Source organism: Buteo buteo, chromosome Z, assembly GCF_964188355.1.
Source record: "Buteo buteo chromosome Z, bButBut1.hap1.1, whole genome shotgun sequence".
NCBI classification, from domain to species: domain Eukaryota; kingdom Metazoa; phylum Chordata; class Aves; order Accipitriformes; family Accipitridae; genus Buteo; species Buteo buteo.
This window is the reverse complement of record NC_134204.1, coordinates 49,045,189-49,117,277: the sequence shown is the minus strand read 5'-3', so window position 1 is coordinate 49,117,277 and position 72,089 is coordinate 49,045,189.

Genomic DNA, 72,089 nt, shown 5'->3' with positions numbered 1-72,089 from the left:
AGCTGGTTGAGGTCTTGGTCTTTTATTTTATTAGGGGATTGACAAAAGTAAAAGCTTATCTCCAAGTTTGTGGAATGAGCCCAGGGCAAGTATCTTTGAATTTATTTGCTCTTATTCAGTGTTGAATGTAGTTATATTTGGAAAACAGACTATAAAAATGGAACAGGAAAGATTCCATGTATGTCTTTTGAGGTAAATTTTTTAAATTTTATTTTTAAATAGGATGATTATTTTTCCTTAATTGCAAAGACTCCAAATTCAACCTGAGATTTTCAACTTATGCTGTTATATTTCTAACACAATTACCAGAAGTGCTGACCCATCTTAAGGTGTAGGGTAAGTGTAATAAAAGTGCATTTGAGATAGTGTGGGGTTACTGAAGACAGAGCGAAGGAAAGAAAGCAGCTTGACTTCCTTAACCAAATGAGTTTTCCAACCCAATAAAAATCTCATGAAGTGGCAAGCTTTATCTGGAAGTTGATACAGTAAAGATTAGTGCTGGTTGCAAGAAGGTTTTGTTAAAATCATTTAGTTAGAAAGTGCTTTACTTGTAGTAAGACCTAGCTTTGAAATGAAATATGTTTGACATCCCATTGATCAATGACTTTGGCCAAGGTTATATCTGAAATATATCTAGATTTTTAAAAATTAATCCTATGAATCAAAAGCTAGTAGGAAAACCTGCACACCAAACTTAAATATCTGAAAACTGAAAAACTTGGCCTTCAAAGAAGAGAATTCAACCCCATCTCACAGAGCCATTTTCCCCTGATACCCTGGGTGCCACAAGCTTTTCTAGTAGTCATTTATCCCCTCAGAGGAGAACTTACAGCTTCAGGTACCTTTTTCTTTACAGCTGGAAGAGTCCAACTGCTGCAGTCTCCAGTGTCCATGTTGCAGCTGATTCCGCTTCCTTAACTCCTGTGCTCTAAAAATGTCTTTTGTTTATTTGTTCATGCTCCAATATTTTTTTCCCCCTGAGATGACCATTCTTTTCTGACCGTGCAGCTTTTGAGAAGATTTGTAGTAGTTGGTACATGATGCTGTTCAGCAGCAGATAACCATGCTTGAATTGGAGTGTTCAGATGCTTGTTGTCAGAGGAACGCTAATTTAATGCTTTCTTGTGTCCTTTTTGTCCTGCATAAAAAAGATCTAAAAGTCTAAGGAAAGGGTCACACAGCAGTGCTATTTAGAACATTGTATGTGCTGGTCACTTAAGCCTTGACTGCATCCTTTCTTTACTAGCCAAGGTTCAGATGATTAATCCTGTTGACAGCAGGAACTGGAAGTGCCTGACACTGCTAGTTGCAGCTGTCTAGAAAGCCTAGTGCTAGTAGTAAAAATACCAGGAAATCTTCACTTTTGTTGTCACAGTGTAAGCCTTCACATCATGGTCTCAGGAGTACTTTAAGTTGTAGATGTCTTTGTAAAAAGATTGTACCATTTTATTCCTAAGTAGAATTAGTCATAGGAGAAAATCTTAGCTGAGGAAGTAGTACATCCGCCCTCAAAACCCAGTGTGTTGTTTGAATTAGAAAGTGCCTTAAGGCACTGAACTTCAAATGCTTGTGTAAAACACCACACATACTTCTTGGATGTTAGTCTGAGACCTTCTTGTCAGCTCTTTTAGAAAATACAATGCCTGCATTATAGCAAAAAGCTCTTGAACTGTCTAAAAAAATTATATCTGGCATCGCCCTTCAACTCAAAGGACCACAAAGAGCTTTACCAACTGGGTGCAAATTTTGTTTCTAATGCTACATAAGACAACCCCCAGTAAAGGACAGACTGAGGGAATGAAAAGTCCTTGTTGTGCTGATCTATTTGAAAGTGCCAGTTACGAAATCTGAGATCAGTTTCATTGATGCATTTTGTGGATGGACTAAAAATCCTCACCTACTCATGCACAATGCGTGAGTTGTTCGTATCTCGCAAAAGTTTTAGTAAGCTTGAATAGTTGTCCTCTGTCTGTGTACAGATTAGTCTGGATTTCACTAAACTGAAAAAAAATACAGTTTTTCAAAAATAATCACCCTCTGTGCAGTAGAAATGTATTTGCTGAAGCAGATGATGGAAAATAGAACACATTCCTGTTTAATAATTAAACGTGGCAAATAGCAGTATACCTTTGGCAACAGTCAGCTGTTGTGTTGAATGGACTTGTGATTGAAAATAGTTAGACACAGGATGAGCCATGCCTCTGTGGGGTTAGATGGCTAAGTTAGTGAAAAACAAAGGGAAACAAACTAAGATAATTAATCTAAAGAATGTATAGAGATTTGTACCAAAAATATTAAGACTGGTATGACTGAAGTGTGAACAGAGGAGTGCGTTAAGGCCTTAGAAACAGTCAAACAATGGTATGGTATGTGTTAATTGCTACAGAACACTGTACATAGTTTCATTCATATGACTTGATAGCAAGAAGAAAAAGCCTGAAATATTGATGGTGTTAGGTTGAGAGTTCTGGAGCTATAGAATTCTCATACAGGAAAACAGAAGAACCACAGGTCTCGGGCATTTTGCTCGAGGTTTACAAGGGGTGAGGCAAGTTACAGAGGTGAAAGATCCCAAGCAGTGTCCACCCGGAAAGATTATAAAAAGCACATCCCCCAGTCAGTGTGTCATAATCAACAAAAAAAGAAATGAAGATCTGTGAGAGCTGAGTGGACAGCTTTGCTTGTCCTCCATCTCATGCACAAGCGATCCTGACCAGACTGCTTAGTTGCATGCCTTGCTGCTTGTTAGTATGCAACTGCATGCACAGTATATCTGAGGTCATTTTATTAAATGAAATCACCTTCCTCTTCTGTAACATCCTGCATTAAATTTTGCTACACTAACTTCCCACAAATAGAGGAGTGAGTTGAAAGCCCTGCTGTGATTGACACCATTTTAGTAGAGTGGGTGGTGGCTGGAGAGTGCTTTGCTGTGTGCCCACAAAAGCAAGTGGTGCCACCAAGCAGGAAAGCTGTCAAAGCATAATTTCCTTAGTGGCAATGTCAGATCTGAAACAGTTTGGCTTTAGTGTCTTTCCATTATCTCAGGCAGATGAGCTAACTGTGCAACTGCATTACAGAAAATTTAGGAATGCAGCTCTGTGCAGAAGTGAAGCCTACATCAAGAAAAGCGTAAAAAAAGAAAGTACATGCATATGTATTGACAGCACTTATTGTTGGAAGGAGGAAAATGAGTCACTGATCAGGTATTGGATTGTGTGGGACAGAGACTGAAAACTGGAAGTTGAGATCAATGTGTCTTTGGCACTTGAAAGTTTTTGCGCTGAAGAGAGTGAAGGCTGTAGAGGGGATTATATAAAACGTTGTAAAAATTGGCCAGTGCTGGCATAGCATAGTGTGATCCAAGAGGTGACAAATGTCCTAGTCTTTGCAGAGTCATGGACAGCACTGGAATGGTGTGACTATCAGCCTGAAAACACTCCTCCGCAAGCTGCTTGTAGCTGCACCGGTTAGTAACTACCAAGTTAGTTAGAAAAGTGTTGCCAAGATCTTTTAGCAAGCAAACTAAAACATAAACTTCCTGTAATTGAAAAGGGGGAAAGAAAATGTGAGACATACAGCTAGATCACAGCGAGATGGAGGCCACCATGTCTGACCGAAGAGGGAAGTTGGAGCTACAGAGCATCCTTGGGCTGAAGGAGAATGTATGTGGGGCACTGATGCAAGTGCCTGAAAACGAAACTTAAAAATAGGCATTTCCTAGCAGCTGAATACTTTTGCAAATATTTAAGGGGAGTCTGAGATCTTGAATGACATGAGCTCCATGGTGCACTGTGATGATTAGCAAAATCTAAGTCATCCCTGGGCACTTGTGGGGATGGCAACGGCCCATCTAGAATTAACTTCACTGCTTGACAGCAAGTCTACTCGTGCCTTGGGAGGCTTACAGATGCATTTCACAGTACCTGATACTGCTGAGTCTAATTAAATAATCTGCTAATGAACAATGTTTGTGTGTGTTTGAAGATCTAAGTTCTGTTAGTAGTGACTAACAATGTAGCAGGACCTTGGCTTTTTGTTGTTTACACAATACATTTTGTTATATCTACATTAGGAGGTCATTTGCACAGTAGAAGGGGATTAATAGTTGGAGGCTGGTCCTGGACTTGTTTCTGTTTACAGTGGTGGTTCAGGGGATTTACTCTGAATGACATCTAGCTTGGTCCCCTGGGCCAAAAGTCTCCATCACACATGTGGTTTGGAGATATCTAAAGGCAAAAGGTTTAATGGCTGACTGGATGTTCTTGTGTCAGAGAGACCTGGTACAAGGCCCAAGGAATCTGCTCAGTGTACAGGAAAACCACTCTGAGAAAATAAATTGTTAAGTAGAAACAATTAGGGGAAATACTTCAAAACTGCTCTGAACTATGTCACTGGTGCAGATGCATCCTGAAGGGAGAAAATTTTCCTTTGCCTGCTTTAATCGCTCTCTCAGGGTAAAAGATGAAATCTGCCTTCTCTCCTGTTTCCAAAGACACCTCCTAAATTAGGGCTTCCATCACAGGTAGTAGACAATTTTAAAAGATTCTGAGTTTAGGACAGATGTTCTCTGTGCCTTTATTGACAGATCTTTTTCTCTAGGGGTACTCCTCATATGAATTTTAATGGGAGCACAATTTTCCAGACAACTGTGGACTTGGGCCTCAGACTCAGTATCTCAATTCGCACCTTGTACTTATCCTGGCTATCAGAATAATTTGTAAAGATGCCTTCTACACCTGTATTTATCCATGCTGAGTAGTCCTGCTGAAGTCAGAATAAAATTAAATGGGTATGTAAATCTTTGCAGAATGACGTCCTGAGGCGGGAAGGACCTCAAACAGGTTATTTTTTAGGATATGTTTGCTCAGTCCTTTACAGGCAAAACCAGATTGATCCTGCTGGTGCTTCCTGCCAATATGAGTTTGATGTCTTCCCACTCTGAGCTGGCCAGGCCCCATAACCACAGCTAGCTCAGAAATGAAGTCCATACAATAAATCTGGCTGCAAGGCGAGATGAATTAACACTGATTTGTGGCAAGGTAATGGTAGTTCCCAGTCCTGGTTGAACCGAGTGTGAACAGAGCATGTTTAAAACTGCTTGCAAATGGTGGCATGGATATACCCTTTAGTGTACTAAGACAGTATTAATCCCAACAATGCCTTAATAGAACTGTTTGTAATTTCTTATATAATTTCCTACAAATTCCATTTTTCTTATGTTAATCTGTAGGAAATGTCTGCTTCCAAAATGTGTATTCTGCTTTATGACCTTTACATCCTGACACGCAAATGCTGACAGCCTTAATTTTTACAAAGGTCGTGTAGCCAGTGAAGCTATCTATAGAAACAGAGCTAAGCATGTATGTTTTTGCAGGACATGACATTTACCTTAGGATCTGTTCTTTCCATTCCTTTACTCTGTCTTACCATGTATTTTGCATTACTTGGTGCTCATGTTTCTTTATACCTTACTTCACAAAGCAGCCTGTTTGAAGCTAGACGTTAGATTACAGAGAGAATTCAGAAAGATGCATCATTAATATTGTAAGTGTAATTATTATAAATGCATGCCTTATTATAAATGCATGCTCCTGGATTTTCCTTGCCACTTTAGCATCCATTTCATGTTTGTTTTGCTAATGCCTGTGCCTCTGTGAAAGTTTACTTTTAATTGATAAATAATATTTATTGGCAACAATCATAATAAAAAAATCATATTATTATCTACGTGTCAGAATACATAGCTCAGAGATGGCACAGACAGTAAAATTAAACATTAATTAAGCTGTAATACAGTTTCCTACACTGTGAGAATCAGTGCTGTTATGATCTTAAAATACCCATTTACTCTTGAATTGGAAAACTAAACATAAATGCAGTACTAACATATTCATGAACTAAATGTTACCTTCATGCAGATTTTTAGGTTCTGATAGCTAAGCTACCGAAATATGTTTGTGATTTATTTGTCATCTTCTTAAACTACAACTATAAAAGGTTTTATTACGTTTCAAAAATATTAAAACTGTGCTAGAACTGAGTTATTGTGCTCTGAAGTCAAGTGACCACTAGCTGGCAATGTTATACAGCTCTTCCTGTTGCAGATTCATTGCATAATATATCATGGTTTGACTCAAGACCTTTAATTTTAAAAATAGAAAAAGAAATTGGATTTCAGTGGGGCTGGGCACTTCTGAATATTTCACCGTTAAGGCTCCAGTGTAGATTAGCAAGAAAATAGGAAGGACAGTGGACAGAAGTAGTTTCTGAAGTAATAACTTTCGTTTATAGGATTTCTTTTGTTTCTCCAGTTTTATGTGTTTAGTTTTAACTTTGATTTTAAATGCCTTTTACTTACCTCCAGCCATCCAGTGTGTTGAAAATGAAGCTTATATAATAATTTCATCTGCCAATAGCCTGGACAATACTAGCAGCTCTTTGAAACTCCAGTGTAGATGTCCTTTGCACTTATTTCAAATATCTTTTCTTCACCTTCAAATGTCTTAAAACTGTATCCCTTCCTGGCTATCCACTATGTTTGTTTCCTATGGCATCTTTTCATGTGTTCATCAACATCTAATCAAAGGAGACAAACAATGGGATCTACTCCAAAGTTCAGGACAGTGAGGAAGGGTACCAATAACAGCACAAGATGACCACATTTCTAGCCTCGTGCGCCTGATACGCCAACTACCATTATTCACTCTACTCTTTTATTGCTACCAAGTCTCTTACCTGCAAGTAGGTAGAGACTCACACTTGTATGAAACTCAGTGGTCAGAATCTATTATTTCTTATTTTCTTTCTCTGAAGAAAAATGTAAGAGAATGAAACACTGAGGCAAATGAGTTTAAAAAATTGCTTGCAGTATTTTGTACTGTAAGGTCATATGTTGTATCCTGGAAAAGACCAGTGTGAGGAACAAAAAGGTGGGATAAAACCCTGCTTTTAATTCTAAAGGGATTCTGGAAGAGAAATCATGCTCATGACTGAATATGTTTTATCTACATTTATTACATATAGGGTTTTGAGATTCTTATGTCTGTAATATTTTTGGAAACAGGTTGATTCCCATTTGTTCACTTAGTGAATAGGCTTGTGTACACTCAATTCTCACTTTTCTTTCTCTAGTCAGTGCTTTCATTTGGTCCCTTCAGAATTAAGGAGGAGAAGAACAAGGCCCTGGTGGAGAAAAAACCGTTACAAGGAAAAGAAGAAAATGTGACTGTAAATCATTTAAACAGAGGCATTTAGGAGGCAGGTGTCGTGAGGGGGGATATCTTGAAGTCAGCTTCAGCATGGAATAGGTTCAGCATAGAGAGCTGATCATATTCTTTGCTGGTCCAAGTGGTGGCCGAGCGCCCTGTAAATGCTGCAGAAAATCTGGGCCACTGTGGCTGAAGTTAGCTACTAAAGGTCTCTTCTACACATGAAGAATCCCCTGCTTCGAGAAAATTGCTGTCTTTGGAGTGAATGGATATGTGAACAGCACAACTGTAGATGTAGCCTGCTTTTATCTAAAAATAAAAAGCAGCTTCCAGCCAGCTGTTTGCCTAGTGGAGTTTGGCTATGACTTGGATGCTAGCAAAAAGGTGGAGTCTTTGGTATGTAATTACCTACCTCTATATCTTTTAGGTTTTCGCACTATTGATATCTGCCACCTAGTCTTTAATATGAAAGCTCTTTTGATCATGTACCCTGCTTTGCTGTTCTTTTATCTTTTATCTGAAACATGCTTTCTCTCTTGGGAGAAACTGTTCACTTTACAAAGGTTAATGAAATGTTTACTTCAGGAAACTGTTTAGTCAGTAGATGTCTCTGTGCTGGGTATATTTTCAGATGATGCTCACAGGTAAACAAAGGGAGCAAGCTGGAGCTCAACTCATGTGAAAACTACCCTTGTTTTCCTTCATAAACATTCATTAAGGAGGGATGTTTTTTAGTGCAATGATAGAAAAGCTTGCTTACTAATGAAACATAATTCTATTTATAATATTAAAGATGGCCTTAATTTATAGTAATTACAAAGATAATTTTGACACCAGGATACTGGAGGGAAAAATCCTCTCTGTTTCTTAGATGCTGGGATTTGTCTTATGTTTTTTTTCTGAGTGTGTCTGAGAAGATCTATACTAATGATCTCAAACTGCAGCAACACTTAAAACTGAGATGCATCCTCTAGGTTTCTTGAAGTTAAAAAAATTCTTTTCTTATGCAACAGGCCACAAACAGATCAAGACTAAACAACACCTTGCTCAATTACACTCTTAAAGTGATGCACTAGGCAAAAATTGGTATTATAGGCTAGAGGAGTTTTATATCATCAGAAAATGGCAAATCTATTCATCCTTTGATAGCTATACTCTAACATATGCCTTCTAATTGGCTTCTCTTCAGATCACTGCAGCTGCAAAGAAAATAACTAACTATAGTTTAACATACTGCATTTCTGTTTTGACTCTTCTGCCATCTCCCTAGGGCAGCACCTTCTCTGAAACGGTGACACTAGAGCTAATCAAGAAAGAGGTTATTAAAAAACTTTGTTTTGATGGGTCACTGAAAGAATAAAGTGTTTGCCAGAGGTAGCTTAGCAGAGATGACACAGTTTCGGCAAAGAGCTGGGACAATAGGCACAACTAAATAGGTGGAATTGTGGCAATATAATTTTGATTACTGATACATATATTTGTAATAAATGTCTATTAGTGTTTTGACACCAACTGTACTGCTCCACTCTTCTGTGGCAATGGGTATCTTTTTAATTTCTCCAAGAATCTGTGGAGAACTGTTTATCCAAAAATTATCAAAATCAAAGAGAGAAGATGTCCTCTATAGCTGCCATTCTCAAAGGAACCCTCGTTATCAGTTTGGTTCTATTTCCACAATGTTTTTGGATTCAGTCAGTTTTATTTATTAACTGGGTTTATTATTCTTATTCTTATTCTTATTCAGTTCATTGTAAGGGTTGTCTTGGAAGGGCCAGCGAATGGTAGAATAAAACCAAAAAGGCAGTTCATTTCTGTGTATACCTCTAAACCTTTTTGTCTTGCTTACTGCAACAAGAATTTAAACAGATGCAAAAATTATGTTGAATGCTAGCTTGCTGGATTTTAATGTGTTGTGCAGCTATATAACTTGATGGAAGACTCTTTTCTAAAAGGAACCATGCCATTTGCACATTTGCTTTATTGAGATACAGACCTCAACAGTAGGCAGAGGTTATGTAAGCAAACTGGTTCAAATGTACAAAACGATGTCGTGGTTGTCATTTCTGTGAAATATAATTTGTTCAGATGGTCTTGTCATTTCCATACTCTGCTTGGCTGCAGCTGATTGCTTTCTGAGTAGATTTTAGTAACATAAAATCTTATTTAAAAATTTTCCTTTGCACCTCCCTTGCAGTTAAACTATTTGCTGTACCTGGTAAAGAGATAAGATTTTTCTTCTTGTTCTTTCTATTTTGAATGTGAAAATGTGATAAATGGAGAGTGTAATTTTTGTGGCTTGAGGCAGAAAACTTACCAGCTAATAAATTACTGGAATTTTTTAATGATGTCTTCAGATATGACTACCTAGTTTCTATTTTATTTATTTTCAATCTGTTCACCATGTCATATTACATAATATTTCCTTCATGCTTGTGCATTTCTAAGGAATGTTTTGTTTCTTGCTTGCAGTTAAGCACTCTGTGCAGTACAACAGTTCTTTCATTACTCTATACAATGCGTCAGATTATCTTGTAAAGGTCAAGAGTCATATCATGTTAATGATAGAGGTGTTTTGAGAATAGCTGATTTATTATTTTCTTAGTAAGATTATTTCCACAAAAAGGAAGTCTTCAAAGTACCCGGCCTATTTTTAATGGTTTTTTTTTTTTGCCTATTATCTTTTCTTTATTATCTGTGAAACTTGAAAATGAACAAATGATTAGATAATTAGAGTGTAAAATATCATTTTAATACTACCTGTGAAGTACAGTTCATACTGATTCTGCATCAGATTAGTACTGACATGTTTGGTTATATTCCCCTAATTATTATTTGAAGTAAAACATAGAGTATATCACGGATTTATGAGTAGAAAAGCAGAAGATAGAATACTTTTGTATTTGCCTCTAGAGCACCTTTTCTCAGAAGCTTGGATCATTTCTGACTGTCCAAAATTCAAGATAGAAGTTGAGATTCAGAAAAGAGTTGAGTGAGGAGTTTGCTGTAACTTGAGAGACTCCAGGAAAGATTTGGCTTATCAAAGAGAAAGGGAAGGAATTATGATTTACAGGCATCTGAGAAGGGACAGACATCTGCTAATAAATATGTGAGAAGCAGAGATTGAAGTTATAAAAGAAGACCCAAAGTCTGGACGTTGAAACTCGATGAATTCAGATTTGAAATGAAGACACTCACCAATGGCAATAAGTACTGGAACAACAGTGGATTTTCTGTTCAGTCTGTTTGAGGTTTAGGTTTTTTTATGTTCTTTAATTCAAGCAAGAACTTAGGTTCATGGCCTGTGCTGTTGTGTAGAAGGTTGGAGCACAGCAGAACCTTTTCAGTAGTTCCTTCTGCCATTCTACTCAAATTTCTCATTAATAAAGCCACTACTCCACTCCTCAGAGATAAGATTTAATATGGCATTATCTTCTGATTTTTTTTTGCAATAATACTGCCTATTTAGTGTTAAATTTTAAAGGGCTGATATTGATTGCACTTTCAAAAATACATTCCCACATAGTGTGATATACAGAATAAAGAAAAGAGTCTATAATTTGGGCTGTGTGGGGAGACGGTATATTTTACTGAGCTGTGTAATCTTTTTTTACAGCTTAATTAAAAAGTCTGTGTCAGCAGATTGAGAGCATAGAGCGCAAACCATATGAACCCAGGAGAACTTGTTTCATTATTACTTGTTTCATTATTCATTATTAAATGTAAGGGTCAGGTTTTTCAGCACCTTTGCTATCATCACCTCTAAGTTATGATGAAGGAATGAGCACAGACCTGCAGTGTGCAGGAACAAGCTTTCCTGAAACTGTGTCTACCTAAATTGTGTGGAGTGGCGGAAGCACTGGGCAACATATTTTTTCTTAGGTAACTTTTCAGCTTGACTGGTGGGTCTTATATGACAGACTGTGGCAGCTTCTAAGTGGAGGATTTTTCCCTCTGTGACCTCCCCCACAGCTAGAAAATTGCTGAATCCATAAGATCCTTCACACTGATTGCAGTCTGGTCCCTGGGTTGGATTCTGTGGCTATTAGTCATCCTATTTTAGGGGCTGATATCCTTGAATAACACAAAACCATAGTGAACAAAACATGAGTTTATTCATAGCTTTTCCATTGTGACAAACAAAATCTGAAGATCTGGTCTTCCTGACAAACCTGAGGTAAAATTCTGGAAGAACAAGGGGTGGGGAGAGGTCTCAAAAGGTTTTCACATAGGTAGGGTAAAGATGTAATTCTACACTGTAATGATAAGTGTTCTGGTTTTGGCTGGGACAGAGTTAATTTTCTTCCTAGTAGCTGGGTACAGTGCTGTATTTTGTATTTAGTTTGAGAATAATGTTAACACATGGATGGTTTAGTTGTTGCTAAGTAGTGCTTATCCTAAGTCTAGGATTTTTCAGTTTCCCATGCTCTGCAAGCAAGGAGGTGCACAAGAAGCTGGGAAAGAGCACAGCCAGGAGAGCTGACCTGAACTAGCCAAAGGGGTATTCCATACCAATTGACTGGGAGGGGCCAGTTGCTGCCTGGGGACTGGCTGGACATTGGTCAGCGCGTGGTGAGCAATTGCATTGTGCATCACTTGCCTTTCTTGGGTTTTCTCTTTCTCTCTCTTTGTTATATTTTTTTTATTATTATTATTATTATTATTATTATTATTCCAATTATTAAACCGTTCTTATTTCAACCCATGAGTTTTACTTTTTTTCCCCCGATTCTCCTCTCCATCCCACTGAGGGAGGGAGGAGTGAGCGAGGAGCTGCATAGTACTAACCCCTTTTACCTCCTTCTGGAAATGTTGACTTTGGTGGCAAAGTTTTTTGAAGGTCTGGAAGGGCTTTGCTTGTTTCAGATTTATTAATTGCTTGCATCTGTATTACTGCTTAAATTTTATTTGCTGAATTTATTGAAGTGATCAAAAGTAATTTAATTTATGACTGAAAACAGTCCATTGTTGTTACCTGTAAAGTAGGTATTTCTTTTTTTGTTTTGTATTTTCCTTGTGCTATTAGTCTGCCAAAGATTTCCTGTAATTATTTAAGGGTTATTGCCTGTGGAAATTGAATTTTCAGAAGCACTCATTTTAAATTAATACTCTTTCTGTGGAAGTCAGTGGTGAAGACAGCATTGATTTATTTGGGAGCAACTGGGGAGATATTCTGTACTTTTAATAATCCCAATTAAGTTTGTAATTGGGAAACCCTGGGACATGTGAAATTGGTGCTTACAAAAAAACCTTGTACTCTTCATGGCCAGCTATTTAAAAGCTGGTTCTTTACCGTGCCTGGAACAATGCAGACATGCATTCACAGTTGAAATCAAATGCAAGAGGTCATATCTATTTGCCTAATTACTTACTTCAGTGTAAATTTTGTGCAAACAATGTTTTATTGAACTCTTAATCTCTCAGAGTCATTAACTCGAGTGAAAGTATGAATACTTTAGGACTCTTGTCTGTCAGTGTACATCTTTAACTGTTCCAGGTGAAAGTCTTCTGTTGTTCCTTCTAGTGCAAGAGATGTACTGAAATGAAAGCAAGGTGGAATTCATCTTGAAATGAAACAATAAATAGCTTTGTACAAATTGATGCATTTTGCTTTTGATTATAACTATGAATATTAATTCTCTGATTTTGCATTGTAAAAGTAGTAATTGTTTTGCTTTTGATCTTGTCTTCAGTATTTTTGGTAGTTAGAGGGAAAATTAATTCTATAATGCATCTATAATGAAGTATTTTTTTGACATTTCTATAGGAATATAGCTTTAAAACCTGCCACAGTCACAGCATTCATCCCTCATGAGATTTCAGTGATATCAGGGATGAATTTGGTCATTGTGATGTAAATTTTTAAGACAAAATACAGACAATAGCATGTCCCTTTGTCCCTAGTAATTTTCTTTTGTAGATAGGGAAAACTATCCTTTTCTTCCTTTCAGTGAAGCAAGATTTTCTGTTGAATTTAGAATTGCATTTCTAGAAATTGTGATCAATAATCTACAGGGTAGATTTTTCTGGTAGTATTGTCGTGACATTTGTGAGAGATTACTGTCAACCTTTAGGATCACAGAAGCTGCAGAATAGCTCTTTTTGCCTACATTAAGGTCTGCTTTGTTCAACCTAAGCATCATCAAAGATTAGAAAACCCAATTATTCCTTGAGCTTTTCTGCTCAAGCTTGCTGCTCATCTTTCAACGATTATTGAAAGAACATGACGCAAGTTGGCTGGAAAGACAATAAAATGGAAGGAAATTTTCCTATGTTTCTAATAATAAAACCTAAATTTATCATAGTTATAATTTTGGAGGAGTATGTTTTCATAAAATCATAAAATAACTAGCCACTGAAATGCATATAAAATATTTTCTCTGTCTGGTTTCCAAATTAGAATTTTTCTGTAAGCTGCTCTTTGTATAACATTAACTCAACTGCACAATGATAGAAAGAAGAGAAAATCATTCTTCTTTCCTGCATGTACTGGAGAAAACGGTAATTTGACTGACAGTAAGAATGACATTGGGATTTTTAAGATTTTTCCAGGTCCAATCAGACTGTCTTCCAAAGTGACCAATGCACCATACATAATCATTAGCAAGAGTATCAGCTGTACTCCTTTACTGCCTGTATTATTCTTGAACAAGAAAGAATACAGCTGTGAATGAATCTCACACCAAAACATCAATCTACACAGTCTTTCCCAGACTGCAGAGTGTCTTTTGTATTGATTATTTTTTGTCTGATTTCTACAGGAATAAGCTTTTACTGTAGCTGTGAGAAACATCAAAACTGGTATGTGTTCCTATTCTGCTTTGAGTGAATTTGATGGTATTTTTCTTTTTCTGAGAACACATACAAATCTAGAGGGAGATTTTCTGATTTGTTCAGAGGATTAGAATCCTGGCTTTGTACCAATTTAAGCCAAAAGTGAATTTTGGTTAGTGTGCTCTTTCTGGAGGGCCATGACTTTGGAAAGGAGTTGGAGCTGGTTTGGGAAGTGATTAAGAAAAACCTTGCATTTTGGGCTTGGTGTACCTACTGCCTTTAGAGCAATTGGAGAGTGGGAGACAAAACATTTTCTTCCCTGACTGTAATAGGCCAGCTTTCCCAGCTGCACCCCAACTTTTCCATCCAGGGCAACAGTGGCAGCTAGACTGCCTTTCCAAATCAGGGAGGCCATGACTGTTTAGCTCTCTGGAGATACCTGCTCCAAGCAGCTATTGACTTTGTCTGTGGGCAGAGCCTGCTCTGTTATCTGTAATGTGTGGATGAATCCCTTTCATAAATTCCAGTTCTGGCAGGTTAAGAAAGAGCTTAAGGAAAGTGGTCAGCATTCTTCTGTCATCAGAAAGAAAAATAGGAGATCAGCCTTAATTCTTAGCACCCCTATTAGTTACTAGTTAGAAAATCTAAGTGATTTCTAATTAGTGGTTTAACTTTAATTATAAGGAAATACACAGTTTTAAAATTAGGGGTTTTTTTTCCTTGGGAATTTCCTTAGGCACATTGTTGTAGGATACTTCCCTGTATTTGGAAATACCATTGATTCACATGGGTCTCACAACATTTGTGGAAGACTTTTAACCTGATATCCTGGAACTGGGTTTTGATGAGATCACAACAATCATGCAGTCAAGAATGAAATGGTTTTTCTTCCCTCAGACTCTATTCTTTTTGTGGCCAGAATCATCCATAAGATATGGAAACTGATATCTCTCAGCTGAATTCACCTTTCTAGAAACTGCCTTGAAACAGCCTTCTTTAAAGATACTGGAACCTGAAAAGTTAAATGCAGGAATATGAATCTGATCCTGAGGAGGAAAAAACAGGGGAACATCTTCCATGAACTAATTTTTTCTGTGTGCTTTCTGGCAAAAATATTGGTCAACTGGACTTCACAGTCTTACTGGAAAGTACCAAATCACAGGCACCCCTAATGACTGAAGAACTTTTTTCTGGCCTTTTATGACAACATTTTTCATAGTCAGTTGAAAGCATTTACTTCATTTTGGGAATATTTTGGTGTTCATAGACTTGGCTTATATTTGTATTCATAGTGTAAATTCCAGTATAACCACGTTTCGTCCCCATGTCTGTTTTGGGCTATTGGATACCTGCTAAAGGTCCCTCTCATGGCTTTCAAATTTTCTTTTTAAAACTTCCAGTTTTGTTCAAAGGTGGCTTTATATGTGCAAAAATTGCTAAATATAGAGCCTGAAGAACACTTGAGGGAATGAGCATGGACCATTTGTATGGAAATCATCTGCAGTTCAGCAGTATGTGAAAGAGATTTAGATAATTAACTTGTTTCTAAGGTTTTGCCCCTAATCAGGAAGAGAATTGTAGGAATTCCTTTTTGCTTCTGCTCTTGGGCTGTGGGGGTCTGATATCACATGGATTGTTATTTCTTAGCATGACATTCTACAATCAGTGTGAAATACCTTATATAAGTTTCTCTCTAAGTGAAAAGCTTCACATAGTTATCTTTGGTAAGGGAATAGAAAGACTCATTCCCAGAGGTGCCTTCCATATTTCTTTAGCTCTCTAAGAAGAAGCAATCAGCAATACCTAAGTATGTCTGCAAGGCACTGAAGGGAGAAAAATCTCCACATTTTTGACCCCATCTTTTAAGTGGAAAATAGAGAAGATGGAATTGCTTTAAAGGAATCAGAGAACACCATGCTGGATTTTTCTGTCAGAGTCTCTTACTCCTTCAGCATTTTCACTTCATGTCGAGTCTTGCTCCCATTATGCATCTTAGATACCTTTGTGAGGCACAGCTTAATTGGAGTGCTAGTTGGTTAGGAGTATTTTTGACAAAATGCATTTTCATGGGACTGTACCAGCTGTGACTAAACTTTCAGAAAGAAAGTTCAGTCTGCAGGATCAAAATCACAAAAAAAGAAAGAGGCAAATGTACTTACTTCATATACAGATTTCAAGGTTGAATCTTACCTTGAGATAATTGAATTACCTCAATTAAATAACTATGTGTAGAAAGTGAAATGCCTCTAACAAGAATGCCTCTAACACTCCAGGACAGAGAACATATGAGAGAATGGGAAGGCCAAACTTGAATGGGAGTGTCCTAAAGGCCACCTGATTGCTCTAACTGCTTTTTAAGAAAAGATTTGAAAAGTCTGTCTATTTCCCTGCTGGACAGAGCAGAAAAACTTTTGAAATCTCGCAGTTTGGGGTGGGCAGATGGATGGTTGTCAGGGAAATAATTTCCTGGAAATCTGCTTGGTATTTTTGGAATTTGGAAAGAAAGGTCCATTCCCAGTGTAAGAAATGAACAACCCTTTACCACACTGTACAACACAAATAGCAGTGTACTTGGAGGAACTGAAACATTTGAACACTTCTCTTCACTGAGACAGACCTTTAGAAATCTGCAGAACAACTGCAGATATAGCCTGCCGTTCTTCAGTGGTTTGTAAATGAAGGTGTGGTCTTCAGTCTTCAGACACAGTGAGTTTCAAACCAGTTCTCTGTTTCCATCATTTGATGCATGAATGTTAGTGATCTGTTAATGATCTTCTGCTCCTGTCTGCTTCTGGGACTTGACTCCCTCCAGCCATTAGACTACCAAGATACCTGATTACGCAGCCAAGTCTTTAGTATGCACTGCATTCAGCTATTTTTCTTGGATACTGTTTTATTCCTCTTCATATTATTGTACATGGAACAATCCCATTAAGAAGCTGACAGTTGCATCTCTTCCATCTCTTCTCACTGTGTTCAACTATCACCCTGGGTTTCACATAGCTCAGATTTTATTTCTTGTGCTTTGCTGAAACTTAGCAGAGATGTATACTACAGAATATGTTGATGCAGTCCAGACTAAAAATGATTTTTCTTGTACCCAGTACCCATGAATTGAGGTCACAGCTTATCAGTCTTTCACCTGTGGAGCACAGTTTGTGGCTGCAGCTCACAGTCCTTATTACTGACAGGTAGGATCAGAACTGGTTCTGGAGTCGTTTCTATTCTTCTACATCTGGAGCTGTGGTAGTGCACAGAAAACTAATACCGAGCTAATACAGCCTTAAAAGCTTATAAATTAAATTATTTTTTGTAACCTGAGTATTTAGACTTGCATACTATCCCTGGGGTTTGTACTGTCAGCCAAAGTTATGCACATACAAATAATGTATTTACTTTCTGCATATAAAATTGTGTGTATGTACAAGTTTGGAAATCTGGAGTGGTTGAAGTTGAGCAGGATTGTCTTGAATAATTCAGATTATTTCATTTCCAGTGAATTCACAACTGTATCATTCCTTGGGAGACGTGCCAGCCTCAAAGGAATAGGAAATACTCTATAAACTCCAGTTTTGGGATGAAGTATAGAAAGGGCTGACTCACCAGTGTGAAAGCAATTCAAACCAATAAATACTGGGGGTCCTCTAGCCAATATAAAACAATAAAGACAAATGCTATGCACTGATCCTAGAAACCATGCCAAAACAATTCTTTTGCTCCAAGACTGAAAAACTTTCATACTGCCCCATAGAATGTTTATCATCTTTTACAAAACCTAAACAGTAATTTTTTTCTTTCCTACTCCATAAAATCTTGGAATCTGGGATCTTAGCCATTTTAAACTGAGATAGAACCTCGGTCTTCTAAGATTTTTCTTCTGCAGAAAAACAGAAGGAAAGATGTCTGCAAGAGACTACTGATGTAGCATATGAGAAACCCAGGCATTATTCTGCTCTTCCTGATTGTGGCCAGAAATTCATACCCTGTATTGCCAAACCCAGGTAGATGCTCTGACCAGCCGCCTGTTCTGGACTCGTGCTCCTGCTTTGATCACCCAATCCATCTTGGACCTGGGAGGTATTTCCCAGTCAGTTTGGGTCTGCAAATTCCATTTGTATTTCCACATGAAAAAGCAGCTAAAAGAATTCCCAACCAGCTCCATGTTTGACTGGGATGCTGTTTTGGCAAAGAACTTAACATGTGTGCACAATTTAAACCTGAGCAGGCCTGGAGTTTTACAGTCCATGAGGAATGTTGTACTGTCATGTATAATACAGGTAGTGCAGAATGTATTGTATATACTTCACAAACAATATAGTTTAGTTTATACACTAAAAAATTTAGAAGCTAGGAACACCTGGGTTGGTGGTGGTCTGGCAGGAATCCTGCCAGGGAAGCACATGGAGGAAAGAAAGGGTGAGAAGTGCCAGGGAACTGCTCAGGAGAGGTCAACTTTCCTCATATTGTCACAACACAACTTACAATCAAAACCACTGTTGAACATTGGGTTGCTTTTCTTTAGCACACAATTTGTGCTCATTGTGTGAAAAATATGATAATTACTCTTTGGGTTTGGAGACTTCAGCTACCAAAGTTTAATTTTGTAATTTGTTAGCTGGCATGTTAAGGGACTAATGACCAGTTTGTCATTACGATAGCAACTGGGTTTAGTATTGTCGTGGGGGAGCTGGCTGCCAGAGGGTGGGCAGAGGAGTGCAGAGCTGCCCAGTCAGTGGCCTGCCATCACCATCTGAGGACTGGGCAGGTGCTGGATGCCTGGCATGAGCTTGTTGCTCCTGACCATACTGCTGCTGACAGTAATTTTTTCTTAAATTTAGAAGACTTGTTTAAAACAGCATAAAAGGACAGATTGACTCAGTTCTTGGTTTGTTTTATTCCTGATGTCCCGAACTGAATGTTGTGAGACAGGAAAGTAAAATGTTTGGTGACCTATGCCATTATGCTTAAATAACCCTACAGAAGGAAAATGTTCTGGGCCGGGTTTCTCACACTAGTGAAAGGTAACATAGACTATCTCCATGGGGGAGTATTAGCTGCCTAGTTCTTCTCCATATTATGGAAACCAAGCCTTGGTTTATTTAATATTGTAACAAGCTGTCTTGGCAACATGGCAATTCTTTTCTTCAGATGGTGTGTCGAAACAGGTCTGGAGACAAGCTTGCCCCATCCAAATTAAGCACTGGTGTCAACATTGACAGCTATGCTGATGCAGTGGCTGTATATGCCAGGGAAGACATTGGCCTTTCAACTCTGTCAAGCTTGCTTGTTGACTTAAAGAAAAAAATTTGGACAGGGGTTGGAAAACTTGCTATAGGGGGAGAATAAATTCTGAATTAACATGTCTGTGAATAAAATCTAGAGTCTCTCTCTGTTAGGCAGAACCTCTGTTAGGCAGAGCAGAAGAGAAAGATGAAAACCAGTCTAAGAAAGACTCCAAACCTTTCTATTTTAGATGCTAAATGGAATGTAGAAAGTTTTACTATTCTTATTTTTGCTTGCCAAAATACCTCTCTTCTAAGGAGTGATTTGAATATTGCAGACATGAGAAAAAATAATCAGGTGCAAAGGGAGATATGCTAACTGAATTCCTTCTTATGCAGGTATTTTTTGTGCATTTAAGACAGGCCAGATATGCGGGAGAAGAAGATATTGAAATAAAAAAGCAAAGAACAATTCTACTCTGAAAAGTGACAGTAACCAGTATTTCTTGTTTCTCCCTAATTTCCATATCTAACGCTTTCAATTTACAAGTAAAAAGTTGCAGATTTATTTTCCTCCAGGACAGCACTACATGTTTATCCTGGATACCAAGTTAGTTTCACTGCCACTTGGACCCTGCAAGTAATATAGGTAATAGCAACTGCATTAGACCTCGGTTGTTGCATTGTAGCAGGAGTCTTCACCATGCTCTTTACAGCACATGTTCAGCCCTTTACTGAGCATGCAAGTATAATTCACCGGATTTAGTAATGCTCAGAGAGGAATGAGTGCCAGTGCATATAGCTAGGTCTGTGGGGCGTGGTGGAATGAAATGCTTGTTGCCAAAGTCAGTGCATGCAACCAGCTCCAGTAATATGTAATGTTGAAATACATATTTTATATAGCACAATTTGCTGGTTTTTTCCAACCTATTCACCAATACCTGAAATGTAGATTAAATGTGCTCTAGGAGATTTGACTTTTTTCCTTTTTTTTTTCTTTTTAAACTTTTAGTTAAACTTTTCTAGCCAGCTCCTCAATGCTTACGCCCTAAATTATCAGTTTTTCAGAGTTTGTCTGTCTTGTGCAACTTTGCAGCCAGGTAGCTGTAGAGTCAATCACTTGTTTACTTCCTGCTTTTTATGCCCAGGTGGCGCTGGCAGCGTGTTGGTGAGCTGCTGTCTGAACTCTTTAAGTTACGCAAAGGAGTGGTGTATAACAGCTGAACTTCTGCTGCACGGTTTCTTGTTTGACAGCCTTGTGCTCACTGCAGGGAGAGATCGAACAGAGGCATTTAAACTGTTTGCATGTTTCTTCATGTTCTCATTTTCTGCCTCAAATATTTCCTCTTGCCAAATGCCCTTCTCAGTCACTGCTTCCAAACCCTGGAGTGCAGCTCCTCAGACCTGGTTTGTTATCCCTATAGCCAGTTGACAAATTCTCTTGCAATGATACAGTCCCCGTTCCTTCTCCCACAGAAAAATTGCCTTTTGCACCCAGGAAAAATGGCTCGGGTCAGAAAATTCACATACCTCAAATTTTTGTAATGCAATGTGGGTCCTTTTTCTTGCAACTATTGGTTTTTTTTGTGAACATGGTATGTGAAATGGGGTTACTGCTAGATAATCTTTAATTTGTTTCTCAAATGGAATACAGTTTGTCACTGAAGGATTTGCATACACTTCTTCACTCTGTTTTTCTAGGCAACTGAAGCTCAACTGTTATCAGGACAAAAATCGGAAAGCCTTTGAGTGTTTACTGTCATGAAATTCCTACTCTGATGTGCAAGCAGGTGTATGCCTGAATCCACAATTTGCAGTTTTAACTAAGCAATTTGGACAGTAGCCTTACATGGAATTTGCTCATTTCTACCTTGAACTCATTATGTTACAAACTAAAATGTACTTCTCTGCAGGATGTTGCTTAAAAGCCTGATTCTAAATGTGCACCTCATCAGAGAGGATTTGCAATCACCAGTGTTGCACAATATTTTGTGTATGAACAGCTATATAAATTAAATTATTGCCTTTATTAAATTTGGATTAAAGGTTAATTGCAGCTATTTTAGAAATAGCTGAATGCAGCTGCTTGATTTGGGCAGAACTACAGAAAAATACTGTCTGCTGTGATATTTACTCTTCCTTGCTTGGATTTTATATCAAGTTCTTAAATATTGTACTGAAACATATTTGACATACAAATATTTTCCAATGAAAAATGGTCAGGAATTAAATGAATTATTTGAAGTGTTATGACACTGATGTGAAGATCCTTCGGTCTTTATACCTTATTTAGACACATTTCCAAATCCCTGGGCAATTCTTTTTCAGTACAGCAGACTATTCCAGCAGGTTGTGTATGTCTTTGCAACTGTCAGGCTGTTTGCTTCTCGAGCAAAGCCTGGAGAGTTTGATGCCAAATCAGAGCATTCACTGGATCCAACAATCTGAGCAAGGAGCTGTCTTAGCTAAGCAGTAGAGAATGCCAAGGAGAGGAATAAAACTGTGATTTCTGTTCTCCACAGATGATTAGGTAGTTAAGCCTAAAATAGAAGGAAGCATCTAACGCTCCTCAGCTGTAAACCGTCTCCTAAAGCTGGGGTCAATCCTATGTCATGAGAAAAAACAAAATACAGAGATCATCTCCATTAAACTAGTGGTTAGAATGTTCAATGCGGTACATTCTAAAATGTCTGATTTGGAGAAGAGAACTAATCCAATGCACTGTTATTAGGTACTCCAGGCTTGTGTTTTGCCTCCTGTGAAGTTGTTTCATTTCCTGTTAATATTTTATGGAGCTGGGGTTTAGACTATCTAGGTGAGTTCTCTAACAATTGGATTAGCTCTTCTATTTCTTCCTGCCACTTGTCCTGGGAATATCTCATTAGTTATGTGAAGTGGAATGGCCTCAGTTGGAGAAATAGAGAAACAGTAATTCCAGGATATGGTGCTGTCCAAGGATGTGGAAAATTTATACAAAATCTTGATCTGAATCAGGCTGAGTGGAGGATCAGATTCATTCTCTGATCTACTGGATATGCCAGAAAGCACTTCCTTCCAAAAAGTCTTGGCAATCACTGCCTCTTGCACAAGGTTTACTTCAGTTTCACACCCTAAAAACACCTTTGTATCAAGACAAGCATGGTGGAGGAACACCTACTAATGTTACTGATACTAGGCATGAGTCAAGACTCCTGATAGATCAATGGCATCAGGCTGTAGGTAATATCACACATAGCCTCTTATTTTAGCATGCTGAAATTTTACCAGAGGTGGATATGATTAAGTGGGTGTAGTAGGGCTTGTGAACAGTGGAGTCCTTTGCAGAGGTAGCCTCCACATTACTGAAGAGTATTTGGCTTTTTATGCGGTGTCCTGGTTTTGGCTGGAATAAAGTTAATTTTCTTCCTAGCAGCTGGCATAGTGCCATGTTTTGGATTTAGGATGAGAATAATGTTGATAACACATTGATGTTTTAGTTGTTGCTAAACAGTGTTTATGTTAAATCAGGGACTTCTCAGCTTCTCATACTGCCCTGCCAGTGGAGGCTGGGAGCACACAAGAAGCTGGGAGGGGACACAGCAAGGACAGCTGACCCAAAAGAGCCAAAGGGGTATTCCGTACCATATGACATCATGCCCAGTATATAAACTGGGGAAGTTGGCTGGTGGATACCACAGGTCAGGGATTGGCTGGGCACCAGTCAGTGCGTGGTAAGCAATGGTATTGTGCATCACTTGTTTTCTATATATTTATTATTATTTTTAATTAATTATTATCATTTCCCTTCCTTTTCTGTCCTATTAAACTGTCTTTAACTCAAACCATGAGTTTTGCTGTTGTTTTCGACTCCCTCCCCCATTCCATTGTGCTGTGTGGTACTTAGTTGCTGGCTGCAGTTAAACGCTGACATGCTGCTAATTGCATTTTTCCAGTTGTAATGATTGGAAGTTATGAGTTTTTCTTGAAGATGAAAGACGTACCTGAAGGTTGGAAGATTCTTTAAAACTGGAACTTCTCTAAAATGGGATTCTTTAAAATGGGAATGGTATTCCTCCCCTTAAAATGACTTTCTGTAACTCACCCTACAAGTTCAAAATCCTCTGTTTCATCTATCTCCAATCTTGCTTATATCTCTGCTTTCTCTCATTGCTTCACCTTCTCTAACTTACCACTAAGCAAGGCACTTTATCACATGCATAGCAGATGAGAAAGGAAGCTACGGACACTAGTGCAAAAATCCCTAAGAAAACAGGTACTTTAATACTTATGAAGAGCAGAAAGAACCTTGTTTTCTTAAATAGTAGCCACAGCTGTTCAGCTGATGGAACCATCGCTATAGTTCATGACATCCAAAAATTATTATACCGATATTTTTAAGGGACTTCAAAGCAATATAAAATGCTTTTGCAGGCTTACAGAAGTAAACTAGATATGAACATATATTGTCTTAGGCATAGAGTTTTGAAAATAATTTTCACAACTTGTTAGATAAAGATAAATGCATAGTGCTTATTAAAATGGCCAGCAGGTGTTTCTCCTTGATTTTAGGGATTTCTTATGATTAATTTGTTTTTCTTCCTAATTCCCATTGTGCCTATCTATATGTCTAGGTACCAGAATATCTTTAAAATACATGATCTTCAACCCATCAATATAGTGGTGAAATATGTGCCACTTAGCTTTTCCCTCTTATTAGATTCAAATTTACTTCATTTTTCACCTCACACAGACCTTGCATTACTTAAAATGATTTACATAACAAAGTCCTAAGTCATGATAGTAAGGTTAATGAAAAATGTGTTCTGTATTAAAAAGAAGATAACTTTTGCCTTATTTCAAGCTGCCTGCAGTTGTCACTTTTTCTCTGCTTAACCTTAGGTAAAGTTTTTGGCACATATTTGAGTACCAGCAGATTGAGGGGTGACATTGGAATAGATAAATACACATGCTAGATAGATTTCCATCTTTGCATCTGTCTTGCATGCTAGTACCTGGATGATGTAATCCCATTTAAAGCATCAAGGAAGAACAGTAGATCTTGGCTAAGGCCCCAGTTTAGCACAAGATTAGGGTGTAGTTCACAGTTTTGCCACAAGCATCCCCTGGTATTTCTGAAACTGTGGGTACTGATACTACTTTTTGCATCAGATTATGAACTCACTGGATTGTCAGTTTGCCTTAAATTAAATGTACTTGCCTGGTATCTAGAATCATGTGTCCTGACCTTGTTTGGAAACTTTAGGGAATTCTGTCATTAACGTAAATAATACATGATCATATCAATAAAGCAGAAATGCATTTACAGTCTACTCAGGCTTAAGGTTTGTTTCTAAAATAAAATGTACATACTGGAAAGACAGACAGAAAATGTCTTCTCTTGCTTGGGCCATAATACTTGTGTTTCTTTTCTTCTGTTGCCCTGAAGCTAGTGCTCCAATAACCTCTCTCCAAAAATCTTGCTGCATTGCCCTGGAAATTGAATGATCCTGACAAGCTAAAATCATTATTTCATATCAGTATTTCCTATGTTGTTACCATAAACTATGTCAACAGGTATCACATGTTAGCTTCTTGCTAAGATATAAAATAAGCTGCTTTATTCTCGTTACACCTCTCAGCACATGTCCTTCTAAGCACTTATAGAAAGGAGTTACTCTAACTACCTGTGAAGGCTGAAGGATCTTTGGAACTACAAAGTTTTTCTGGATTCCTTCTCAGTTATTTCATCTTTTGTTGATCTGGTCTTCTGTTTCCTGGGATTGAATGGCATCTGAGAAAAATGCTCAAGGAAAAGCTTTCAAAGGCGCTGAGTGGATCATAACAGGTTGTGATTTCTTGTTACACAATAATGGCTGCTACATAGTCTTTCATTTTGATTATCATCACAGGTATGTCAAGCCATCCAGAAGTAATTGAGATAGTTGGAAAACTCTCCTTTTCCTCTGTAGTCAAAGTATGGAGAGAGCAGAGTTTGTTGTGTCCCAGCCTCTGAAGATGTAAGACAAAATGCTGTCAGTATCTTCTCTACTAGCTTTTAGCACCTCTGTGTTCAGTGCTTTATTTCCCACTGTGAAGTTCTGATTCAGAGATGTATGTCTGTGCCTTGATGTAGCACAATGAGATACCATGGCCCACAGTGTAAAGGGCACCACTTTCTCATTTAGTGCCTCGAGGCTGGGATTGAGCTGGACAATGTGTGCACCTGGAAGGCTTGATGTGAGTTGGCTGGCTGGCTGGCTGTAGGAAGCAGGTAGTTCTTACAATGCAAGCAGTGATTTCAGGGGCTCTGCTGTCCGCACATCTCCATCTATTGCATCGGTATTCTTATCCCTATGTGTTCAAGATTGGTTTCTATAGAAAGCAAGAGAAGTTGATGGGCAAAGCATGAAAATCATAGTGCTTATGTACTTTTTTAGAGGCTTGAAAGCAGGCAGTATGGAATGACTTGGCTTGTCCTTCCTGTAAAGCAGCAAAGAGACTGTGGTCTGCTTGTTCCCTGGCACAGCCAGCTGGATTGGCGTGACTTTGAAACAGACTTCAAGCTGGGCTTTGTTCTGAGTAAACCACATATCAGCTAACAAAACTGTGCCCAACTTTTCATGTCTTTTTATAATTCTACCTACTTTTTTTTTTTTTTTGTAAATTATAGAGGAATAATTAACTCTCTTAATTAGCTAAAGATCCTATTAAGAAGATGGGTTGCACAGAAGTCATTAGGCCAAGGAGGGACGTGTATATTGTCTGCTACTATAAAGTCAGCCAGCAGAGGGTACTAATGACTTTCATTGCTGACTCTCCTGCTTATGTAAATGTTAATATATTCAGTGCTGAAATGTATATTTGAAAACAGTGGTGTACTACCAGTTGTAAACAAAAAGACAAGTTTGTCATCCAGTCTGCATTTCACTGCCTGCATTTGATTTCCATCTCTTCAGTGGACATTTCAGATGGTGCTATATGTGGGGCATGAGTTAGCTGAAAAGATATAGAGGAGAGAGTAAGTTACCACGTTGGCACATGCACACTTGAAGACTATGATATGAAGAAACGTATAAAGGAATATCCTAATTTACCATCTATATATGATGTTGTTATTTTATAGGGAGGTGGATCCTTAATACTTTGGAAAATCTGCTTGATGCGTACTGTAATTATGATTATGATTTTATGAGTACCAGGCAAAACTTTCTAAATACATGGGTGCACCAGAAACTAGGGAGGACTAACAAATCTAGGCTTTCTTAGCAGTTTTCTTTGAGCTTGGCTCCTTGTGCCTGGGGCTGGAGGGCGGCAGGCCCAGGGGGGTGCCCAGCTGAGGGGCCTGCCGGCTGCGACCCACTGCAGGTGTGGAGGGTCCAGCCTTGCGAGAGAGAGCAGGGGAGACAGGCTGGGCTGGCGGCAGGGCCCCCCGCGCCGTGGGTCAGGTTAGGCTGTGGGCCAGGCCGTGCTGGGGAGCTTGGCACCAGCTGCAGTGTCCCAGGTGGGCCGGTCTGGCCACCAGGCCCTGCTAGGACCTATCAGGCCACGAATCAGGGCCCTTCTCACTGCTGAAGCCTGAGGTCCGGCCATGCCAGCCCAGCAATGATGAGCAGCGTTGCACTTCTGAGGTATTTCTGTGTTGTGCATTTATTTGCTGTGCATTTGAACCACGTTTTTTTTTCAGAGCGCCCTCTGCTTGGCTTCCGCTTGACGTTCAAGTGGCTTTTTGCTTTTTAGATGCTATGGGAAGTGCCTAATGTGCCCCTCTCCAGGGTGTAAAGTGGGCCAAGCAGCAGGAGGCAATCAGGAGAAAGTGATCCTTAGTAAATAAATGAAATACCGTCAGTAAGGCAATGAACAGCAAGGAACTGCTCAGTGAGGTCTCCTGGCACCACTATGAGTAAAACCTGTCAGTCAGCACTTTGTCTGCCGGCAGCCCCCGCGGTCGTCCCAGCCAGAGGCCGTTTCAGCCTCCTCATTGCCAGCAGCACACACATCTGTGGTGTAGATGGCTTTGACTTTTTTTTATATTCATGATTTCCTTTTTTAAAGTTTTTTGCTGGTGGTATGATTACTGTGTAGAACCATGTGTTTTAAAATCCAGAATCTGGACCGACGGAGTGCGCAAAGCGATGTGCTAAATGATGGCCCAAAATTTAGAAGCAGATGGAGCTCCTTCCTGCCTGCATCTCTGAGACAGCACCACAGCATTGCTAGGCTGTTTTCGAGATGATGCCTGCCGGGAGGGTCCAAGTGCAGTTTGTCTCCCCATGTTTTTTCTGGAAAGGCATGGAACATGACATGTTTGTGCACAGGCACAGGCTCTGCCTGCCCTAGACATTTTGGGAGCACACCAGTTATGGTAAGTATTACCAGTGATGGCAGGGACCGTACCTCGCTCTGTGTAGGATCCTTTGAACTAATAAGGAAATTTAGAAAAAACAGAGGTAACCAAAGGATTTTGCAGATACTTTCCAAAACTACCTTCTAGTATGAACTCTAGAGCCTTTATCTGAGCATCTACAAACATTTGAGAATATCACCTTGGACACCTACGTTAAAAAATGGTGCTATGTTTCCTAATACTAGTTAATGTAATAGTAAAATAACTTGCACAGAGCTTTTTTCTACAGTAAAAGTTTTTAGAAGCCCAGATTTTTGACGTTTATATCTTTTCCATAGCAGAGAAGTTTTCTTTAGCTACAAGATAGACTTGGGTCACTTCTGGTAGTCAGGTATATAAAGGCTTCAAACCAAAACACAAGCAGAGAACACAGTGCTTTTGAAAAGTTGCCAGACATGGAAACCTTATTTTCTTCTTTACTGCAAGACTTCTATCAGTCAGATGTGCCAGGAAGTTCAAGATATATTTATTCAATGTATTTAATTCAGTAATGGTATGGTTATAGTTGGATAAAGAAATCGTCAAACATACTTACAAATAGTTACTTGTATTTGCAAATCACACCTGAGATGTTTCACAGTGCCTGCAAAAGAGCAAAGGTGTTTTTTTGTCTGAACTGGTAGCTCTTGCTGCAGCAGTACTGTAGTTTTTGTATATTTTCACAAGGAAATGATTTTGCAACAAAAAAGATTTTTACAGCCAATTAAATGTTTCCTACTTTGTAAAACTGCTACTCAGATATGCAAAATAACCTTAGTTAAGGAAGGAAATACACCATACTTTGTTGCCAACTCATAAAAATATGATTTATTTCCACTACTTGTCCTGGTAAGAGAGATTGTAGGAATTTTTTCAAGAAGAACTTCAAATTTAGTGTTCAATTTTCCCTCCAGATGTGTAAGTGTGCTCTCCATGCATTATAACTCCCTTGAGGCAATGCTTCTATCTCAAGATTTTTTTTATAAGTTGCAGTATAATAAATATTTACTAGTCTGTGTGGACTAACCCACAGAAAACTAGGTTCACTGATGCTGTGACAAAGTGCAGATTGTACCTTCATATGTTAGTGGGAGTACATATGTCCCATGGGATCTATAATTCAGAAAGGAAAGGCAGAGTGAATGGTGGCTTTAAACTGTATTAAGTGGTCCACAGCCTTCTCAGACAATGCACTGAATCACTTCATCTCCTGTTTCTGAGCTAATGCCTCTTTTTTAAGATGGTTCTTACAGGAGTGCATTGTCCCACCTTTGTGCTGCAGTCTCTTTCACGGCTGACTTCCCACTAAGAGGATGGAGCAGTGGGCTCGAGCTTCAGCTTGATTCCCATAGTAAAGCTACCAGATTAATTTTGAAGGAGTTTAAAAAAATGGGCATATGTAAAATTGTCTCACACAAAGTTGCTGAAGGTGTGTGTGTCAGCTGACTCAGGTTGTTTTTTCCTGTCTGCATTACACAACCATCATTTTCCTAAAGAAGAGTTTTCCGGAAGAGTAAAAATGTTTGTTGACATGCTGTCCCATGAAAGTATATTAGCCAGCAGGTATCTCTGAGGGAATTGGTGGCTGGGAATCCCACCAGCTCTGTGTCAGTGATGAACACGTGTGCTGGAGGCACAAGGCAAAAGATCACTCCCTATTTTCCTTGCCTCAATTTTGCTTGCAGGCATTTTGAAACACTGGGTCCTAGGAAAAGCTGGATTTCCTCTCAGTAAAGTGACATTTTAGTGCAGACAAGCAATTAATGAAAGAAAAATAAAACTAACGATGACTCTGGAGTATGCATATAGGACCATCTTGTCCTGCTTGGTGGCTCTAAAGTGTCTGAAGTATCGAACACTACTTTGGGGTAAGCTTAAGTTCTGGCTTGAACAGAACTAACATTTTCAGGTTTGTCTTGGGCAGGATATTAAAACCCCAGACATTTTATTGAATTCCTAGAGAAAGCTGGGGCCATTCTGTTTTTTTTTTTTTTAATCTCTTTTTTGAATCTTCTCTCCACTTGAAACAAGCCTCAAATGATCTTTGAGACTTTTGGAGGCAAATGTAGAAATCTGTCTTGAACTCATCTTGTTTCACATACACTACACAACCTTATAAAACCTCTTTTCTTAACAAATCCTTAGAAAATCTATTGCTGGTTATGGATGTGATTTCATTCTTTCATTTTAAATGACTTAATTTTCCAGGGATTTTTCAGTTCTTTCTAGTTTCCCCAGAAGTTTATTTCACTAAAGTTTTAAAATAATATTTCCAGGTACACAGTGAAGATAAACAGAGAGATTTGTTGTAATTCATGAGTGCTTGTTGTTTTCCTGATACTTCAGGTATTCACACAGTGATAAGCAGATATGAAAAGTTCAGCTGGAGTAATGATTTCTTTAGGACATAAATCATATCAGAAAACTGAAATAAGAAGGGCTGGATTACCAGATGATGGGGTACTTATGAAAAACAGACCCAGCTGCTTTTTGAAGTAAAATTGTCCAGTCTGGTTGATCACTGGATCAACATTTTCTCTTTATCTTCAGTTGCCAAATCTTGTTAAAGAAAAGAAAATTTATTTTTTCCCTGATACTGTGCTTCTGCATAAACTTGTCAAGGTTGCTCTAGATAAAATCTATTAAATAATAGGTGATGTGATCCTTGTCTTGGTGGATCTGAAACGGTTTTTCACTTACCATTATAAACTTTAAAGATATCATTCATATGTAATGGCAAGATGTGCTTTTAGTGGATTTATGATTACTGAAGACAAATCTTTTATGCCAGTCACCCTGCTCAGGAGGTCTTTGGGGTTCCAGCACCAAGAGTTTGGGAGGACATGAAATGGGACAGATCATCTAGCTTTTTATTTACCTCAGGTACCAAGAGGAAGTTAATATAACTCAAAACTGAGTTAATATGTATTTCTTTTTCCCCTGAATGTGGGCATTACTCTTCCTTCTTATGGACTTCTAATTACAATGGCTGACAGCAGTTAATAGAAGTGTATGGCACTGGCACTGTAGAGGTGAAAATCGGCCCAGCAAAAATATCTGTTGATTCATATGGCTTGTAGGGGGATCCACAAACTAAGCAGCAAGACAGGGACAAATAGATTATTGCAGTTCAGTGCAAATGAAGTACTAAATTCCTGGATAATCCTTTGCTTCCTAAGGCAAATTTTTTATCCTTTATAAGGGCAAATTCCTTCCTCAAGCTTTCAGGCAAGGCTTGTTTGAGCTAACAGGCAATTGGCATTAGTATCTGGGGAAACATTATAAAGTATTCTTGTTGCACAGCTATATAATGAGAGTTGCAAATGCTCCTCTCTCTCCAGCTTTAGGACTAAATTAATTAATTGTAAAATGGGCACATTACATGATAATAAACTATGACTTCAAGCAGAAATCTTAAACTAATACAGAGTGCATATGTTGGATTTTACCTGTTAATATCTATTATGTTTATTAAAATAAACACATTTATTTGAGTCATAAGGAGGCTTGCAAGAATGCACTTATTACGCCCAAATAAAAAGGCAGTTATTGCAAGTGTTTATCTTGTATTGCACTTGTTAAATAAAATTAAGGGAGTAGGAAATATGCCAGGGAGGCTAATAACATAAATTAAGACAACAAAGCAGATAACGTGTTAAGATGAAAACATGAGTACGTCTGACATCTACAGAAATAACAGACCCTTCACCAACTTGTTCTCACTTGGTTAAATCTTCAGTATAAAGATTTATCTTGCATACTCACAATTTAGGATATATTTTAAATGCAAAAAATCTTCTGTGTAAAACAATGTTAAAAATAGAACTATGATATCAGTGTTTCCCAATTCCATTTTTACCCTACAATATAAAATTGCAAAACAACAGGAGGATTTTGTTTGCACCTTTATCAAGATCCATGTGTTATGACAGTGTCAACATATCAAACTGGAAAAGTGCCAGGGGATTCATTCAGTTCAAGGCAGCAAAAATTCCTTCCCCTGCCCCTGAAGGAGAGTCTTTTCCAAGAGAGCTAGTTGCAGGATACCTCTTCCTCCCTGCACAGCATGTGGAAATAGGATGTGGCTCAGGATACAAAACAAGGCTGCCCTTTTCACCACCTCTTACTGTGTCTTACCAGAGAATCTGTCTTCCCTGCATTTGTGGTGTTGAGATATTGGAGCAAGCTAAAAAGCCAGGTGCAGCGTGTAGGGATTCATTACTTTTGTTCTTTTGATCCCATGTGCACTGGACAAGAAACATGAAGTGATCTAGCTTTGTTTGCTCTATTCTATCAAATAATATTTTTCTTTTCTGTAATATGAGAAGATCTATTAATAATTCTATGCTGATTTGCTTTCTTAAGTAGATACTTTATATCAGTATCAGAATCAGATTGGATCAACAGAATGCCAAATGTTATTTTAGTAATCTCTTTCAACTGTCTCAAACTTACAGCCTTTAGAAATTTCCTATAAAATTATAGAAGTTATCCATTTCTGTACATGTTAGTGTTTATCTGGTCCATAATCAGTCATGAAACTCATTAGCTAAAGCAAAATGAAATCTCAGCTGAGAATTAATCTACAAGATCATTCACAGTTTCAGACTCCAAGTACAGCTAAAGTGCCTAGGGGCTCAGTCAACACTTTCACGTGTTGGTGAAAGCCACAATGATGGCACTTAGCCTGCAGTTAAAATAAGCTCAAAACTCAAGCATATATCAAAAAAGTTCCCCAGCCAGCCTCTGTTTCCCTCAGCTTCCACTGTAGGTTGTGTAAATCTGGAGATGTAAAAAATATTTAGAGACTATGGTAGAGCCAAGAATTATAATTTCAAAGGATGGCAGAGATATTTGTGATCCAAGATCACAAGTCCTGTGAATAATGCCAGTACAGAGAGAATACCTGTGAGAAATGAAGTGTTTTGACATTCTTGAACTGAACTTTAATTAAACTCTTTTCTTGTATAAGCAATCTTACAGACTATTAATTTATAAAATTTTTAAACTCTAAATTGCCTTTTGCACTAAAATTTTTATAATCTAGAGATCTTGCAGAACATATTGCAAGTGGCATTTGTGAGTGGTTTTAAGTGGGAATTCACAACAAATACAAGTATATAACAGAGCAATGATAACAAGTAATACCACGATTAGCTTGTGGTGGACATCTTGGATGTGATATTAAAGTAACATGGCTGGCAATGCTAGAATAATTAATCCTGAGTTGCCAATGCAAATGCTACAGTAGGAACGCTTTGTTAATTTACAGGTGGAGAACATAGGAAGAAATTTGTAGAAATTCACTTAGCATGGCTGGCTGCTGAGAAAAAGGGTGAGAAGGATACAATACTGTGGTCATGTTTAAAGTTATATGAAAAATTGAGACAAAGGTTGGGGGTGAGGGGGAAGAGTTAAGTAGCCCACCTGAATTAAAACTTCACAGAGAATACAAGCCATGGAGAGATTTTGAGAAAGGATTCACCCTGGTCACACTGTTAGTGAACACCATGCAATATATGTTCCTCAATGACAATGTGTGGGTCTGAGCCTGACCCTGGAATTCTTTGGACTTGTGAAGGAGAAGAATGCTTGAAAACATAGTGCACATCAAAAAGCAAAAAAGTTGTAAGAAAAACTATAATCTTTGAAGAATAGGCACTATTTGGGAACATTTTGTCACAACTTGAAAGATAGTTCATACTGTGGATAGTCAGGGCAGACACTGCAATATTTTCACAAAGCGCAAGACGTATGTGTGTGTAAGGTGTGTGATATTCAATGCATGTATTCTGCAGAGACTGACAGTGTTGGAAAACTGTATGAAGGATTTTTGTACTTAAGATATGTCATGTATGAGGGCTTCATCAGATAAGCCACATTCATGGAGAATTTAACTACACTCCTTTTGTATAATCATTATTTGAATTAATTTCTGATATTGTTAGTGCCCTGATGTCACTCAGCAGATTTCAGTAGAATTATTTTTCAGCTATGCAACTGTAGGATGAGGGTGACATTTTTCACAGGTAGTGCTGCTTAATTTGTGCAGAGATACAAGTCCAATGCCAGCTGCCTGGCTGGAAACTCTGTGGCGGGGGTGGTGTTGCAGGTGGCTCCCCAAAAGTTTGTGACAGGCAGATGAATGCCAGTTCATCATTTAAGATGGTATTAGTCTCACCTGAGTCAGGCTGAAAACAGCACTTCTCATCAGAGGAAGTTGAGGCAACTTCCTCTTCAGTCCACGGAGTAAGTCAGACCCCCTCTGAGGGTAGTTCATCTCATCTCTTTTAGAAACTCATTTTAAAATTAAATAAATTGTCTGCTGAAGAGGGCTCTTTTTCTTCATTGACTAGAGCCTAGGTGATGAATGTGGACTAGACACTAAGGTTTTAGATGATTAGTAGTGCAACAAATCTTACCCTGGGTAGCCACAGGCTCTTATTTAACATTAGAGGCAGATCTAACCTGAGTGTAGGGAAGATTAAAGGGAGGTTAAGAATCAGGGATTGCCATTGGTTGCCTCTCTCTTTTCCTTTGCTAAATGAATCTCAGTAGCAGACAGAATTTATCTCTGTTTGTGATAACTTGCTATTCTATATAATCTACTAATTTAGTGGGTAGCCTGAGCAAACAATTCCTTGTCACCAGGTAGTGCAACATTTCTTAATTTCAATGGACGGGCTAAGGTAGTTAACCAACTTGCAGTTAAAATAAGCCTCAAAACTGTGCATATATCAAAACATTTCCACTACTACTCTTGCTGTATTTACTCTGCTCTCTGTTGTGTAAGAATCATTTACAGTGTACCTTTTGTCTAAATTACTGTTATGGGCCCCAAGTCCAGAATTCATATAGTAGTATTCAATACTACATGGTAGGTGCCTTAAAACCCCAGAGGAAAATATAGGCTATTTAAGATTGTAGTGGAAAGAAGTGTATTTTATACTATTTGAGAAATAAGGTGTTGTCTTGCAATTATGGTGTGTATCCTATTATGCCTGTAAAGGGCAGAAATAATTTCATACTATACAGCTAAACTTTATGTACACTTGCTTTGGAACAGATGTGTTAGACAGTATTTTAGTATTGGTTTTGCAAACCAGTTGCTTTAAAATAAGCAAGCAGATCATGAGTTTGTCTCTCCAGCTGTGTGAGACATGTTGTAGTGTAGACTCCAGTGGTCTCTGTCCATTTCCAGGTCAGTCTTCATGCCTTCTCACTTTCCTTTTTCTTATCCCACCTCTTTTTTTAACTCCTACTTAGCTAATTTCATATCCCACCTCCCTGAAGGAACTGATGAGTTGGACTGGCTGGACCAAGGGCATGAACAGAGGAGTAGGAAGCACATATATGTTCAGGGAATTTTGATGACCAGGGAGAGGTTGAAAATTGGAGCAAGTGAAATACATTTTATTTGTAAAGAAAATGAAAGATTGAAACCAGTAATTGCCTTTTTAACCTTTTTTTTTACCTTACCATTGTACTAAGACTGTGATTATGAAATGAAGATCACAACCTCAGGTGCTTTGCCATATGTTCTTCTAAAACTACAAGACTACTTTAAAAACAGACTCTTGATAAGACAGTTATAGATTTGTCCTTAAAGATTGATGTGAAGTTTCATTGCCTTAAATGTTTGAAATTATTTAACTTATTTGCTTAGACAATGCTATTAGGGAATTATCATCAAAGGTCATGGGGGATCTTTCCATTTACTTTCTCTCAGGAAGAGTGTACTTTGGAATTTCCCTTCTTTCCCACTTCTGAGAGAACATAGAAGAGATGGAAGCAGAGGAAGAGGGCCCCATTGCACCCCTTGGGTTTAGGTAAGCAGTGGTTCTGTTTTTTTCAATAGCATAAGTAAAACACGGCGGTTAAAGTGGTCTTGTAAGGGAGAGTGTATGACCAGGTACTCTGAAATGCAAAATGCCTTGTTTTAGTATTTCTAGTGTACAAGGAATATGCAAAAGACAGTCTTTCCAGTAAGGATAAGAAGCATGCTTATCAGTACAACAGGATACATGCTTAAAAGTGTTCACTTGAAAGCTGATCAGTGTGTAGTATTTACTTCTTGTCCACTGGATTCAGCTCTATACTTTTCTGATGTCGTGCAAATTAAGTACCATGAGGTCACTGTTCCCATTCTTTCCTGTGTCATGCATTTCTACCTCTGTCCTTGCATTTCTTTTTTATCCTTAGAGAAGTATGGGCTTCTAATGCTATATATTATTACAATTATAACTGACACTTGCAGCAGGCAAATTCCTTGTCAGAGTTCTGAAGCAGCAATTATTCCTATACTAAAAAGCCATTCCTCATAAAAAAAAAAAAAAAAAGAGGACCCTATTAATTATCAGCCTCTGTCCAACCTCCTCTTTTTGCAAAAGTATTTTGAAAAGGTCATGGCTGAACACGTGTAATTTGATCTTTGTAAAACCCACCTGTATGAAAAATTTCAGTTAGTTCTCAGGCTGCATCAGGACATTCAGATTATTTTGGCTGATGCTTGAATTGGACCAAGTGTGGGTAACATAAATGACAGGTTTTGAATGAGCATCCAAACAGTTGCTTCTGTTCCCTTTCAGTTTGATAATTTCTAAAATTGTACTTTAAGCTTTTCAGTGTTGAAAAACAAGTTCAGCATGTTTTAGTGTAGTATGGGAAAGACCAAAATAGCAGATTTTTCCATAGAAGTCTCTTTCTACATCAGGATTTTGGACTACTGCTATTCTGTACTCCAAATTTGACATTCAGCTTGACTTCCAGAATTTCATGTAAATTTTTTTCTCTCTTTACTTTCATCTCATAAAAGTTCCCCTCTTGCTTTGTGCAGTGTGAGAGAATGTACTACTTTTCTAGATTAATCCTTGAAACCACCCATCACAAACATATGTTTCATTTTTGTTTCTTGGGGAAGAGCAAATTGGTCCTTCACATTTGTGTGAGACCACTGACAGCTTCAAAAGCCTTTCAGACCAGGGGGCTGTAGGTACAGGAGGTGAAGGAAAATGGACCATTATATTAGGCTGAAGATAAGACTGGTAAGTGCTTGTTTAAGTGAGAAAATAAGAGTTTTTCTATCAAAAAATTTTGGCAAGCTTGTCAGTGAAAACTGTTACTGCAGTGTGGGAAACAGGGAGATAGTTACTGTTAGAACATTTTTACACCTGACAAGGCAATCCCTGCCCCCACCCCAATTGTTAATGTGATTGTTTAATTAATTAATGTTACCCTTTTCCAGACTTGTGTGAGAAGGAAAAACGGACTGTAGCCTGATGGAAGATGTTTTCTTCAGACAGCTAGGGTTGGTGGAATTAACCTGTCAGGATGTAAGTGTCTTGAGGTCTCAGGAACACCTTGAAAGGTAAAAAAGAGAACTAGGGAGCTACAAGAACTTTTGTGCAAAAAGGAACATAACCTTCTGATTTGAGTGATGTTCTAACCCTAGTTTTACTTTAAGTGCCTTAAAATGGATTTGAGACTAGCTATGTGAAAGAAATTCTGCTTGGCAGATGCTAACTTTGGAGATGGAAATATTTGATTTTGCTGATATGGAATTCTGTGGATGGAAACAGTTAGTGTAGGAATTAGTGAACTGGTCAAGGATTTAGTAATTCTTGAAGTCCAATTCAGTCCAAGGTGTAGTTCACTTAGCTGATAAATCTTTTGAGTTCTTTCAGTTTTGCATTAAACTTTCTCTAAGAGCTGAACTGAAAGTTTAGAGTGAATGGAATCCCCCACCCCTAAAACAGCTGCCAAGAACAACTCTGTTCCACAGACTGTTTTAATCTGTTGTATTGGGAATGGGACAGGGTAGAAGGTTAAAGGAGCACTGATCACTGACCTTGTCTTTGAGGGAAATTACATACTTCCATTTCTATACAATGGCAGTACATGCTAGAAAGAAGGACATTACAGAATTGTGTACTGTAATTCTAATGAAAATTCTACAGCACTTATTTCTCCCACTTTCTAAAACACCTTATCTAAAGTGTCAGAATAATAGTACATCATAACTCATAAAAATGCACCCATCAACCAAAAAAATTACCACTTGCTGGATGGTTTAAGGGGGTCTAAGTGCAGGCAGAACAACTCACCTTATTTATCAAATTCTGTCAATACGTTTCTGAGCAATAGAGGATACATACTCATCTTTCTTGTGACTCTCTAGCTAGGAAATAATGAAGGGATTTTCATTTAATTGTATTTTAGATCTAAACCCAGAAGGGCCTTACATCTGAATGGCAGGGTTCATAAATTCTGATTAATGTTAATTCTGAGAACCCTGATGCCCAGGCTAAAGATAATAGTGGAGCCAATTTTTTTGCAATTCTCTTAAGAAGTACAAGGAATATCAACCACCAAAAAAACATTTAGAACAAAGTTCATATGACAGAAGGCACTGAACTTGATTGCAACTAATTTAATCAAAAGAACAGCTTTTAGAATCTGTAGGTAATCTCTACAGATCTTGTAAAATAAAAAGTTGTAGGAGCTAAAAATTAAGAGATAACAGTGGGTGATCAGAAAGCTGTGATTACCTCATTAGTCACAAAAGTCAAGCACCTGTGTTTTGTGGCAGTCATGCTAATTTCTTTCCTTAATCCCAGATAAAGCACCTCTGTGCAAGTGACTTTAGGGACTGTGAGCTGTTTTCAGAAGTCCTAGCTAAAAGCTGTTAAGAATAATTTCTGGAATGGGGATTGGAGGTATGAGAACAGTCTTTGTTACTTGTAGAACTGGCAGAATGTTGCTCTACTGAAAAATGTATTGCATTGAGATTAAAACATTCCCCTGGAACATACGTATTTGACAAAGTTTCAAACAGGATAAAAGACATAGAACAAGCCAGTTCAATGAAGTCCACTGTGAGTTTACTGGAATCTTTTTCAGCTGACTAACTGTTAACATTTATTCATGTTAAAGTAATCAAAATGCTAACACCAATTTGCTATGACCTTTTTATAATAAAAATAATGACTAAATTCTAAAATACTTTAAAATTAAAGACATTAAAAATAAAACTAATTGAGACTTAATTCAGTATTTCTGTAGGGAACACTGTCTCTCCATTCCCACATGGAATTAAAGAAATGCTTAAGTAGCCATGAGGCTTGATGAATTTTATTTGATTAAATTAGCAGCAAAAAGCATGCCAGGCACTTCCTAAAATTAGGAAGACTTAAAATTGTACTATTTAAATATGTAGAAGTAATGCTTAAAATATTTGTTGCTAGGTAAGAGATCTTAGATTAAATAGTAGCTAACAATTTGTGAACAGTCTTAGAGCCTTTCAGTTTGCAAATATACCAATGGATGTGCAACCATCCTTATTGTAACTTAGAGCTGGTGAATTAAGCTGGTGTAGTGTCATAGATATAGGATGCTCCCTGTTAAATAAAAAAATTATTTAAGTAGAGCATTACAGAGATGATGATGACATTATGCCAATATTTTCTGTGGGCTTGCAGCTGAGTGCCAGACTGTGATTCTTGGAGCGCTTGAGAGAGATTTGATGGATTTTGAGGGCCACGAGAGAGTCTGAATACAACTGTAGTGACAAGAGCATGGTTCAACATAATGGCTATATCCACCTTTTTCTGCAAAAATGGCTGTGTTAGACATACACTTTGCTTGAGAAATGACTTGGAGCTGCCAAAGACACAGCAATACTTGATGAAAAGAAAAAGATGAAGGGGTGCCTGAAAGTGGATGGTGCATATGACAGGACAGAGATGGTCCTGAGAAGAATTATGAATATCAAAATGTTTAAGACAAAGTGGTTTAATTCTTAAAATGGCATTCAGAATTCACTAGAAGAGAAAGTCATTGAATAAACTGATTTCATCTTTTAGAAGAAAGTATTCTGCAGCACTGCTAAATAGCCTTTTAAATGATAGGACGCTTGCATGCTATTAGAGGAATTCAGGACTAAATGATCAATATTTTGGAAACAGACCCTCAGTGACACAGTAGGGTGCCAGTAACTTTTAAGCAGCAAGCAATCTTAATCCCACAGCCACTGTCATTCCATAAATCTCTTGTAGCTTGAAAGCAACTTTCTCCACAAAAGAAAAAAGTAACAAGGATTCAGACGCTGTTGAATGTGCTTGTGACCCACGTTAGATGTCTGAAAAGATAGTAATACTAATTTTGTGTAGAAATTCTTACTTCACAATAAAAACATCCTGTTTATAGATATTTGCTGGTGACAGCTGGCAAAAGAAAAGCTGCTGAGAGGGGTTATCTGAGAAGTGGTTAATCTTGATGGATTTCACTGCAGGAATATTCTAGAAATACTTTTTTTTTTTTTATATTCATATTGCTGATTCTTTTTACAATTTAACCACAACAATTGCATGATTTTAAATACCTTCTTAAACCCGATTTTCATAAGTTACCACATACAAACAGCTATTGAAGAGACTACTAAAAATGTACAGAAGTGTTTTAATTGTTAGCTTTTTGTATGGCTCATCTAGGGCATGGTTTGTAAAGTTGTATTTGTGGGGAGGTCCCACTCTGTAGACTGAGCTCGCTGTGTACATCAAGTGGTATGCATCTTTCTTTCAAGGCCATTTATTTAACGAATGCTATGTATTCCCAATAGCTGTGCTTTTCTAACATCCTTCTCCCATCTTCTGCTTAAGTACTATGCCTAGGATATACTTCAGAATTTACCCCATTTCTTCCAGCCACAAAACATGAAATGAGTTATCTTATTGCTGTGCCTGCCCAAATTTAAAGTAAAAGAAAATAATTGCACTGTAAGCAGGGTATTTGTTTGAAGGAAGTGAAAAGACTTTTCCTTAGGACAAAAAAATTTGATCCAGCTATAACAGACTGGATGGCAATGACTGGATGAATACTATTTGCTGCCTTTTCTCTTATTTTGTCTATTTTACTTTGTCTGGAAGCAAGACATCTATAGCTCATCGGAATATTTCTGGTTACTTGTACATGAAGAATAAAGGAAGATTTGCCTGAAGTTTCTTGACTTGATTTTGCGTATTTTGAAGTACTCAACATCCTCACAGATAGTCTGCTTTAGGGCTCCAATCCAGCTGGACCTAGAATGAAAGCCAGCAATGAAAGAATAAAGCCCTTCTTTTCTGAAAGCTTAGAGAATAAATGAGGTGAAGTGAGCTTCAGAACTACAACTGTTTCATATCCCCTCCACAAATGGTACTAACTGGCTCCATTGTCATACTTCTCTCCAAGTGCAGGCCAAGAATTAGGGAAGGGTACAATTTGAATGATCTTTTCATCTACATAAGGGCTTAATCCCAGCCCAGGCTGAGACCATATTTCTGTTGTGATCTGGATTGATAAAGAACTTTAGTGTGGTACCTTTCAAAGCTGGGATATATTCAGTTGTGTCAACCTAATACAGAAAATGCATTTTTTCTGACTCTTCAGATGGGAATTTACCATTTACTTCTTCAGGACATTAATGTCTCTTGACTCCTTGATTTAATAAAGATTGTAAGAACAAATTGGGTCTTGTATATATGCCTGTAGCAGGGAACTCATATTTAAAATAAAAATGCCACAGGAGGATTTCTGAGGATCAGCAAATGTTAGAAGCAAAGTTTCATTACTATTTGTTTTCTTTTATGGATGTATCTATGGCTTGAGATTATTGCTTTTTATGTAGGCTTGAAATTGCTGATTTCATGTGTGAGTTATACATTTATACATATATTTATACAGAGATATATTTATTATAATTTGTGTTTCTATATACAACATGCTTTAATGGTTAACTTTTAAATTAGAAAGACTTAGATTAAATATAGTATGTTCACATTAGACTTTTTTGTTCTGCCACAACAAACAGATGTTGGGATTGTATTCTGAACTCGGTTTGATTCAAGCTTGTCCAATCTATTTTAATATAAATGAGAGGCTACCATAAAGTTGAAGATCTATAAGAAGTTTTCTAGAGAATTTGAACTGAGCTTAAATTGTAATTTTATTTTACAAGTGACTTGTTCAATATTTATTAAACTAAAATGCATATGTACTCTTACACTGTGTAAGGCGAACATTCTGTGTAATGAAAATCCTGCGTTAAACAGACTGTCATACAGAAGTTAAAATACAGGCTGTTAATCAGCTGTGATTTCATTGTACTATTCACACTAACTCCAGCTTGGACATGGCAATTAATATGGTTGAACAGAAACTGTAGAATTGCTTTATTTCCTTGTTCATTCTTGCTGTTTGCCTGTGTCAGTAATGCTCTAAGGGATGAAAATGAATCTATTCCTTTCCTCTCTGGCACTTGCTGCTATTACCACATGCTTTATGGTATAGAGATCAAATACGCCTTTCTCCATGCTAAGGTTTGTAATTAGTTTTCTAATGAGTATCCACCTTTCTGTACAATTTTCTTTTTGACAGACTTGTGTGAGATTTAGGATATAGATCTGAATAGCTGTCCCACAAACATGCAATATTTCCTTCTGATAGTGATGGAACAGGTGATTTTCCTTTTCATAGGTAGTAGAGATGTTTTCACCAAGTGACCATAATTTCTTGACTAATTTATTTTTAAAAGCAATCATTTTTCTCTTTTTTTCCACTAGCATTACCTTTTGAGCATTCTTATTCTGCTCTGGTGTTGTATCGCCTTCTCTCCTAAATATTCCTGAAGCTTCAGTGTTGTGAGGCCTCTCTGGTCTTTGCTATTACTTTTGGCTTTGTAGACTTAGAAAGGTTAATTAACATAACTTCCCAATGATTTTCTAAAGTAACATTGGTTGTACTTGGATTTCAAGGGCATTTTTTTTGTCATGATTGAGTTTGAGCCAGGTGTGGCAAGCTATTTTTACAGATTATTTGGGGTTTTATGAAAGTGTTGCTTAGTATTGCAGCATTTAACTCATCTAGACTGATTATCTAGAATGTCTAGATATTGCTCATCTAGAATAACATTCAAGCATTTTGCTGGTGTGAGCGTTCAAACTATGGCACTGTAAAATAGTAGAAAAAATGTGCAGCAGCTTTTCACATCCTGCATACACATCCACCCCATTTGGTTTTCTGTTTAGCCTTACAAAACCCTTTGTCTAGCTTTAGGTGTCATTAGTAATATTGGCTGCTAGAAATGCTGAATCACACTGCCTCGTGCACTACTCTTTTTTTCTTCAGTTGCAGTTTGCTTTCAGTTTCTTTTCCCTATGATAGAGACTTAAAATGTGCTTTTCAATTCAAATCAGAATTTCTCTTTTTTTTTTGTTCTCCATTTTCTGTATTGACTTCTATTTCACTGATCTTTCACAAGTTGGTTTTTTCTTTCTTTTTCTTACATTGCCAGCACAAGGATTGTGGCCTAATAGTGTAGTTTTTTTCATGTATGTAAGATTTTTTAGAAACTTCCCAAGTTTTACTTTTTTATCTTTTTAATTTTTTTTTCCAGAGATTGAGTGAGGTCCATGTCCCTCTGTGCAAATTTTGTAGGTAACTTGTGAAAAAGCTGCTTCAGACACCAGGCATATTTCTATGGCTCTTCCTCAACCCTGGTAAACTTCAGATTCTTTCTCTGTTCCTTCCCTTCTTTAGTCATCATGTTATGGTTTGCAATTTTTGCCTTTGAAATCAGATGGCTATCTTTTCCTTGTCACTATATTGTTTTGTTTGCTCAAAGCACTATGTGTTTGCACGTTGCTAACAGTCTATTTTGGAATCTGGGTATGTGCTACATCCGTTGAAGTAGATTTTCAGTCAGTGGAGTGAACTTCCATGAAGCGTGCCATGGTGAGGGCTCTTCACCCTACAGGCTTGTTATCACCAATGCCAGAGCAGACCTTTTTTTGCTCGAAATGCTTCCAATTAGCATGTTTCAGATTGGTCTCATTGATGCTAAGGATATCAAGTGGGTAACTGTCTCCTTTCATCATGAGTTTTTGAGAAGTCATATATTGCTATTATAGTCCAATAACAAAATTTAGACTGGATTATTTCTATCAGCCCTAGATCTTTTTGGGACCTCAGTTTACATCAAACTTTAATATAGAATCAGGTTCCAAGAATGTTCTCTGCAAAACAACCATTTTTACTGAAATCTTAGCTTAATATTCTTTCTCTAGCTGCTATTTCTATGGGGTTAAGTAGTCCTGCTGTTACATTACTGGGCTTGAAATGGGCAACTGTAGTAAAACAGGTACTCTTAAGGAGCTGCATTTTGTCAACACAGAAAACGCACATTCTGTAGTAGAGGAAAAAGAGAAAGAAAATGACTAAGAGCCTGAATGGTGCTCTCTTAGGATATATTTTTGGCATGGAGTTATCTGAGGGCCAGGTGTTGGATTACAATGCATCTATAGAACTCAGTGGATTAATTTAACCTTCTGCACTGTGAGCATGAAAGCAATGGAAGATGGTTTTCTAATCTAAAATGTTCAAAATAACTTTTTTGTCCTTTATATAGAAAATTTAAGGTTGTTTTATTTCTGTTGTAGGGGAAAGTATGCTAAAAAATGAGAGTGACTCTTGTTTTCATCATGCAAAAGGCCCTCTTTAAATTAGGGTTTCCCAAAGACAACTATTTCCCTTGCTGAAAATAATGAAGAGGAACTGATATACTTTCTAGTTTCCAGCTCAGTCAGCACAAGGTCATGTTTCTTTCTATTTCTGCAAAAATTATTTTCCAAATTCATTTTAATCTGAATTGAAAATGGATTGATATTTAGGTGAACTTCAATCAGTGTTAAGAGTGTAGCGTTAATAACTTTGATGTGCGTTATTGGATTACAGAATGTAATAACATTTTCTTCAGTTATTCAAATTATTTTTCCCCATACTTCAGAATATTTCCAATCAGACTTTTATAGATAGTGAGGTCCTGGGTCAGGTACTTACAGTACTTAGCTGAAAGAGGAGAATTTCTGATGACCTCTCATGATTAAATGCATGGAAAAAAGCCCATTCAAAAACCTCTCTAATTTCTTCCTTTAATTACACTGATTTTTTTTCTTAGTTATCAGTTCTAATACATGACTCTATCTGCTCCACTCTTGAATGTTTCAGGGAGGTTTGAGAAATGATTTGTCTATCTTCACAAGAACAGGATAAAGTACTGGAAGAAAAGCAATACTAAGTTTATAAGAAAACCCATTCTACTTTTGAAGCATTATCAATCAGAGGATTTACTTGAAGAGAACAAACTAGATAGAGCAAATTAGATTGTTGAGATTAAAAAAAAAAGCAAGAATCACTTGTGTTAATAAGCATAGCATCTGCAATTCTGCTCACTCTGGTAAAATAAGAATGATTAATTCTTATGCTTCAGGGCATAAACTGATCAATTTAAGTTAGATGGAATTTTCTCCATTTTATCTCTGTGTAAGTTTAAAAATCACTTAAATTGTTGGAAATTTTTATGCTGGTATACATATTTAGTAGCAAGACATCTGTGCAAGCAAGAGCCTAGATCAAATGAAATTATAAATATTATTAGGAAAAGATTTTTCATATTTAAGTATTGTTGATACTTAGCTAATTAAAATACATACAGTTTTGAAATGTAGTATATAACTAGAAGCTCCCCTGTTCCAGTATTTGGAAAAAACAGTTTCTACACATAATCGTAATCAATAGAAATTAATTAGCAGAAAGGAAGAGGGGAAAGAACTGGGATGAGGGGAAGACCCTAAGTATATACTAAAATAGTATCTTCATTCCAAAAATCAGTTCTAAGTGGAGAAATAAAGTAAAAAAAAACCAATATAGATGACTAGAAAATAATATTATCATTCCCATCATAAAAAGAAATGTGGGAAAAGTGAGAGCAAACATGGACAGAAAAAATATTCCATAGATGATATATGAAATAGACAATTAGGTAATGACTAAAATGGTATCTCTCTCTCCCCCTCTGTTTGTTTGGGTTTTGTTTTTTTTTTAAAGATTGAAGTAGTTTAATATGCTTCAAAAATAAGAATAGGTAAAATGGTACTTCTGGGAGTTAACAAATAGCAAACCTATCTTTTCTTGCTAGTGAAATGCAAGAGATACTGATCCTCTATGCACAAAAAGGGCAAAACATTAGTTAACAGTAAAAAATACAGATCTTCAAAGATCAAATTAAGTCAGATAAATGAACTTGACTTCTTTGTTTGTACTGAAGAAATTAAAGATGAAACAATAAATGGAGGATGTTAAGATTTTAGTAAAACATTTTGTTGACATTTCTTGATTTTTATTTTAATCATTAGTTCAAATGGACTTAAAAAGGACCATTTTCATAATGTGCTTACATTCTTTTTCTGTCCTTTAGAAAATTTCTCATATGTGTGTCTCTGGTTCAATGTCACAGGGACCAATATAAGATTATATTCAGGGTATAATGACTTTGGGGTATTGACTCACTGAATTGTAACTACAACTCTTAATTGACACCTGTAACTATAAATTGGGTATTACTCAAAAGCATAAATCAAACCCCCATAAAACTACAGTAACCATGCATATAAGCAATTCTCCTAGCTCTCACTGCATTATTATGAAGTTTTCAAAATCACTCTCTCAATTCTGAACACCTATGCTGAAAGAGTTGAAAACTGATGCTCTTTTATAATAATGTCACATAGTGTACCTACTGTGTATTGTATTTGACTTTTCTTGGAAGACAGAAGCATAATGTGAAGACACTAAATCTCTATTTTTACCTTCTCAGAGAAAAAAAGTGGGAGGCAGTGGGTTCACAACTATAGCACTCATTGAAGTAAATGTGTTGTCAGTCAGGCCTCTAAATGGAATCTGGACTTCAAATATTTTACAGGTAGTTCTGCCACAGGTAGAGTTCTTTTCCAGTGGCTAAACAAATTCTGTAAGAAACTGTTTATGAAAAGACGTGATCTATCAGAATATGCCTTCAGTGACTTCCAGATCTGCTTAAAGAGTTGAAGAGATATTTGAACCAAATAACAGGAAGATTTTACATAGCTGATGCTGAGCCTTTGAAAGACCAGATGTCTGGAATAACCCCGTGCAGGCTGGAGATTGGCTGAATATCACCTGCAGAATAGGACCAGGGGATGGTCTTCTAGCTTGCATGGAGTGTGCAGTTATTGAGGAACTGTGTTGCCAGAAGAGCTGTGGGAGCTCTTAGCAGATTGTGCAGATCCAGAGCTGATGAGAAAGAGGCTGACCAGATCTTCTCTGAGACCCTGCAGCTTTAAGAGCCTGAACCTCTAACTGTACCAAGGGAGGGGCAGACAGCATCTGAAAGCTGAAGGCTGAAAGCCAGTGACTTCTGGCACCAGAATTGTTCCTGCTCCACCTGAAGATTTGCAACTATGGAAAAGATTTAGTGGCCTCCTAACAGATGAGGGTGTGGGAGCTCTGTCAAATGAAGTGTTCGTGCTGTCTGAGCTTCAGCCGCGGAGGAGCAGTGGAAGGAAGCAGTGAGTGTTAGCAGCAGAAGAATCCTTTCTCGGGGGGACAGAGGCCCCCATCTGACAACTTTACCTGTTTTCTGGGGACATTTACTGCTTGCTAGGACTTATATCTGGGATGTTGTTGAAAGGCTTGTTTGGCCCTGTCATGTCACAATTTCTCAGGACAATGACTCAGGTTTGCTGATTCCCAGGTCAGGATTAAGGTGAAATGACACCAGGGATCCTTTAACTCACAAAATTCAACTTTTTTTTGCTCACAACAAGAATTGCCATGAAACCATGTCAGTTAGCTGTGTAACATGAGCTAACCATACACCATCAAACATATCCTACAGGCCTTGCTTATTTGGGAATCAGTTCAGGGAAGACAACAAGGAGAGCCCTCCTGTTGAGTCATGATGTTCAGAGTGGACCCCCTTGCTTTCTAGACTCCTCAGAGAGGAGCCCAGGGGCAGCCAGATCCACTCCTAGTCCCAGAATTGGTCAACAGTTTATGTCTAAAGGGATAAGGTGTAGGCATTATGGAAAAGAGAGGGGGCAGGGGGAAGAGAGAGAAGAGAAAGATTTCACCGGTCCTGGGTCCAGTGTTGGTTCAGTCAGCCAACGGGTCCTGTTCCAGTGGGATTGTGCCCATGGGGCTCCAGTTTGTGTCCTTTCATCATCCTTGCCCCTCCTTCGGGTGGGCACTCAAACTTATTAGGCTAGTTAGGTCTCATGAGCAGTTTGTGAGCCTTTGGGCTTGGGGGTCCTTTGGGGAGTAACTTACCCTACCCTGCATGGTGCGATGTCCTGCTCAGCACATCAGAACACCCTATCAGAACAGGGAGCTGTGCACACTCCAGCACACCCTCCCCCTCCTGTTGCTGATGGGTGCTGATAGGCTTCTTTTCACCTGGGATTCTTTGCTTTGTTATGCAGAGTTCCTGGTTAAGCAGAACTTGCCTCACCACAATGTTTGAGGCATTAACTCCTTCAATCCCTCACAGGCCCTCAGAATCTTACCCCCTGGCATCCTTCCATGTGGGCACCAACAATACTGCCAGGAAAGATATGGAAAGTATTATGTGATTACATGGCTCTGGGTAGAGTGATGAAGGCCATGAGGGGCCCAGAGAGTCGTTGTCTTGATCACAATCTTGCCAGTGACAGTAAAAGGCTTAAGGAGGATCAGATGGGTCCTGCAGGTCAACAATTGCACAGCTGGTGTCAACAACAGGGTTTTGGTGCCTGTGACCATGGGACAATCTTTGAGGATCATGGACTGCTTGGAGGACATGGGATCCACTTGACTAAGTGGGACAAATGCATATTTGCTAACAGACTGGCCAACCTGATAAAAAGAGCTTTAAACTAGGAATGATGGGGAGAAAGAGGATGACCAAAAGTCAAGTGAGGAAGTGGTAAATACGTTAAGCATGCAGAGGGTGTAGAGCGATATAAGCATTTGTAATCAACATAACAGGACTGAAGTGGGGTAACCCCACAATGCACGTATCAGTGCATACCAGACAGAATGCTGGGGAAAGCTCTCATACCTTTTCTGGGAGATGAGCATGACTAAATGCCTGTACACTGCTGCACACAACATGAGGAACAAAAAGGAGAAATTAGAGGTCTGTGTGCAGTTGCAGGGCTACAGTGTCATTGGGATCACAGGCATATGGTGGTATAGCTCATGACTGGATTGCTGCAATAGATGGATACAGGCTTTTTAGGAAAGATAAACTGGGGTAGGAAGGGAGGGGGGGTTGCTCTTTATGTGAGAGCAGTGGGAATGCATAAAGCTCTGCCTTGGGATGGGTGATGAGTGAACTGAGAATTTATGGGTCAGGATTAGCGAGCTGACCAACAGGGATAATTTTTGAGTGTCTGCTACAGACTGCCTGGTCAGGGAGAACAAGTAGATAAGGCCAACTTCAGATAGCTAGAGTAAGCTTTACATTCATAGGCCCTGCACCTCATGAGGGACTTTGATGATCACAATATCTGCTAGAGGGGCAACACAGCAGGATATATCCATGAGGTTTCTGGAGTGCATTAAAAAGAGCTTCCTGACACGTGATTGAGAACGTGATGAGGGCTGATGCTCTGCTGGACCTGATTTTTATAGTCAAGGAAGAACCTGTTTGGGGATGTCAAATTCAGGGGTAGTCTTGGTTGCTGTGACCGTGAAGTGATGGTGTTCAGGATCATGAGAGCAGTGAACAAAGCAGAATGCATGATCATAACCCTGGACTTCAGGAGAGCAGACTTTGACGTGTTCAGGAATCTGCTTCAAAGAATCCTATGGGATATGTTTCTGGAGAGAAGAGGGCTCTAGGAGAATGGGTTGATTTTCAAGGATCACCTCTTCCAAGCTCAAGAATGGTTGAGGCCAATGAGCAGGAAATGAAGCAAAAATGGCAAAAGGCCTGCATACATAAGCAAGGAGCTCCTGACAAAGCTCAGATGTAACGAGTAATGTACAAGAAGTGGAAAAGGAAATAAATGACCTGGGAAGAATATAGACATACAGTCTGAACATGTTTGGACATGGTTAGGAAAGCAAAGCCCACCTGGAATCGAATCTGCCAATGGACATGAAGGGAAACAATAAAGGTTTCTACAAGTATATCAGCAGCAAAAGCAAGACTAAGGAAAATGTTGGTCTGCTGCTGAATAGGGCAGGGGATCTCATGACAAAGGACAGAAAAAGCTGAAATAATTAATGCCTTCTTGAACTCTGTCTTCTGGGAAGAGCAGTCTTCAGGCATCCCAGGGGAGTATGGACCATGGAAGACTTACCCTCAGTACAGGAGGATCAGGTCAGGGAACATTTAAACTGAATATACACAAGTCCATGGGACCTGATAGGATGTGCCCATAAGTGCTGAGGAAGAAAGTGAATGTCCTATCTTTAAGAAGGGCGAGAAGGAGGATCCAGGGAACTACAGTCCAGTCAGCCTCACCTCAATATCTGGGAAGGTAATGGTGGAAGTCCTGCTGGAAACCATTTCAAAACACATGAAGGACAAGAAGTTGATCAGGAGTAGTCAGCATGGATTTATGAAGGGGAAATCATGCTTAATCAAACTGATAACCTTCTATGCTAAGACAAATAGCTTGATGGGTGAGGGTAGAGCAATGGATGTTGGTTATCCTGACTTCAGCAAGGCTTTTAACACTGTCTCCCATAATATCCTCATAGACAGACTGATAAGTACAGGCCATGTAAGTGGACAGAGAGTTGGATTAAAAATTAGCTGAGTTGCTGGGCTGAAAGAGTTGTGATCAGTGGTATGAATTCCAAATGACAACCAGTCACTAGTGGTGTACTGCAGGGGTAAATATCAGGTCCAATACTGTTTAACATCTTCATTAATGACCTGGCTTCTGGGACAGAGGGCACTCTCAGCAAGTTTATAGATCATACAAAACTGGGAGGAGTATTTCATGTGCCAGGCGGTTGTGCTGCTGTTCAGAGGGAATTTTACAGACTGCAGAAGTAAGTAGACAGGAACCTCATGAATTTCATCAAGGGAAATGCAAAATCCTGGGATGAATAAGACCATGTAGCAGTACATGCTGGGGGCCAACAAGCTGGAAAGCAGCTTGGCAGAGAAGGACATGGGGGTCCTGCTGAACAACAAGTTGACCATGAGCCAGCCCATGAGTGTCCTTGTAGCAAAAAAAGATTGGCAACATCCTAGGTTGACTTAGGAAAAATGTCACCAGGGTGTTGAAGAGCGGTGACTCTTTCTCTCTCCTTAGCACTGGTGAGGCCACATCTGGGTGCTGTGTCCAGTTCTGGGCTCTGCAATGCAAGGGATACATGGACTTTCTGAGGTGAGTCCAGTGATGGTCCAAGAAGATTATTTAGGGACTGGAGCATCTGTCATACAAGGAGAAGCTGAAAGAGCTGGGGCTGTTTAGCCTGAAGAAGAGAAGACTCAGGGGGGCATCTTATCAGTGTGTGTAAATACCCGATGGCAGAGGATACAGAAGACAAAGCCGGACTCTCAGTGGTAGCCTGTGACAGGACAAAACCAAAAAATCCACAATAAAAGTGGTTTAGCAGTGGAACAAGTTTCACAGAGATGTTGGGGAGCTTGCTCTGAAAGATGCTCAAAATTAACTGGAGAAAGTCCTGAATAGCCTGATCTAACTGTAAAGTTAGTCCCTGCTAGAGCGGGGTGTTGACAGCCCAGATGTCTATCCCAGTCTCCATTATTCTATAACTCTGTGGTTATTCAAATTTGTAGGAACTGCCTTAGTGTTCTAATATTAAAACTGTAATAATTTCTGTCTAAGGAGAGCTAAAAAGTTGGGAATAATGAGGCAAAGATATAGGTACCAGAAGAACTTTGTACCTTTGAGACGCTTCTCCTGTTTCAGATAAATTATTTTATTTGGCCCTTGTTAGTGCCTGTTTCACTTCTCTGCACTGTGACTGTGTATAGAAGATGAAGGATAAAAGCTGCCTGGTATGGAAGTGCCCAAGTTAATTAACCTATCATCATGTAATCCAAACCCCCCACATTTGGTATGAAATGCAGAGTAACTGGAAAGTAAGAATTCCGAAAGGAATTACAAAGACATATAGCAAATTAGGGAGAAGGTTGCATTAAGGTATGCGGGCAAGTACCCTCCTCCCAGACAAACACTTCCAACCACTCCCAAATGTGACTTACTGGATGTGGGCAGGAGGGGTTGCTGCCCAGCCTGTATTGTACTGCAGGAGGGTGATATGCTGGTTCTCTATGAGACACAAGAGATTACGGCCACAATTACTACTTTACTCCTGGATACATCAGAAGTGCGCTGAAGTATATAGACTGCTTATCTTTTGGTGTAAAGTGTATATGTGGTTGGATAAGTGGATGTGTGAAATAAAAGTAAAAATAATAAACTGTGATTCCATCATCACTTTGTCTATATATTGTATTCCACTCACTCTTCTTTTTGTGTGTGTTTTTCTTTGGACTGCAAACTCCTTTGGCTGTTTCTAAAGCCCATAGGCCTGAATCCTGAGTGGAGCTTTTGTGATCCAATTGCAATATTTCTCTTAATAAAAAGTGAGACTTTCCTAAGTGCCTTTGGCAGCACAGTTCTTGAGTCAACAAACCTGCCTAGCTGAGTCTCTGAGGTACTGTTGGAGACAGTGTCAGAGCACATCCTATCCCTCATGTTTAGGAGAAACTTATGGTAGGCTTTTAGAAGTTATCACCTTCTAATTCCTCCTTAAATCACAGTAACTCCAAAGTACATGAAAATAACCAGGCTGTTGCTGTCCCAAGACTCCTGGCTGCCATACATTTTAGTGTTGCTTTTTATTGTGTTAGTACAGTACTGATCACAGTGCAGCCAGGTTTTAGAAATTATAACAGTGAACCCCAAATAAAAAGTTCTTTAGCAAGAAAAATCACCTATATTTAGGTCAGTTGTACAGTAAAGGTGGATGGTATTATGTCTTTCCATAGTTATGTTGTTATCCCAGATTTTAATGTTTTCCATGTGCCTCTACTAAAAGATAGATCTGTCTGTGACAACTTGTGGTCTCCTCTGTATCTCTGGCAGACTTTGAGAATCTTCTGTCTTACAGTACTTGTAGATTTCCCTGCACAAAGGACAAGTTGTTTTCAGCCAGCTTTACAATTTCTTTTGTGTCTGAATGGCAGTACAAAGAGATGGGAATCCTGAGGATCCAGCCCTTTGTGTTGTGTCTCTTCTACTTCTGAGCTGGAACTAGTGTAAAGTTGCCAGTCACAGGCAAAGCTGAGGCAGAGAAGCCAACAGTGAAGAATGACATAAAAAAAGTCTCAAAGCTGCACAGAAAAGAACCTGATTAGGGAAATAAGCCGTGCAATTAAGGCCAGGAAGAAATAAAAATGAGAGGCAGAACACAGGGGACAAAAAAAAGTGATCTTTAAAAGGAACTGAGGATGAACAGAGATCAGGGGAAAAGAAGAAAAGACTAGACAGCTGCTGAAGAACAGAATAAGAGAAAAAAAGTGCATTTAAGTAGGTTTAAAACTTTGGATATAAAATGCATCTCTAGAAATATCAGGAAAGAGATATTTTAAAAGACACAATAGAAACAATTTCAAAATAGTCTGAATATTTAACAATTATTAATTAAAAAGGCTCTTATTAAAAAGAAAGTCTGGTCCCCACTGTTGAACATATTCACCAGCAGAGCTGGAGCACTTTCAATTATAATTCTTAGTATGATTGTGTAGCAACTGTTGTACACCAAGTGCACAGCTGTATTTCACGTGAGGGTGAGGATCTTTTTCAAGCACCAGGGAACATAAGAATGATGCCTAAATACTACAGAGGATTCTCACAGCAAAGAGAGAAGAAAGTATTTGTGTGAATTCAGCAGTCTGGGCATGATGCTAAAGTCGGAAACTCTCTGCCTGTGAACACTTCCAGACTAAATGCAAATGTTTCATCTGGCAAAATTCTAAACTTTTTCCTCCCTTTCACAGGCTGTTGAAACCCCTGAATTTTGTTGAGAATATAGACCCATATTGACAAGAGTAACCTCTGCTATCTGAGTTCTGAGTAACCTCAGAACTTGAGACAGGGAATCAAATCATCTTGCTCATGAGGTCTCAGTCACTGCAATACTTGACTTCCACACAACTTTGTTAGTTGGCTTCTGCTTTCTGAATTCTTGTCTGAACTTTCAGACTGAGATTCTCCAGAAAGTTAGTACTTTATTCTTTCTTGTAACATGCCATGGGGACAAATTCTTAACCTTCAAAAGCACATAATGCTTCTGAGAGCTTTATAGTCTGGTTAGCTTGAACTATGAAAGATAACACTCACCTGGAGAAAATTAGGCAATCTGTTAGTCATGAGTTAAAAAGGGGATCTGTTAAGCTGAGAGGCTTTTATGGTACCTTTTTTGATTTTTCCTTTTTTTTTTTTTTCTCCTCAGAGGTACAGGGTGCTATGAAAAAGAAAAGAGCAGAAAGATTGAGAATTGGTTGCCTAGTAAAGTTGAAGGAGGAGGATGTTTGGTGTGGTGAAATCCCACAAGTTTAAGAGACTGAGAGGTGCTGTGTGGCAGCTGATGCTGATCTGTGTGAGCATCTATGTTGACAGGGTGTCATTTATGTTGACACTGCTTTTTCTGATGTTGCTGTGTAAGGATAATTAGACTATTATAACATACTGCCATGGGTAATCTGAATTTGCTAGCTTGCAATTTATGAGTGTTTAACTCTGCAACATTAGTGAATTACTGGTGTGTGTGTGTATGCATATAAAGAACGTGATATTATACTTTGCTTGTATTGTAATATGCTTTAGGGGAAAACCCCCAAACATTAAAGAGCAATGATATAGACAAAATCAAAGATGAGTTAGTAATATACAATAATCAAATCAATTGACTGTATTTATGTTTTTTTTCTTCCAAATGCTTTCTTATATTGTGCTCATGTATTGTGCATAGGCTTGGGACATATGCGTTTAAAACAAGCAGAATAATGGTAGTACTAGTATGCTACTGACACTGGACAATTTTCTATTTTATTCCTGCAATCTTTCAAGAAAAGAAAAAAACCAGCAAAACTTCTCTTGGTGTTCATAGTCAAACAAGCGCTGGTTCTTTGAAAATCAGTAAACTTGAGCTATGGAAACCTATTCCACAGAGAAGGAAAGGTGTTACTTCCAAATGGTACTGTTCAGTAGAACCAATAGCAATAAATTGTCTATGCCATAATTCTGACACGTACAGTAGACTCATAAAAGTTTAGCACAATTACACCAAGCAGTGAAAGGAAGATACTGCAAGGATAGCTATGGAGTGAGGCAGACAGCTCAGCGAAAGTAACAAAGCCCTAAACTCAAGCATTTCTTTGACATCATTCTATCAGCTGAGTGAAAGATAGCTGCATCCAGCTCTGCTAATTTGCTCATCCCTTCTTCCTTCATTCCAGCCTACTGCTAGATGCTTTTTAGACTGCTGGCTGCAAACCTAAGGCACGCAGCTGGAGTGCCCAAGATTCTGCTCATGCCAAGAAAGGTCTTGGATAATCTAAGTTGAAATATTTGAGGTTTATCAGGATGTAATGCATGAATTCAGATATTAATTCATATAATCCTTGAAGAAAAATATTGCAGCTAATTGCTCAGGGATATTTCTAACTTTTGTTTAGGTTAGTTTTACTGTTAGGTTCCTTCTCCTTTGTTGCTTTTCATTTTTTAAATGCTTTGTTGATTGTGCTAGGGACAACCCAAAGCTTGGTCTGAGTTTTAAGCTAATTTCTAATAGACTTTTACTTTGTTGCCAGCTTAGAGAAGCCTTTAAAAACTCTTCATGACAGAGTGAAATTTGTAATCCACCACTACATGTACTACTCTCTGTTAACTACATGTTGCCTTTATACAGACTAAAGAACTGTCACAATGTTAGGTGCAATAAATCAGCAACTATTGAAAAAAGCTGCCAAGTTCGTGGCAGGAAGTGTAAATTATTCAAGTCTTTCCAATAGCAGCTTAAAATGAGAATATCCAGATAACCCAGAGATCAATCAACATGCTGAAAAATTGCCTTGGTCTGCCAAAGGAAATTAGGTGAAATAAAGTCTCATATCTCTGTCAAAATTACTTTGTCATAGGCAATACCAGAAGTGAGAGCATTCATGAAGAAGCAAATACCCTACATGCATAGTGTTTTGTTTGTCTGCCTTTTTTATGGAACCTATCACTTTATCACCTTGTCTTTCTGTACCCAACATAGAAAACTATGTCAAAATAACACTTAGTGTTTAGATATTGACTGCAATAATCTTTTGCTCAGTATCAAATGAATATCAAAAAGGGCTATCATTCTAGTGGGTGTTATCTGGGTTGGTTCATAACTTAAAAACATCCCACACCAGTTCCATTTCTTACTGTGTTCACTGCATGGAAAATACAACTACTTTCAACTACAGGGAGAATAGCGTGAAACATTCTGTTGACTTTTCTTTCCCTCAAGAAAAACAGCTTTTAATTGGATGGTTTTTACACTTTTACAAGGAAAATAGGACAAACAAGAGAGGGAAAATATAAATGACCAGCTAACTGAATTCTTCTTACATTTTCTTAAGGAATTCATTGAATAGGCTTCATACTCAGAAATTTTTACCAAAGCTTCAACAACAGATTAAAGAATGCAAATAAGCCCCATTTTTTTCAGAAGTCTGTTTTGTCTCAGGCCTTGAAACACATCACAAGGGACAGGATAAGATTTATTTTTAGAGTATGATCAGCTGTAGCCTGTCACTGAGTCTTAAATTTCTTGCAGAGGTTTCCAAAGTCACTCAGAAATTAACCCATGTCAACAACTGGCAAACATTTTGACCACTTACCAATTCCAGACTGGCACAGAAGTATTCAAGCTGGCTTTTCTGTCCTGTAGAAGAATGTATAACTGACTGATGAGAACGCACACAGTTCCAGGAGGTAGGATGTATATGATAGATTTTGTACAATAATTGTCAATGACATTATAGTGCATTTTGAACTTTTTATGAATGTCTTTCATGCTACAAATTCACTTGGGCAAGACTGTTTGATTAGAAATAGTCCTGGTATTGGAAATACCATTTTTCTGTAGAATGAAATTGGAATGGCTATAGTGACTAGCTAGCTTTTAAAATTTATTATGATATTCCTCCTTTCTTGGCTAGGTTAAGCTATGAAGTTACAGAGAAGAGGAGCTATAATATGGTAACTTGAAGTTATACAGGTGTGTAAGACAACCTGCCTATCTTAATATTCAGATAAACCTGAATATTTTTGTAACGAGGTTGCTAAGAAAAATTCCTTATCCTGGGATACTTATGCTTCCGAAAAGGGAATATCTGAAGGTTCTGTGATATATTGATGAGAAAATTTCATGCAGTTTGCACGTTGTGGTTCTTTGTTTCCATCAAACAGTGAAAAGGCAGTGGGGAAGGGCAGCTGCATACAATGGGGAATATACTTTAACAAGTGAACTTTCCACCACATGGGGCAGAGATCATCAACTCAGTATGTGTCAAAGATCTTTGTATACTTACATATATGAAAGAAGCATATTACAGAATGCATGTGGCATAAACACAGGAACTTCAAGAGTACAAAGTGATCTGGAAAGCAATTGGGGGACATATTACAAACTCTGAGAAAGGACAACCACCTAAGCAGGTGACATAGCCAGAGGCAAGTGCAGGATTGTTGTGAATGATGCTTCTGAAGTCTGCCAAAATGCCAGATGTCTTTTCTGAATCTGGATCTTCCAGATCTTGGCATCCACATGACTATCTGATCAACCATAGAAATGATGGAAGAGAAAGGGCCACTGATTATTTGTAGAATTCTGCCCTATGGTCAGTACAAATAGTATGTTATGTTTTCTTAAGGCTTTCCATCTGATCAAAAAACCAATTTGAATGTATGAAACTTGTGAATTAAGGCTTGATGTGTTTTACAGAGCAGGAAGGAGGAAAAATAGAAAGGCAAAGCTGAGGCAGAGCACAGACACTGACACAGAGACAACTGAATTCATCCTGCATTGCTCAGCATCTCTAAACTCAGGTTATTCTTCAGGATGCCTGGATGAGGGAGTTACATTTCCAAATATGAAGAATCTTAAAAATCTAGCCAAGGTCATAAGCTGGACTTTTTGATCTGTATCAAGTTCATCATTGTTATCTATTTTGAAGGTATAAAGTCCTATAGAATGATTTAATATTTCTTTTTGTTAAGACTGATCATTTACCATGAATTTATATTCAGTTTAAAGAAATGTGCACTGCAGTGCTCTCATTAGGAAAGTGTTGTAACTATTACACTTGATTGAAAAGTAAGTGATAAGTTCAAGGGAGAAAATAATTACCTTCCAGTTATTGTTGAACTTCCAATAATTAGACTTCTAGAAGTTTAATGGCAAATCTAGGGCTGTAATTTTTTAATGGCTTTAATTTTGTGGTGAAAATTCAGACTTTGAGATCACATCCAAGTTAATACACTTATATCTGTCTTTTGGTTACATTTGTGATCCTCGAAGGCAAGGAAGATAGATGCCCAAAATCTAGAGTTTAGTGGCACAGTTATAAGTAAGGAGAGTGAAAATCAGTCCAAAAAAAGTAACTGTACATAATCCCTATTAATATGACCATGTTTTCCTTCTAGAAAAGCCACTAGCTTGCAGCACAGGATAAGGAAGATGGAGGAAAATAACAATACCGAAAAGTATGAATTGAATATGAGTAGCAGCAAAGAATATGAACAGCTTTGAACAACTTCCTGAAAATAATATAGGCAAACCAAGCTTCACCAAGCTCTATAATACTCTATAAAGTGTCATTTTTCTTCCTTCATCAATTTACATGCATGCAGGGTGAAATGTAGTATTAATCATACCTCACATGACCCAGAGTGAGCTATGAAGCATTTCAGCTGCCTGTCACATCATTGTTATTTTCACAGATGTACATAAAATGAGTTAAATTATGAACATACGTCAGAAAGCATTGAAAACAAGAAAGAGATGGTGGCAAGGGGAAAGAGTTCATCCTCAGAAAAGAAAATCTTAAGAACAAGTAGGTACAGGCAAATCTTTGAGTACCAGGAACATAACTTCTCCTGTTGTGTCTGAAAGAAATACCATGCATATTGTGTTTAGTAGAAGTCAGAGCTAAAGCAATAAACACTCATGAGCACTGAAGAACACTGTGTAACCAGTGTGAAGTTTGCCATCTCTTTTCCTGTAACACATAGACAATATTTGTGACAGGAAAAAGGAACAGGTTTTGCAGAATCAAGGCCAATGTCAAGAGTGGTAAGCCACAGGAGCAGTCTGAAAAAAAAAGGGGGGGGAGATCTCATATGAATGTACTTATCTTCAGAAAACAGCAAGAGTTACATAGGATATCTAGATGACTGTCAGGAATAGATAAACTGTGTTCTAAACGTAGGTGACTAAGGAGACACTCACTGAAAGCAGCCCTTTCAGAGTTAGGTATCTATAGCTTGCATACACACAGTGTAACCACTAGCTGCAACTATACCTAGCAAAGAGGAAAAAAATAGCTGGTAGGGCAAAGGAGATTAATGGTGTTAAGAAACGAGACTGGATGAGTTAGGATTTTTCAGATTTGTCCCTTCCTTCCTCTGTATTACAGAAAGAACAACACAAGTGTGTCTCTGAGCCAGGTTTCCACCAAATATACTGGCATCTTTCTTCTTGGGCTTGTTAGCACTGCTGTCCCCTTTGAATAATTTATTCCTAAGAAAGTTGTTTAAACAATATTTTGTTTTTTTCATCCCTTGTGCCTATGAGCTTTTGTTTATTGTTCTGTGTGTGAATACACATCAAGTCCTGATTACAGTACAAGTTTTGACAGATGTCTTTATTACCCAGCGGAAGAGGACCTTTCTCATAGGCATTGCTTTCTGTATGGCTTTATTTGACAGAACTGGTGTGTATTGTTAAATTCCTTTTGAAATGTTCTCTTGTGGGAGTTTATGCTGTCATGCATCAAGAATTGCATAGTGCTTTTATTTAAAAATCAATAAAATGAAAGTTAAAGAGAAGCTACTGATAACAAATACCTTGTTTAATCAAAGGAAATGTAAAGTTCATTTACCTTGCTACATACAGACATATTGTATGTAAGGAAGGGCTCTAAGGTTTTTGTTTAAAGCAAAGTAAAGTTTTTATTTCCAAGTTTCAGGTCTTTTGTGCAAGGCTTTTTATGGCAAATATTGCTAATAGCAAACTTTTTAAGAAAGATTGACTTTGTAAAGGAATAGATCTTTTTATGAAGCTTCTCAGATTCCTCTTGATAAGGTCAAAAGCAATTCAATTCCTCAAAAATCTTTGCATTTTGCTTTGGTAGGTATTGTATTATCCACATTATCAAAAGATTACCCTCAAATTTATCTCTTGAACAAAATCAGAGGGGATATGACATGTTTGAATGGAAACTATTTTAAAACAGATACATTAAAGGCAGACAAAAAAAAAAATCTAGTGAAGAAACTGTCAAAAAAGAAGTCCTCTGTTGTTGTAAGTGCTCTTTAAAGGTGTATATCTATATATATATCTATATATATATAGTGATGTGTTCCTGAAGCATTTCTCAATAAATTGAAACAGAATTTAGTGGACAAGTTATAATTTATTCATGTATCTTAATGGATGCAAACCAAAATTCCATAGTGATACTGAATTATAATACTGGACTGTGGAAAAAAGAAAACTTTCTAGTAGATTTGTTAATTTTGAGTTTTCTGGAAGCTGGTAAGATGGCTTCCCCTTACTGAAGGAAGATCTATGAAACTGTAGGTGGTGGCAACCATTTTCTAAATTCACATCTGGGGATTCTGTAGAAGGTGATTCTACAAACTAGACAAATGTCCATAACAGCTGGATCCTTCTTTCTGCAAATGACCTAGATAGGGTGAACACGGAAGTGGCTGATTGTCATGGATATCTCACTGAATTCATGTTGACTTTCATGGTCAATGGACTTCAAATTCGAAATAAGATATTCTATGACATCTGAATCCATGTGGTATTCCTTCCTCTGTGAGAATAATGTTTTAGTATACCAACATTCCTATTCATGTAACAATACTTGAATGTAAAGTGCATGCTTGTAACAATCAAGATAATTAACAGCTGTGTGCAGCCACTTTCCTACTGCACTGTTGTTTAACACAGCACAATGACTGCCAAGTGAAAACACACCAGGACCTTACCGTTTCAGTCCTGCAGCATATTTTGATGATTGAGGACTGCTGTTGCTGATTTTGATTCTACTTCAAGCCCTGCATGCTTTGCAGGACAAATGCATACTGAGGAAGGGTGAATTCTAAAATAAACTATTGTGTCCCTAAGCCTCAGGATTGTGTCAAAAAAAGAACAAACAAACAAAAATCAACCCCAAATCCTCTTACTGCCCATTGCATAGCTGCCTAATGCTTACACTTGGTATCTCTGTTTTTGAAAGCTTATGTAAACCAGGGTTCTGTTGTACTTTATTAAGGTAACTTTGCTCAGTGCAGAGTCCTGGTCAGATTAATTCTGTTAAATACATTCTCTCTTTATGTGTTCCTCTCTGTTTTCTAGTGGTTTGCTTTTAGTGACTATAATCCTGGCACGAGGAGAGAGGAAGAATTAAAAGAAGGGAAATGGTCTTCTGTTAGCAGAAGCAAGGTGCAAGAGGAAAGGAAAGGCTGTGTGCAGCGTCAATAAAAGGCCAAGGATTTGATTTAGGAGAAGGCTTTGGGTTAAGAGTGATACTTACCTTAAACCTTTGTCTATTTTTAATTTTGACTATATGCATCTCTGTTTATAGGGTACCGTTTTTTTCCTTTGACTCTGCTTCATGAACTGCAGGATATAATTACATGGGTGATAGAGAGGCTAGGCCTTCCCAGGCTTCAGTTTAGAAGTATAGGTTTTCCTGTTGATGTTTAATAGATACCATGCTGTGGCATGAAGTGTTTGTCTTTATTTTATACCAGAAGATATAGGAAGAAATTCAGAAGCAGGCTAGGAACCTAATGGGTGATGGACATATGTTCCTGTCCTGATCAACATTGCTGGAAATCTGTTCATTCAATGCTGTGCTTAAGCACCTGCACACCTTTCTTTATGGTTAAGGTAAGAATAGATTATATGAATATGATCTTTTTTAATGATGCAGTGAATATGTGGAAGTATGATTTATAGAAGGTTCTATAGCCTTTAGTACCACTATTCTTCTTTTAATATTCCTATTCCTTACGGGTTTTCTCTTCTGAGTCTTTATTTGATATCTTTACCTAAAGCCAACAAAGCTAGCCCAACTTCTTCATGACACCATTTTGAATAAAAAGGGAAAATCTTTTTCTGATAGGCAGGGGCCTGAAAGTAGATGTGTATAGGCTTTGAATAAAGTTTTCTTCAAATTCCAAACGGCTTTGTCATTACATATTATACATCCATCTCTGGATATACATTTTTTTTTTTCCAAGGGAATGGTATTAGTATAATCATTTATCAAAGGGGGGTCCATGATTTTCAGTGATGTAGTATCTCCTCTTTAGTGATTAATATCAGGACAGCTATTTTGTGAAAGATGAATGAGGTATAGTTTTTAGACAAGATATGGCAGAGCCATATAAGCAATTATTTTTCCACACACATGACAGGGAAAGGAAAGTGAGTTATCTGTGTTTTAAAGACTTTAGTACTGTGAAGCAAGAATGACTTCCTCATTCATTCATGACTGTTGTAGATGGTCTGTGTGTTCTCTGACAAAAAGTTCTGGTGATCTCCAAAGGAAAAGACTACATGGCATAGATACAAAGGTAGAATAATACTATTTTTCATTTCTTTTCCCAAATCTGGACTAGAAAAGATAATGAAATGCAGACTTGCTTTGGAAAACGAAACTAAAATAATTTGTTGAAATGGATTAGAGCTCTTTTGGTCAGAGGATATAAAAGTGGCCTACTACAGGAAAGTTCAATGTAACCTACTCAACAAGCTGTGCTTGAATTTAAAATACAACAAAACTACAGACAAAAATGGGGAGACCAAAATAATCCCAAATATGTAACCCCTCTTTTTCAGCTTGCTTTAGATAGCCACATCAAAAACTGTCAGAAGTTTTAAGGAGAAAATGCATCACTCCTGACATCTCAAAGCTGCTTCTAAATATTTTAAGGGGTTGAAGTGAGTGATTCACTCAAGAGTACCTGCAAACAAGTTGATGCATTTTTTTTGTTACTAGAAATGGATATAAGGGCTTGGTAGCATTTCATCTGCTCATGATTTTTATGGGTATACATGATAGCTTTCAGCGAACAGATGTGCTAACATTTTGTAAATGTCCTTTGGCCTATTTCAGTCTTTGGTGAGTGTCTGCTCTTTGTGTATGTGATAGTGACTCATACAGTATAACAACCTGTGGTGCAGTGAAGACTATTCATAGGCTAGGAAAGATGGGTTTCAATGCATCTTCATAAGTTTCTTTCCCAAGATTGCAGGATTATAATTATGTCTATGAAGGAGAAAATTATTATGGTAGATTTATTTAGAGTTCTATGTGCAGTGTATTTTAAATTCAAACTTCGGAATATATGAAAACTTTAACTTATAAGACCTAAACTGGAGAAATAAAAATAAAGATATTTCTTGTTTTGTGTGTTGACACATATTTTTTTTAAAAATTAATATTTTCATCTTTATCTTCATTATTTTATGAACAATGAAACTTTCTGTATTTCAGATTTTTTCTTTAAAAAAAAGAACACTAATTATATAACTTGCTCTAAATAAAAGAGTATCTTAATACCAAAAGCTTGAAAATTTTGGATGAAAGGTCCCAGATGGTCATTGACCCCTGAACATTTATTATACCAATTAACCTTTCAAAATGGCATTCGTTCTGTCACATTATCAGTTCAGGTTATTCTGCCTGAAGCAGGGTTCTGCAATGCATTAAAAGCATAGAACTTTGAAGTTTCATCCAGCATGGTTTAAAAAATCTTTACTACCTACAAACTGAACACACTCCCTCCAAATGCTGTAATCAGCATTAGCTGAAAAGGAGCAAGGAGAAGAGCTTATCCTCCTCTGCCAAGCCTATGAGGGAAAGGACTGACCTTTGTGTTTGAAGGGAAAAAAGGTATGGTTACCTACCAGCAGATGCTATTGAGAGGCTTGTTAATGATGAACTGCATGAAAAACTTCCCTGCAAACTAGAATACGGTACTTCCATTCCCAAATAGAGGTGGTTTTTTTTATTTTTGTTTTTTTGTTTTTTTGTTTGTTTGTTTGTTTGTTTTTTATGATGCCTACTTTATGTGGTTCCTGCTCAATGTACTGACTATTGTGAATAGCCAGCATAGGCTATACTGTAGGCTGACAAATCTGCTGCTGCTATATGTTCTGTAGATGTTATAAATAATCAGTCCTGGTTGGTGATTTCTCTATAGCACCATTGTGCCTAAATCCCTGTACATGTTAATGTATTTTAAATAAGAAAGAGTGAGTGGAATATCATTTAAAGTTTTATTACTACAATACAGTATGCAGTGACAAGGTCTTGCGCTAATAGCAAAATTGATTCAGGAATAATGTGACTGTTGAATTCCCCTGGAGTATATTGCCTCAATGTTGGGAAACCACCTGTGTTCTATTTCCTTACATCTGTGGCAAGTGGAATTATTTACTCTTATGACCTGTGGACTGGATTTCTAGAAAATCGTAACTAATATGAATTTGCAGAGAAAGGAAAATGAGCTAGTGAATAGCTATGATTTAGAGGCATTTAAACTGGCTGAAAATGAGGTGCTGAAATTGAGCAGGATTGTCTAAGCTGCCCGAACACCTGAAAGTACACTCCATTTGTTCTGTCTTCAGATTCCTCGATCAGCTTTGCTCAAATGCTTACCATGGACTTTTTTTTTTTTTTTAAAAAAGTCCTGATGGTTAATATGGCAACCCTATGTTCTGCCTAGCGGGTATTAACAAGTGGCAGATTGTGTTTCAGAGTTAGTGTTTCTCAGCAGGAACCACCCTCAGAGCAAGAAGTTCAGGCAAAGCGTTAATAAGGTTTGATGGCCTTTTGCACCAGCACTTCACTCTTTATTATTCATCTAATTTATCTGAAATTGCATTTCATCTCCTTGGCATACAAAGACAAAGCTCTAATTTCCCTGACAACCTGCTCTAAGATGCAGAAATGGCAGTAGAGAAGAACGAACAATCTGCTTTCACCTCCAGCAAATTAGCTACAGTTCTAACAGAAGCAAATAGCAGCGCAAGCTGACGGTATTACAGTATTTTTTTGTGTGTGATGGTAGCTCAGATTTGCTGAGTGATAACTATAAAATAAAGTTTAATAAAGAGATCCTTTTCTCCCAGAATTTTTCTCCTTGGGGTGCTCATCTGTGCTTTGCCAGCTGGACAATGGCATTACAGTTCTCAGGTGCTTGCCGGTGTGTAGAAGATAAGTTGGTAAATTATGTCCCAGTGATCTCTAAATTTCTGGTTGCATGGCTCTTGTTGGTGCTTGGAAAAAACTTTTCTTGCATGTAAGTAACGAAATCTGGTGTTCTGCAACAGACGTGTCTCTGCCTACCTGCTTGGTACCTGCAGAACCCAAAGCAAGTGGGCAGGGTCCTTAGGAAGAGAGAAGTATTTGATGAGCAGTCCCAGCCTCCTTGCAGTTTTGTGGCAAGAGCAACCTCTGTCATCACTGACACAATAGGGAGTATATGTTTGTTTGAATAAGAAGTCAACATATGCTGTGATGTAACAGTGACTGGGTGTTTGAAGTACACAAGCAAGTGCAGAGCTTTGCATTTGACTTGGTTGTACACAGCAGTGCTGCTGGTTGCTGCAGAGATCATTCAAGAAAATCTCTAAATACTGTGTATTGACTTTCATGCTATCTTTTGTGGGTTTCCCAGATAGGCTTATGGTCTGTGTGTGATAAATAAAGAGTTCAGAATGGTTTTTGTTTGATTGCTTTTCTTTCTGGAGGATGATTTTTGGGAAGTTTTGGGGTGCATTGAAGTGTTTGGCACAGTGATCCAACAGAAGTGAGTGTATGATGTAAGGGAAGGGTTTCTTGCAGAGCAGGTGGTATTTACAGGGTTGTGAATCCTGCCCAGATACAAGTCTTTCTATTAATATTTCTGCCCTCCACCAACCTTAAGCAGCAGCCACACCTTTCCAAATCAATCAGAAATAATATAATCAAATCAGAGCTGAGTTGGAAATCAGGGTGATCTATCATCCTGTCTTAAATAAAGTGTGTCTGATTAATACATGTATGTCTCCCTTCTTCCTCTTGGAGTTTGGCTTTAACAACAGCCATCTAGCCTGCATCCCTTCTGAGTTACAGACTGGTCTGTGTCTCAGACTGTGCATCTTTTTGCCCAGAAAGCCCCTTCCCTGTGGTATATTTCAAAGACAGAATGAGTTGCATCTGCCTAACAAGCCAGCAGGAGTTGGATGGGGGCAGGTGCTGGTCTTGGCACCTGCTAATGGGAGAGGTTCAAAAAGCTTGTCTGCTCTTAGTCCTCACCTGTTTGAGAACAGTGCTTTGTGGCTGGCTAACAATGGAGGGATTATTGTGACTATTGTTCTTATGAATGTACAGTTGTTATACTATCTTATTTTCTTACATCCAGCATTTGGCAAAATCCTGCATTATTTATGCATAAACTTCTGGAGATCGAAAAGTTTATAATGAACATCACATAAAGCCTTCAATGTCTGAGACTGTAAATGAAATGACACTGCTTGTTTAATTTTTTTAATCAAACATGCCGAAGCTTACCCCTGCTGGCTAACTTTTGTGTCTTGAAACTGTAGGATGTCAAAGCCAGTCACATAAAAATTTCAGTTAAAGCTGTAGTTCAGTTCACCCTGTTTATAATTATCATCATACATGCTTCATGATCGATCTTTCATTTTGCCAAGACATTTTTGTACATTATTAATGAATGTTCCTTGGAGATACTGTTCACAGCTACAGATATGCAATGCACTGATACCGATAAAAGTGCTAAGGCCAACTGTTAAGTGCTGCCAGAACTGTATGGGGTCTGCAGTGTGTGTAAATTCCAGCTGACTTTGCAAGTCCCTGGTTCCATTTCAAACATGAGACAAGAAGAAAGAAAAAAACCCCTCAACCGACCAAAAAAAAAAAAAAAATCTTTCCTTGTTTACCTTTCCTTGGGTCTTCTTATCTACTTGCTCTGATATGGTTATACGCCAAGGATGTCACAAGAACTCTTACTGGTTTATGCTGCAATAAAACATTGGCTACTCAAAATATTCAGACATATGAACCTATGAACCATGAATTATGAACCATGATGAGGCCCTGCTCCTAGTGTCTGCTTGAGAAACAAATGTGGTTATTTCATTCAGCTCTGCGCTGTAGGTATCTAAGTGGAAATATCCTTTAATTCATCAAAGCTTTAGTATAAAGAGTAACTGAGGAAAAACAGGCCATTGCTTGGGGATTTTGGTATACAGTCCAGAAGATAATTTTTGTGTATATGTTGCATTCCCATATATTTTTTTAACTATTATTTTTAAATTTCTAACTTTGGCAAAAGTAAAATAATTTCAAAAGATTATTCTGACAGAAAACCTGCTGAAGACGGTATTTTTGGCAATGATAGACTCTAGCAAATGAATAACCTTATGCTCTAGCAGAGGATGGGAGGATGAGAGATCTGGCCATAGTTTCAAGCTTTGCTATTGGCATCATCAGTGTTCTTGGCATTGTGATAAACCTCTATTTGCCTTCCTTATTGAGTGGCAAAGTATTGCTGATAGTATTTATGAGCTGCTAGAGATCTGATGGAAAGCATTCACTACGCTAATTATTCCTGTGATTCTTTTTTCCTCAAAAACATCTCTTAACAGTGGATTCTTTCCCAGAAAGCAGTAAAGGAGCCTTAATATATTCTTAGAAAGGTACAGTATAGATTCTGCAGGTGACACTGAACTATTGCTAGTTTGCCTTTTCTATGTATTCCTAACATAGATCTGTCTGCCAGTCCTCTAGTTATGGGATTCCTTGAAGTTATTGCTGTCAAAGACCACACAGTCAGTTGTGATGGGTTTCAGAGAGCATGTTCCCAAGCTGCTGTCACACTTCTAACAGAGCAGAGCAAGAGTGTTCACAGCACAGGGTACCAATCCCCTACCTCAGTAATCTTATCACCGGAGATTGCAGGGCACAGATGCTCTGTCCTTGTTTTTCTTCCTTTTTTATGCCTCAGAAAGGACAGGCAGGTTGAAATTTTCTCAGCTGGTGAACTACATAGATTAGGCCAATATTCTTTAAATTATAGTCTGTGTATGCTTTTTCATGGCTGGATGATCCAGGGTATGAAGAGGAATGTTTGCTAAGACAAATGCTGCTGTCAGATTCATCAGCTCAATATGGCAATGTTCTTGTTGAACTGCATGTTATAGAGAGCAGCTCTTGCATGGTCCATTGACTGTTCACCTTCCTCTCCTCATCTTTTAAAATTTGTTGCAGTTTACGCTTGTGTGAAGAGATTTCTAGATACTTTTCACAGTTACAGTAACTTTCCTTTAAAGGTCTGTAGAAATGTTGCAGATGGAACAAAAATTGTGACCCACATCCCCTTCTTCTACCCAACAACTTCCTTATATACAGTCAAGAGTTCTGCTGTGGCCAGTGTGGCAGCATTTCATTGTTCTCTTATGCTCACCAGCCATAGGTGTTCAAAAACCTTCAAAAATGCTGAGTGAGAACCCCCCAGATCCTGGCTGCAGCTGACTGTAACTTGGAATTTCTTGCTTGTGGGAAACTTTGAAGTTTGAACTCTGACCTGGGATAACATGGGCCCTGGGTGTAGGAAGAGCTCTGAATACATTTTCTGGTAGAGCTGATTAGCTGCATTTTAGCAACCTGTCTTTGGGGAGATTGCACAATGGCAGGAGACTTCTTCCTCTTTTCTCTTTGTGCTACCTTATATAAAAGAGCTGAAAATAGGTACTTTTTACAAGAGAGACACATCATTCACTGAAAAATTGCAATCCTTCCTTTTTTAATAAGCTACTTAAAAATAAGGAACTGATCACTATAGCTCTAGCTTGGTAAAATACTTGCTGAAATCAACTGGACTGCGGCTTTCCTAAAAGTCCTAAATTTGACTTTTACAGTGGAACTCGATTTTCCAGACTTCGGACATTGTAAAAATCCTAGTGAGATTGTCGGACTGATCTCTCTCTTTGACCTGTGGAAAATATACTACTTAACAGTGATTAAGTGATCCTATCCTTAAAATGAAGTGTGAATTTGCTGAGAGCATTTCATTGGAACTGTAGAGCCAAGGGCAACTGGGAGGAGACTCAGAAAGGAGACAGATAACAGCAGTTACTGCAACCATCCTAAAGTGAGGTTTAGGGGTGAAAAAGGTAAAAGAAGATGGCATATTGTCTGATAAATCCTTGAAATAAAAATGTCTGTTTGTAAAAGATTGTATGATGAAAGACAGATGAATTCTCTTTTTAAATAAGCAGGTGAAACTGTGGGTGGGACTAGCACTGTTATGGAAAAATGTCATTAAGGCAGCAGGCAATCTTCTGATTCATCCTAACCTTTGGTAGAATAGCCTGTTTTGTGTCCCAAGTGGGAGTGCAGATAGGGGTATCTCTTGCCTCTCTTTGACTTAATCTACCTTCAGCTTGTCCGTTTTCCAGTGAGGTGCTTTACAGCTGAGACTTAATCTGTTCCTCTTGAACTACTGTAACACTGCATGTTACTAATGGACTCCTTTGCTTGGGAAAAGAAATAAGCACCAGAGCCTTTATAGATCCGCTTGATTAGGGGATAGTTTTGATTCTCAGTGTCTTCAACTTTTAAATTTTGTAACTGTATAACTTTTAATGTATAACATATTGCAAAGAGATGCAAGGAAGAGCAAACAAGGCTCCATTTGTGCTCCATTTCATATTTTGAGCAGAATAACAGTCCCTAAGCAATGGTTATGTATAGATCAGCCTATGAACAATAAATTCACTAAAGGTGAGAAGGAAAGATGCCCTTAAAAAAATCTAAAGTTCATAATGATAACTGTTGGAGACCCAACCTAGCATCTAATGCTGCACAAACAACTTAGTGGAAATGGAAACTAGGATTCCTTAGGAGATGGTTAAGGAATCTAAATGATTATTTTGATGTTCAGATGGTGTGTGAGAATGAACAGAGCTACAAATGCAAAACAGTCAATTTTTTTGGCTGGCATAAGCACATTTGTCAAAGTCCAGGCTGCCTAGAGCATAGAATCAGTCCAGTGACCATTCATGCATTTGTGAGGGTGCCATTTCTAATCACTTGTCTTGCACATGCAGGGTCTGTTTTTAACATTAACATTATGATTGTGCTCCATTTTCTAGCGGAACATGGTCAAAAAAACATGCAGAAAAGGGGAGAGGTGACTGCAGCCTCCAAAACAAACTCCCTGCCATTTCTGTTGAAGCAGCAGTTCTGTCCTTCCATGCCAGCAACAGCTCAATTACATTCCACAGAGATTTTAAGTGCTCTCAGATTCACTGGGCCAGTTACACAAATAGTCCTACTGACTTCCATAAAATGATTTGTATATCTGAGATAAGCAGGGTTAGGTTCAAAATATCAATACAACTCCATGTTGTTTTCAGTATTCTAGCAGTGCGGTCAATTTTTTAAAATGTGTCATTAATTGTAATAAATTACTGACTACACAAACATGTGGATGAAGAAAGTTATACATCTAAATACACAGAATATCAGAATGGTACTGAAGCCTCAATAACCTGTACAGTCTTTTTGAAGAACTTACATGAATTTGTATGACACAGTACTGTAACTGAAATTGAAATAAAATTGGACATCAAATGAAAGGAAAACTGTTTTTGTGGATTGTTTAGTGAATAAAAAATTCACTGCAGGCGGAACAGAAAAACCAACAGATGTTATACGCATGTACATGCATATGCTATACACATGTTCATCTATATGCTATACATATGTACATGCATATATACACATGCCTTTGTAGCTATATCTGAATCAGAAGGAAGATTGGAGATGCTCTGTAAAGGGGAGATAGAAGAGAGATAATGAAGACAGAGGAGGAATGGGGCAAGGCTGGTGACGGATTGGGGTAAGAATAAAGCAAAACAAAGGAACACCATATTTTCTTGTTTTTTACTTTTTTTCCTTCCTGTAATAATATACTTTCTGATCTTTTAGTTTTCATTCTTTGTTGACATCCAGTTCCATTTTGCTGCCACTCTTCTTTCTCACAGAGCTCAGAAACTGTAGAAATGTTAGTTTCTCTAGTAGGTGTTTGTATATTTTTCTGACTTCCTGACTGTAGCAAAACACTGCCAGTTTGGGCCTATGTGCAAAGTGGGACATGGTACCTTATGTGTGGCTGGCTACCAGCATTTTCCAATGTTTTGCCTGTTTTTTAAACCAAAGTCTTGGCTTGTCCAACCTACTGCCTGAGTGCAACTGTGTTTACTGTTTTCCTGCTCAGCAGCTGTGACAAGTCCACCAGACTCTCTATTCACTTGAGGGGATTCCTTGGCATGTAGGTGATGAAAGTTCACCTAGGTTTCTGTGTGTACAGTATACAGTTTCTTTCTTGGTGAACTTCTTAGATAAATTAGTGAGATTATTGCTAAGCCCAGACTTCTATATTTACAAGAAAGTTTAATACACATAGTGAAGGTAATTTACATCAACTAACGCCCTGCCCTATGGTTACCAAAAACCAGGCATAAAATTACTATTAGTTTCAAATAAAAATGCTAGCATTTTCAGAGGATTTCCTTTTGTTCCCCCCACCCCCCATGAAATATGCCATCAATATAAAGCATATGAATTTCATTTTAGCCTTTTTCAATAATCTCATAAGTGACTGAGCAAGAAGCTTTTACCTCTTCCAGGGGACATTATGCATAAAAGTAATGTTTATGGACTTAATACGGTACTTCTGGAGAACTGTAGTATCTCTTATTATTTTGTGTACATACTGTATTAGAATTTCTCAGGCTGAGCAAAAATGATTTTATTTTTTTTTTAAAGAGCAAGCAATCAAGTATTTAGAAACTACTGTAATGAACATGCAAGAAGCAATGGAATTACCAAACTTGAACATTAAGTGTTTCTGTAGGGCTTTCCAGACTTCTGAGTCTGTGCTCAGTGCTTTTCTGCAGCATTAAAGTGTTGGTAGAAAAATAATGACAGTATAGTTGTCAGTACCTGTAGAATGCATATTGGCAAATAGTGGTTTATTTTATATGTTACAATAATTATATTATTTGGCTCACACCTTCATGCAATGGCATGTAAAATTAATAAGGGCCCAAAATTTTTTGGAAATCAGGAAATGTTTGATCCCTGGAGTAGCAGAATTTTTATGTCTTGTAAGAGCTGATTACCTAGTTTAACCACGCATCTTGCGAAATTTGAGTTATGCCTTTCCCATTAGCTAAAATCACCTTGAGATCAATTGCAACTCAAATATTGACCATTTTTAAATTCTATTTAAATTCAGAATCTAGCGTATAGCTCCTCCCAAAGATTATTGGTTGAGCAGG